Source organism: Megalops cyprinoides, chromosome 15 (genome assembly GCF_013368585.1).
Source record: "Megalops cyprinoides isolate fMegCyp1 chromosome 15, fMegCyp1.pri, whole genome shotgun sequence".
Classification (NCBI taxonomy): domain Eukaryota; kingdom Metazoa; phylum Chordata; class Actinopteri; order Elopiformes; family Megalopidae; genus Megalops; species Megalops cyprinoides.
This window is the reverse complement of record NC_050597.1, coordinates 7,263,750-7,335,838: the sequence shown is the minus strand read 5'-3', so window position 1 is coordinate 7,335,838 and position 72,089 is coordinate 7,263,750. Positions and strand designations below refer to the sequence as shown.

Genomic DNA, 72,089 nt, shown 5'->3' with positions numbered 1-72,089 from the left:
AAACAGGCCCTGGGGCTACTGCCACTGTCTCCGCTGACAATAACTAGTGTCAATACAGTCAGGGGGCCTGCCACCACATAAGCAAGTCCCCACAGTCATAAATCATCGTCTGGACAGCTTGCCTAAACGTTCCTCTAATCCTCTCATATGGAGCACAGACTGCGGCCGCTTCCCCAGAGATGAACGCCGACATGACAACACGGCACAGGCTCCTTTCGCTCTCTCCCGCCAGCATGGCCGGCCGAGTGCCGCTCTGTGCGAGTGAACGGGGGGGGGGGATCTGACAGGAAATACCGGGCTTAACTGCTACACATCGCACGGTCTGTTTCCTGGCTCTGACCGCCTCGTCTCTGGGCCTTTCGTTTCAGTGGGAGACGCAAATCCCACGTGCCCCCTTCACCGCCTCGTCATGTGGGCTTACCCCTGCGCACTTCCTCCTTCTCCACAGCAAGAGCCACTACCTTCTAAAATTAACTGTTTTGGAGATGTCTTTCCATGTAATGCAGGTGAACCTCATTGTTTTGATTTGTAAATTATTTAACTGATTGAACAGAATAAGTTCTTAATTCAGGTGAATCAGAAGGCTTGATTGGTCTGTATTTTTCTGACTCTTCCTACAAGGTAATTTTATCTCACCACATTCTTGGTCTTCTCTTCTTCTGCCGTAACACAACGTTTGGGATCAGTCATTTCATCCAACAGCTTCTCCTGCCACTTCCATACAGATGAGACACCCACCAACATCTCAGGCTCAATCTCTCCAAAACTGAACTTCGTTACATGCTAGGAAAGTCATCACCACTAAAAGACCTCTTCTTCTTCCTGTGTTATTACACCATTGCACCAAGAACATGGAGGTGGTGCTAGATGCTAACTTGTCTTGCACTGACAAAATAGTAACAGCGACATGGAGTTACAGATTCTTTTTATATATAACGTCCATAAACTCTGTCCATTTCCGACAGCCAACTTGACACAGCTCTTGGTTCAAGTCATTGTGATCACCAGTCTACCACACTGCAGCTCACTTCTGGCTGGCTTCTGACTGGAATGAGCTTCCCACAACTGTCAAAACAGCAGGATCTCTGTGCAATTTTCAGCACAGTCTCCAAAACCATCTATATACAGACTATATCTGGGCTGTCCAAACTCTGACCCCTCCCCTCTTATCATGAATATAAAGGTAATGATCGCAAAATGGATTGTTAGTTAAGCACAGAAGATAAAAAGCTGGTGGCACTTCTAGCTTTTAAGCATAAGTTAAATGGTAAATGTGTTACTGTGATACAAACCCGGTGGCTTGAAACTGGCAGTTATAGTTTAAGGCTAAATGCCGTATGATGGCACTCACTCCCACTGTGGCAATGCTACCCACAATGGTACCACGTTTCAAGGATGGCATTAATAATTCAGTATCTGTACAGCTACACGCCTTACCATAATGAATACACTTTTGTTGGTCACTCTGCATAAGAGTGGCTGCCACATAATTACATGTAACTGTACAGAGAAAATAAACTATGAACAGAGATGTTATAGACCCTATTAGAGATAATATGAGAAAACAGATCAGAATACATGTCCTCTTTGATAATGTCCTCCATTTGAACATTACTGTGTATGATGCTGAATAGCTTTTCATAAAGCATTGCATCAAGTACTTCTGGCCAACACTAATGAATACAATCTACACTCGCGAATACTCTCCATAGAAGTGTGTTTAGATGTAGAGGTAGTATACTCTAAAAAGAAAATCTCTTCTTTTTCTGACAAACAAGCCTTATTGTCCTTTCCTCTCCCTAACGTGCCAATTTCTGAGGGACGCTAAATTCACGACCTCAGCTATGAGAAAAGTGAATAAAGAAGATAAATACATCAAAAGCGTCAAGCAGCAAACAGCCGAGTCTGTAATCATTCTGGCTGCTAATAGGGGAAAATGAATTATGATGTCTTTAACTAACTGACAGATTACTTAGCTATTTGGATGAGGCTGTTTTCACACTTAGCGGAGCCTCACAGGGGAATACGATACAGTCTATGTATTGCCAGAGCTATTTTTCACCCAATTTATTTCCAAATGCTGCCTAACCTGAGGTCTTCCCTCTGTGCTGGGTTTAAGCAATGATTAATGGCAAGTGTTTCACTTCCTGTACCTGGGGAGCAGGCCCATCTGCAGTGTGATGTCAGGTAGAATGGGACCGCCTGCGGGCCGAGCGTTTGAGTGGCAGGTCTCTCCACCCCCCTCCCTCCTCCGGCAACTCGCCGTGGCGACGGCAAGGTCTTAAACGCCAGCTGTGTGACGGCTTGCGCCGCTATCACCTGTCAGTGGCTCCGCAGGCCCCGCAGCGGAGACACTCTAGTCCTGTCCTGAATCTGTCTTGGAGCAACTTAAGGCTTCAGGCTCACCTTCCACCAGCTATTCATAAACTTCACCAAAATGAGTTTCGCTGGCCCACAGTTGCGAGACTGAGACACAATTCGGGCTTCATCGTGACAGTGGACGCCCCACAGGCTCCAAGTTATCGCTATGACTATGACCTGCATCATTACATAGTCACAGGCCCCAAGCAATTACAATGACCTGTGTTATTGCATAAAGAGAGACCCTAAGCAGTTATTGATGACCTGCATTACTACATAAATTCTGACCCTATACTATTACGATGACCTGCATTATTGCATAAATACAGATTAGATCTTAAATGATCACTGACCTAAATTATTATTACGTAAATATAGACCTTAAGTTATTACTATCACGTAAATTATTACATGAATACAGACCCGAGCCTTTTTAGTTGTATATTTATGTGGTGTACATGGTTATATGAGAATTACTCATATTTAGGCATTAATTATCGACACTTGTTTTATCTAATGCTATGCACATGTGTTTCTGAAAAGCAAGTCAACACATATACAGGTTTGTTGGACACTCTAGTTATGGAGGCATCATGTTAATAATGTGATAATGTAATGTAATGTGATAATCTAATGTAATGTTACTGTGAGAGAAACGGACGTTCCCGGGCAGTAATGCACCTTTTTCAACCAAAACAAGCGGCAAAAAGTTTTCGACCAGCTCCCTGTCAGCGCAGGTCTGTGAATGTTATTTAGATGTCTATTATACGCTTGAATGGCCTGTCTGTTTCATTCCTGTCAAAACCGAACCCCTAGAAATGGCACAGATGCTGGTCGGATAGTAATCAAATTAGCTTTTGGACAGGTTTACGACCACTCACTGTCAGCTCCTCTCTGCGCCGAGATCACCAGGACTAATACAGTTTTGATGGTGATTAATGAGTGCATTAATCAAATTCTCGGTCCCGAGCTGATAGACACATCACTGGGACCTTCTCAGCTGGCTCGGACTCCGTCAGATTTTCTGTGGGTTTCAGGGCCAAACACGCACACCAAGCAAGCGCTGAGGAAATTGGCACCGGTACAGTGGTGGCGTTCTGACTGATTATAAGGTTGACTCAGGCGTAGGATTAAATTCAGAGCCACAGTCTGAGTTGTTGACCGTGCTTTGATCAACCATTCCTCCGGTTGAGGTAAGTCGTAATTACGACACAAAAAGACATTTGTGAGCAATTGTTTTATGCTTTGCCTTGAATCATCTTCATGGTTGATTCAATTTTGTGATGAAATAAATGGAAAATCTATCTCATAACAAAGTTTGCTTGTCATTTTTGGGCTCCCGTTTTCATTTATTAACACTTTTTTCCCATTTCTTGTCACAGTTAATAGCAGGCTGCAAAATGCTGGTCCCAATATTGAACAACGTATCTGTGAAAGTGCCCCCTAGTGGATTTGTCTGACTGGTGACTTCAGGACAAGACTATGGCAAGGTGTGTTTATTGTTGTTGTGCCAAGCATCACAGGTTTTCATTCCAATGTCCCAAAAGGAATTTCCCTGCTCATGCTGTATCATAGGTATATATCTGCAATTAGTATTGTTATTCTTCACATATCATGCGCTAGTGTTATGTACCATGTTTTGTATTTTGCACTGACACACAGATGCTTACTTGAGTGGAAAGTTCAATTACACACACAGGGGCGGTGCTTATTTTTCCATCTCCTTCCTAAACTGCTGTCTTTTATAAATGCAATGTCTCTAAAAGCAAACAGATCATGTAGTGGAAAGTGACCTTTCCAAATTCAAATGATCTGTTGGCTTGTTTTGCACAGGCAATCAAGTGTGAATGTCTGCTCCTTAGAGATGGAAGATTTCCTGGTCAATGTACATATATCTATATATAATATGTTGCACTCAGTATATAAGAATATGACTGAAATCATGATGAACATCTTTTAAAAATATCTGCTTTTAGAAAATAAGTGCATCATAATTAGATATGATATCGAATGTTAGGCCACATGGTGAAGTTCTTAACTGTGACAGTTACCTGTCACAGTTGTTATGTAAATCCCACATGAATTTTGTGGGCCTTGCTGCCACATTTACCTTACCTTCATACATTCTTACACGCTGCTGTATGTAAAAGAAAATGGCTGTTAAAAGCAAACTGAAAAGGGCTGTTACTGAAACAAAGATTATAAACACTGTAAACCGCATGAGGAAGCTGATAGCGCTAACACATTAATGAGCTGATATTGGGTAAGGGTTAGGGTTAGCTGCGTTCATATTACATTTACATTACATTGTTGCCATTTACCAGACACGCTTATCCAGAATGACTTACATAGGTTACAATTTTACACATTATCTATTTATACAGTCAGATGTTTACTGAGGCAGTTGTGGGTTGAGTACCTTACCCAAGGGTACAGCAACAATACCCCAGTGGGGGATTGAACCAGCAACCTTTTGGTTACCAGCCCTACTCGTTACCACTATGCTACACTGCTGCTGTACTCTGTATCTTCCATTACCTTACATTACATTACTTGTATGAATACCACAGAACATTCTGCCTACTTTGGAGGTCCATTTCCTGGCGAGGTTCTTATCAAAGCCCAGATCATTAATCCATCTAGAAAACACCTCAACATAAGTTAATTGCATACCGTATGTCTTTTACAGTGACTTCCTTACCATAGATGGCCAGCCACTCCTGAGGGTAAACCAATGGAAAATGCTCTCAGGCTAGAAGCCCCACTGGAGCTCACTCTCACAGCGTTAGTCAATACATCACATATAATCCAGGATCAGCACATTAAAAAAAACTTAAAATTCTAGAACAAGGACTACCAACTACACATACCAAAAAAACTGATCTCTTCAGTAGCAATGCAAATGTATCTACAGAACACAGCAGTGACCTTATATTTCCAAAATCAAAAGATCTATCAGTTCCTCTGTATTTAAACAAGGCTGCCTGGACAGGTCTGATTAATCAGCCACACACTGGTATTTAAACTAAGATGACTGGTTAGCTTGTCACCCAAAGGTTGCTGCTTCGATTCCTAGGTTTGATAATTGTGGCGGCAGTGTAGCATGGTGGTTAAGGAGCAGGACTTGTAACCGAAAGGTTGCCGGTTCAATCCCCGCTGGGACATTGCTGCAGTACCCTTGGGCAAGGTACTTAATCCACAATTGCCTCAGTAAATATCCAGCTGTATAAATGGATAACATAAAGAACTGTAACCTATGTAAGTCGCTTTGGATAAAAGCGTCTGCCAAATGAATAAATGTAAATGTAATTAATACAGTTGTACCCTTTGACGAGGTTCTTAACCCCAGCATGTCTTACTAAATACCTAGCTGTATAAATGGATAAACATGTGAACACTGTAGGCTAAACAGCATCTAGTGGTCCCGTCACAACGTGGCACAAAATCACTCTCCAGAACATTCTTTGCCGTTGTCCCCCAATGGTGGAATGAACTCCCAAACTTCATCCATTATGCCGAGTCCCTCACTACCTTCAAGAAACATCTGAAGACACAGCTCTTCCGCGTTGACCTGATCACCTTAATCACTACCACCTAAAGCAATTTCTTGTCTTAAACTTTCCTTTAAAAAAATTGGTTTTTTTGTCCTGCAGACAGGACAGCATCCTCTGGCCCCCACTGCCATAGGGCAAAACAGCTTTTTGCCACCCCACTTAAAATAAATAGAGAGATGAGGCGTGTTGAGGGGGGGTTGGGGAGATAAAATCATATCTTGAGGTAACCATTCAAAAATACCCCCCCCACACACACACACACAACACTCCTACCCTCCCTCGAAAAAAGGGGGGAAAAAAAACAATAGACATGAACGTTTACAGCACCATAAATCAAAGGACCCCACTGCTCAAGAGCAGCTGGCACATTTGCAAATAATTGTAATTATTAATCATGCTGATTTCACACCCTTCAGATGTGCGGGGGGGCGGGAGGGGTGTTTGTATGGACGGCCGGCTCTGGCGCCGGCACAGCGGACGGCCAGGAACACGCCCAATGGGCTGCAGCACTTTGATGATCGTCACATGACGCTGCTGATTGGCACACAATGGATCCGGGTTGGGGGCAGGGGGGGAGTGGGGGGGGTCACTATTTCATTCGTCCCAGTTTAGCACTCCTGTGCAATCTGCTCCAATACGACGTTATTCATGATCTAAGTCCCTAAAACCTGAAGAGTCATACTAGTAGTAATAATAAAAGTTATATATACAGCATGATAAATTACATTATTCAACATATTTCTGCTTAGTATTACTGGTATTACTGCATTACTGGCTTGCAGTGTTTCAAGTACTTACATGAGTTTACAGTGTGTTATCCTTTTATGCAGCTAGGTACTTTACTGAGGCAGTGCAGGTTAAGTAGCTTACCTAAGAGTACAACACCAGAGAGTCACAGTGGGGAATTGATCCAGCAAGTTTTGGGTTATGAGCTCTGCTCCTTACTGCTACACCACACTGCTGCCCTGCTCCTTACCACTGCCACACACTGCTGCCCTGCTCCTTACCGCTACACCACACTTCAGCCCTGCTCCTTACCGCTACACCACACTGCTGCCCTGCTCCTTACCGCTACGCCACTCTGCTGCCCTGCTCCTTACCGCTACGCCACACTGCTGCCCTGCTCCTTACCGCTACACCACTCTGCTGCCCTGCTCCTTACCGCTACGCCACACTGCTGCCCTGCTCCTTACCGCTACGCCACTCTGCTGCCCTGCTCCTTACCGCTACACCACACTGCTGCCCTGCTCCTTACCGCTACACCACACTGCTGCCCTGCTCCTTACCGCTACACCACACTGCTGCCCTGCTTGTTACCGCTACACCACACTGCTGCCCTGCTCCTTACCGCTACGCCACACTGCTGCCCTGCTCCTTACCGCTACACCACTCTGCTGCCCTGCTCCTTACCGCTACGCCACACTGCTGCCCTGCTCCTTACCGCTACGCCACACTGCTGCCCTGCTCCTTACCGCTACGCCACACTGCTGCCCTGCTCCTTACCGCTACACCACACTTCAGCCCTGCTCCTTACCGCTACACCACACTGCTGCCCTGCTCCTTACCGCTACGCCACTCTGCTGCCCTGCTCCTTACCGCTACGCCACACTGCTGCCCTGCTCCTTACCGCTACACCACTCTGCTGCCCTGCTCCTTACCGCTACGCCACACTGCTGCCCTGCTCCTTACCGCTACACCACACTGCTGCCCTGCTTGTTACCGCTACACCACACTGCTGCCCTGCTCCTTACTGCTACACCACACTGCTGCCCTGCTCCTTACCGCTACGCCACACTGCTGCCCTGCTCCTTACCACAACACTGCTTCCTTGTGTATTCCCCAGTTTTAGCAGAACAAACATCCTTTGTTAATGTAGGTGTCCCTTTGGTCTGTTGCCTTTGTGAGTTTCTTAGAGTGTAACATGGTGAAATATCCCACAGAAAACATTTCATACTTTTAGCCATTTTAAATTCTGTTATTGGAACAATGTGCTTCTGTAAGCATGCAGATGTTTCTAATTTGTTAGATGAAATATCGGTTATGTGTGTGTGTGTGTGTGTGTGTGTGTGTGTCCGCGTGTGGGAGGGCAAAAGGTGGGTGAATACAAATGTCATCTTTTCTGCTTGTTTCATTCAGAGACACCGCCATCCCCAGCTGCACACTTTCCCATATGAACGCATTCGTTAAACTCGCCAGATTGTGCGTGCTGTCTTTAGGCTCGGTGATGGTGAAGAATGGATTCGCGATCAGGAATCCGAACACGGCGCAGACGTGACTACGTGGTCGCTCCGCTGATGTGAGACGCAGTCTGTGTGTGTGTGTGTGTGTGTGTGTGTGTGTGTCCGGCACGACGCACTCCTCACCTGCAGCACATCGCACAAAGAGGGGGGACGCGGTTCCCTCGGTCAAAGGAAGTGCAGGATTAGAAATGGACACAGGTTTACTTTACACACACAGTAAACGGTCTGAACTGATCCCTATTTATCACTGCTGACCAGATGCTGCAAATAGAGTACTGCAGTTTTCCTTTGCTTGGAAAAATCAATATCATCTGTGTATACAAGGCATTTATTACGTTACATCAAACTCTATCAGGATTTAACTTTTGGTTATTCATGAACATTCTGATAAATTTTAATGCAGTTATAATGGTGCATTATTTAACCATATTCATAATCTCTTTCTAAAAACAAATGGACATGTTCAGACAGAAAATGCTTGGGTGCTTTTCTTTATAGTTTTATAGTTTTACATTACATTGCCTTACACTACATTCATTCAGTAGATGCTCTTATCCAGAGCGACTTCCAGCGCAAAAGAACAGAAGTGTATCCATTCAAGTTGAACGAGCAACAGTGTCAGGCCAGGCTGACAGACCAGTGAGTGTGAGCATAACACTATTCAAGCTCTACCACAAGTTAACTTGTGCAACCCGTGCAAGTTTTAAACATACATTCAAAAATAACTCTCAGCCCAGATACTTTGGGTAAATATGTCGTGGACTGCATCCACATCTAAAGGCTTGCCTTGGGTGTGTGATAAAATTTCCACAGTGGTGCAAGCGGCAGTGGGTGGCAATGCTGGTGGGCACCAATCAGGCCAGACCTCCAGACCCCCACTGGGAGAGGAGGGAGGGTGTGGCTGGACCTCCCTCCTGCCCACCTCCTGCCCTTCAAAAACATGGGGGTCCTGTGACAGTCCTATGTTGACTGTGGGGGGGTCTCTTTGGGGGGGGGGGGGGGTGCCGCTGTGACGGAAAGTGATGGATGACCTCTCGCTGACCCTCCCCAGACCACTCCAGCATGTGCATCACAGGTATTCAAATGCAGCACACGGTGGGACCCGCACCCAGTGGAGACCACACTACACATTTATGACCCTTTAATGAGTTGCTAATGGGAAAATAATTCTCCTTTCTCCCTGCAGATACACAAAGGTAAGCACAGATGGACGGAAAGCTCCTGACTGATTAGCTGATTGATCAGAGTGGACTGGATCAGGCAGGACAGGATCACATCAGATTGGACAGGCGACAGTTTTGTAGTAACGGTAGGGTGTGATCTAATTTCCTTATAAGCAGATAGCTGTGTTTCTTCAGTTCAAGGCAAAGGCAAAGTGCCTATGCCCTACCTGAGAGTCAAACCAGGAAACTTTTACAGGACCCATTCCCCATAGCACAACACTCTGCCGTGCAGGACGGTGTATCTACTGCCCCAGGACCTTACATGGACATACAGAAGAAGTGGCCAGACAGACACTGACAGACTGTATGGTGGCTGTTTGGTGTATCCAGTGAATGTGTACACTCTTCAATGATTGATTTGCAGCACGGCTACCTCCTCCTCGCATTTCCAAAGCCTGCTCCACTTGCTGCTGCCATTGCTCTGTGAGGCAGATGTGCGCCTTGACGGACAGCGTGGCCTAGAAGCATGGCATTCCAGCTCTCCCTTTCGCATCACGCATAACGGTCCTGAGGAGGTATTCAAATGCGCCGGCCAACGCCGTTAGCATCCAGCAGGGAGTCTGTGACACACTCAGGGCTGCTTAATGGCCTGCTAATGGGACAGCCTGCCTCTGCCCAGCCTTCATGGCCACAGGGGGAAGCACAGATGGGACTCCTACCTGATTGATTGATTGATTGATTGATTGATTGATTGATTGATTGATTGATCAGGCTGGATCAGGAAAGTGATTGATTATGACCCTCAGGGTCTGTCACTGTCAGAAAGCGACAGCAGACCTCCTGCCATGTTCCCTCTGCTCTTTGTGGAAGAGATCTCACAGACTGTGGTCTCATGCCAGGCCAGGGAAGGGGGCTCATGTCAGGTTTAAATGCAAGTGTGCCTGGAGTGGGGATGGATTCACTTTCACCCATCACTTACCCTACATTGACCACTTCCTGTCTGCCACCTTCCTGCCACCTACCCAAAGTTTCTGTACACATGAATGATACCACAGAGTAACACCTGAGGTTGCTCAACAGCAAAGCATCAGTCTGGATGAACACAATGACAAAAACCTGACAGAAGATAGAAAGGACAATTATGTGAAAGGAAAAGTACCACAGGAAAAGAGACAAGTATTCTGATTCATTAATGTATTCTGAATGATTTTTTTAATGTCCATACAATGTATGAAAATATGAAAGTTAAATATTGACAAAAAATTGTAATACCAATTGCAGGACATATTTAGATTCCATAAAAGTCTACTACTATAATTTCATATTGGCATACAATTTGGCAAATGATAGCCAAGTACTTAATTTTATCTATTATACATACCAAAATACATACAATATATAATACACACAATCGGGATCAATTCCTTTCAATTCAATTCAATTAAATTTTTTTGTAAAATAACTGAAAAATTTTCATTGAAAAAGAATTGAAATTCATTTCATTCCCTTAATTGACTGAATTTGACTGGAATGGACTCCAACTCATTGTAATGACATAATTACATACACCCATAGTTTTATGATACACACATTTGGGTACTTGTGTGCAACTTCTGTCCTGAGAGGAGTGGTACCTTACTGCTGCTCTGAGTAGGTCAGACCCCCCCATCCCCCTCAATTGTGGCTGTCATGGTGACCAGCTGTTGGATTCCATTACAACATCAAACACATATCTCCCAACATCTGCTGCTCTTCCCACATTGAAGACAGAGATAAATGCCGCATCACCGAGACAGGGAACAGCGGGACCCTACCACACTGCCACCAGACTGAGGGCCTTTCAGTGCCTTCAGACGCAAACTCAATAACATTACAACCGTGGGAGCGTGCTGGGTTTGACTGTAGATACCGAGCAGCAACCATCACATTTTGATCCAGACGTACAAGGCTGTGATGGAAACACCAGAAAGGTCGTTGAAACCTCTCACATGGAACAAAATTAGCTTTATTAAAAAAATAATGTCCCGTCAAAATGAAGTCAAAGCAAATATTGAGCTCTTAACTAAAGGAACATCCTGGGTTTTTAGCTGTATGTCATTACTCTCTTTTTTTCTCTTTCTTGTTTTTGGGGGCGGGTGGGGGTGTCTCTTTTGATTCATTTGCATACATACACATCGGCACCCCCCCCCCCCCTTCCCCCTGCAGCACGTCGTCTTAGATTAGGCGAGCTCCCAGAAGAGCCAGTGGGTACAAAGCACTAACATCTGGCCACCATTATACCCCCAGCTCAGTTGTGATTTGTCCATATGATGGCTCTGGCCCTCGGAGCCTCACGCCGCCCCCCTGCTGTGCCGCTCTGCCTGCCTGCCCCTCTCACAGAGACCCCCCCCAGCACTGCTTCCCTGTCTTTTTGCAGGAGCAGGATTCCTTATACGACAATTATTGTAAATTAAACAAATTATTACATTACATTACATTACATTACATTACATGCATTTAGCAGACACTCTTATCCAGAGCGACTTCCATCACAATGGAACATAAGTGCGTCCATTCAGTTTAAACGAGCAGCAGTGTCAGACCAGGCTCACGACACTCCCAGAGTGAGTGTGAGCATAACACTATTCAATCGTGCTTATCAAAAGGTGCCCGCTGCTTTGCCAGGTGAAATGAAGGTGCTGTAGATCAAACCATGTCTTCTTAGCCTGTCTTAATATCCCAGGGTTCAGAGACGCAGCAGTCACAGCCTAAGACCAACCTGAAGTTCTGACTGAAACCTCTGTGTTGCTCTGACCAGTCAGAAATTCCAGAAACCCCACTTGACTCATCTTCATCACTCCCTCCAAAAAAAAAGCTCCCTGATCATACTACATATGCGCCGATTTTCGCGCACATTTATGCTGGCTCCAAAACAGGACTTAAGAGCACTGAGACCAGCTGACGAGCCATAACTCTTCCTCTCTCTATCACTCTGAGTTTCAGTGTATTTTCGACAGGCTCACTTTATCCTCCTTCAGTAATTAAGCCTGCTTTTCAGGGTTTGCCATTCAAAACAATTTATTAGATATCTCAAATCCACGGCGTGTTTCTCATTTGCAATTATCATCAATAAGGTTTTTTGTTGTTCTTGATCATGACACTCCATCTTAGTTTAAAAATGATAAGACCCAATAATGCCATTTGGATCATTTTGTGATGAGCGTCCTTGTCCCTAAATCTCAGATATTAACGAATCCTGTGCTTTATCAGTATGGCACAGAGGACAAAGCATCTGAAAATTATCCCAGGACAGGATAAAACTAAAATCACATCTTAAAGAATTTTCACTGATTTAGACAAGACCACAGTGCAGTCTCGGTTAATTATTCAGCTATTTTAAAACAGGGGGACGGATCGTGTGCATGCAAGATGTGAGGCTCCAGTTTTAAAAATAGATGTTGTCACTTATTTGCATGTTTGTTTTTGTCGCAAGCTGTCTGTCGTCTCTTGCTTTGGGATGAAATTGATCAAAATCACCAACTGTGACCGATTCACTTTGGCACATGGCTAATTCTGCCAGGCTTGCCAATCGTAGCCCTGCCAAGAGAGTTGCAAAACAGAGTTCAGCGAGCAGGAGGGCGGCGATTCAACCTCTAAAAAAACTTTTTTTTCTTCGGGTCAGGGGAGCTGGCTGTATCCGTTACAGCCAGATCCCGTCACCGTTTGAAAGTCTCACCCCGCCGCTGTGCGTCTCCGCATCTCCGCGTCCCTAAACTGTCCAGGTACCGAGCGGAGCGGCGGCCATCCCGAACTTGGGCCCCGTCCTGCCCCATCTGCACCCGGCTCATTTGCATAAACATCATGTGGTGCTGCGGAAAACCGCATTTCACCAAGCTGTCAGCGCATCAGCCGTCGCCCTGCTAACCAGCTTCCCCCATTAGAGGAGCTGGCCGTCATGTGTCGGCTGAATGAGCTTCAAGAGAAATGCCCCGTTCGCCCCCTAATTAGCGGCTCCCGCTACCTTTTGTCTGTTTGATTAAGTATTCACTGTATCAATTCTGTTCAATCTGATTCGTTTCAAATGAGCCCCCCCCCCTCTTGGGAACGTGCGCTCCTGCTCTCCTCCTAATGGGGAATGATCGCTCGTTTTCCCGCGGCACTGGCTGGAAGCACCACTCTCTGAGACGGGCCTGGTCCTGCTTATGGTCTGTATGTGTCTACAGGCACTGGGTGCGTCCCTAATCTCAGCCCAGGGAGAAGGGGGCCTGCAAAACCTGTGAGAACCGCTGAGTCCAAAAGAGGCTCAATTGTGTGGAAGATTAAAAGCTGATACAGGTATGAATAGAATTTGGCAATGTAGAAGAATGTTGGATAATATATCAGAATCAGAATCAGACTTTATTGGCCAAGCATGCTTCAACACATACACGGAATTCGACTACAGTTCCAGTGTCTCCCGGTGCTTGCGTACGTCAAAGTGATAACGACAAATGCCAATCAACAGTAGTGTTACAACAAACAACAACAGTAGTGCAGGACACGTACAGGGAATATCACGAGATCGGTGGTATAGCTCGTTATTGTTTCAGAAAAAAATCCTCTTTAATAGGAATGACGCAGTTCATGAAGACATACACTACATTTGCTGGGAGATTTGGAACCCAGTTCAGTCAGACCCATCAAATCAATGGTAGCGTGCAAGGCATTTATCCAACAATCCGATACCGATCCGTCCCACAGGGCGGTGAAGGTAGGTGTGTGCAGGTAAAGGGCACTGGCGCGAGGAGGCCTTGCTTTGTCTCTACCGCACATGCTCAGTGTATCAGCTCCGTGTTCCTGCCGCTGCGTCTCTGACAGATGTCTTTTGCACCCCACCGCGATATCCGACTTTGTTCCACAGCACCTCCTGCTGGGCAGGTTCAGGCCTGGCATACAAGACACAGCCTGCTGGAGCTTGCGTACCCTCCGGGGGGATGTCCATCGCCCTTCTGCCTCGTCCAATCGAGACCAGAGCTGTGCGATTGATCATGGCCGCGCACGCACAGGGCAGCGAACACGGCCTCCTCAGATGGCCACGCCAGGCAAGCGGAAATCTAGCGCAGCTCCTTGAAGTACTTCAGGGGAAGGGTTTTGAAGAGAGACGTTACCCGACGTTATCTGCTATCCACCTGGTATTTTACGAGCTTCCCCAGCTCCCTGAACCCATTCGTTCACCGGAAGGTTTTGGGTGGCGAGAGAGCTCTGATCGTCTGTGGCTGACGACCAAGGACAGCTCGTTTTGGGCCGTGTCAGGGCGGGAGCATCCTCTCAGGGAGTCCCTAACCATAGGCTACTGGCAGACAGACAAACATTCAGTGACAGCCATTTACGGCCAACTAGTGAACGCCATCTGTCAGACACTGTGGGAGGACATTACAGCTCCTAGAAATGATAGCTTGATTTCTCTTTCCTTTGTATTTACAGGAAATTCAGCCCTCAAAAAGCCGACCGATATCTGGTGAAAGGCAGATATCTGCAGTGGGCTTGGGTTCCAGCGTCTAGGGGATATGACCGCTCACATTTGGTTTAAAAGATTTTCAGAGAAATTCAGGCTTTGTTAGAGTAAGAACAGCAGTAGCATGAGACTTGAATTACAAGTTAGACTCTAAAGAGAACATTTTGCACATTTGTATACACATTTGTATACATCTACATGCTCTGCAAATTAAAATATATACCCATGTGAATTTTTGCCACCTCACTTTAGCAAGACTACATCAGTTTAGCATGACCTGATTCAGTAGTTTATTTTGTGCCTAGCAGGAATATAATGGTACACACTTTTGTCAAAGAAAGACAAGCCTTCACAGCACATATGATCTAATGCTCCTGGAACAGCAAAAGGGATGGATAAGCTTTCAGTGCATGTGTACATTATCTGTAGATAGTAGACAGTGACATATTACACTGTAGACTATAAGTGGTAGACAGCAAAGTATTATACTGTAGACAGTAGATGGTATACAGTAAATTACTATAGATTATATATGGTAGGCAATGTGGTATTATATTATATACAGTAGATGGTAGACAGTAAGGTATTATAGATTACATATGGCAGGCAATTCAGTATTATATTAACGAGCGTAGATAGTAGACCGTAAGGTGTTATATTGTACACTGTAGATGGAAGACAGTTAGGTATTATACACTGAATATAGTAGACACCAAGGTACTGTTGTTACATGGGGGCAGATGGAAACCTCTGTGAATGGTTAACACATTTGTAATTTACCTTGAGAACACCGGGACCACTCCACTGGGTGGAATTGTTCATTGCAAGTTATCATGTGCCATGTGGCTGCTATGGTGCAGGGCCTATAACAGGACTGGGGGAGGTGCAATGCTTAAGATAGTCACCCACGAGTACTGCTAAGCATGCTGGGAGTGCCACTACCACTACTTCAGTATCACCTGTGAAAATGGAGGCATCAAAGCCCACAGCACTACCTTGTTCCCTGAAGGAAAACACTCATCTGGAAAACTATTCTTCCCCAAGAGTAGTGGAGGAAAAGAATTCACTCCCCATATGAAACAAGGTGAAGGGCAGGTTGAAAACTCCCACTGAAAAATATGTTCAGAACAACATGATGAAACTGGCATGAAGCAGGATTCCCGTGGAATCAGGGCAGCGGGGTGCTTAGCTATTCTCGTGACTTTCGTGTGCTTTATTGACATTATCATTTGGCTACACCAGCCTGACCAGTTCAAAGCACTGCCATTCATTTTGTATTTGGGGTCATGGTCATACAAAGCACTAACTACGGGTGCAGCACCAGTCAGATTTAGTATGTTAGGGCACACATGTGATTTGACTTAGCAATAACGTATGCTTGATCAAACTAATTTGCAAACCACAGTTACAGTTTTTGTGGCATGAATTTGCTTGCATACATTTAACTTGTAATTTAATTTTGCAATGCATACATTTGATAAATGTTGTATGTCTATAGCACCTAAGGATAAAGGAGACAGCTGTTTGATATTTTTTTTCTTCATGTAGGGAGGAGTGGAGCACTTGGTGTATCAACTGCTCTGATTTCTGTCAATGTTTGCGTGTCTGTTTGCAGATCCTGTCACAGTTGCAGACAGAACAATAACCATCACAACCACAATAACAGATGAGCTTTAAGGGATGGAGCTAGCTCTCTGCCATCAAGTCTGGACAACTAATGGCGAGACTGTCACTTCAAGTACGCAATTAACATGCAAATTAGCCGCGACAGTAATAGCTGTAGCAAAACGCTCTTATGATGGAAATATGCTTTCTGTTTTGGCTGTATGATGCAAACATTTGTCTATGAAATCAGCTGAGGATGGACCCGGGCCTTCCCGAGGGGGACAGCCTCGTGCACCTGCCACCTAATTCAGCCCGGGACCCGGCGAGCGCGGTGACTGGAGGCATAATGGACTGCTTTCAGCCTGTCAGGGCGGTCAATAACTTATCCCCGCAAACCGCCTTTGTTCCGCGCGGCGGCGGTTCCTCCGCCACGGCCGACGCCACTTATTCAACTGAAATTTATTTTCAATTGCGGCCTCCGGGCGTGGCCCCCGCGCGAGCCCCCCCGTTTGGCGGGGGCCTTTAGCCCGGGGGGGCTATGGGGGCATTGTCGCCGGGGGCCGTGTCTATTGTGCGGACCTTTTGACGGGGCTCGGTGGCTTAACAAGGCCCACTTTCAAAGTGTAAAATCTGAAGTGTTTCCAGTAACAGGTGTGTCCTCTGAAGATGGCTGGCCATTTGTCAGGGCTAAAAAGAAGGGGAGGGGGGGGTTGGCTATTTAGCGGACATGTCATCTTGTTTGTGGCCTGAGGGGGATTGGCTGCGGACACTCGAACTGAAATCGCACAAAGCTGCCCTGCATTGCCTCCAGGGAGCTGCGCGTGGGTAGTCCGGGATCTGCAGCCTGTTCACCAAAAAGCCTCCAGAACTCTGCTAATACAGAGCATGCTCCCTGCAGCACCTCCTGCTGCATCATGGGATTGGTTTTGTGGTGTTTACCGATACAAGGTTCAAATCCTCCTTCTCTCTCTAAGCTCAGTTGCACAATGAGGAGGTCATAGGGTCAGTCACACCGAGCTAATACTGTAGATAAGAAGTATCATTTTAAACACCAAAAAAAGAATCATGTAATGTGAATGACATCTCAGCTTTGAAACATGGAAACCTACAAAAGCCATGTTTTAATGGATGCAATCCGTTTGCCCAATGAAAAAAATTCTGAGCACAGCTTCAAGGAGGAGAGTTCTGTGTTCTGTATGTTCAGTGCTAGATGCTATATTTTGATTTCCTTTACGTTAGCTATCATTTATGACCCCTGAACACTGTAGCTCAGGGAGATTACATCTCTACAACCAGACAATTTGATATTGCCAAACAGAGTGAAAACCTGAATGCGGATTTGGACATGAGGGAAAATCTACATGCTGACATGCAGGTTCAAAAATCTGAGCGGACAAACAATCAGCACTTCCACAATGCACACCTTCAACAGCTTATCTATCAAAGTGAAGAGCACATAGCTGACCTAATTTCACACAAAGTTCAATAAGTACTAAAAGTACTCCAATAAGTATTAAAGTAAAATGTCTAAACTGAGAATCGGAGGACAAATATGTCTCGTATGTCTTCATACATCATTATGCTCAGAAATAATCACATGTTGGCTTATCTCAAGGCCTGCTTTGCTTTGAAAAGATTTTAAAAGTATAAAACTCTGTAGATTAATATGCTCCTTTCAAACTCTTACCAGTCATCACAGTCATTTTATAGCCATCTTTTTAAATAAATAAACTGTACTCATTTCCCAAGCAGAGGCACTGAACCTTAAACTGAACCTTATTCTCAGTACCACTGCAACCCACTCCTTTACACTCATCATAATCATATCCAATCATATCTAGTCATATCTAATCATATCCAATAAGTGATATGCATTATCACTTGCATCATTATATGCATTATTCCAATGGATGCACATGAGTGCAAGCATGGAGAATGTGACCGTCAGAGAATAGTGTTTGTAACCCAGCTTATATATTTGTATAATGTGCACTAGGGGGAAAGATATGGGAGCTGGGCTCTTGAGTTTAGGACCTTTGCAGGTGTGTCCAATAAGCTAATGAAGACGTGCAGTGACTGCGCTGTATGTATTTTCTTATTAGCGCCTTTACTCTGGCACTCATTGCGCTGTTTTGAAGTTGGATCTTGTTAGTTGCCCTATACCCTGCAGCTGTATAAATTAGCTAGTACTGCGTCCTCAAACAGACTTTGCTCTCAGCTGAGAACTACTGTCTCATTGTGGAACTGTACACATCCTGTCCCCGTACTGTCGCTGTACCTACTGTATGCACTTTTGGACATCGCTTTGGATAAAAGCGTCTGCTAAATAAATAAATAAATGTAAATGTAAATGTATGTGTGGAAGGGGAGTAATATGTGTGAGCAGGAAGCCTGTAGTGTGTTAATGTTGATAAGTCATGTTGTGGGTCTAGTGTCAGTATTAAAGAAACAGCGGTGTGGTGCCTCCATCTGATAAATATTACCTACACTCACCAGTGCAGAAAGATGACTTGCCAAGAAGATAAGGTAAGTTAAAAGATGGATAAATCCTCTCTGAGGGTACAAGATACAGATATCAAGCTGGTGGAGAAGTGGGGTTACGTCGCTATTCATTTACACAGCTGGATACTTCCTGAAACAATTCAGACTATGTAACTTTCTCTGGGGCACAGCAGCGTCGCAACACGGTTAAAAGCCCAGTTACCTAACGACTGCGCCGCATAGCTGCCCACGTAAGACTTCTCATATAATATTAACAATGAGAAGGCATTTTCAGAAAAACAAATATTCTGTTTACAGGGGTGTAATGACAATCAGCATTTCTAATGAATCTCCAGCGGTGACGGGGTTTATTAACTACACAGCTGTAATTAAAGGAAACACTGAAAGCAGCGTGTAGATAAACACCGTGCACCTTCTCATTTACGCGCGAGCACAACGCGCGATGGAGGTTTTGTAATTAGCTTTAATTTACATTGACAATTTAACAAAATTATATTGAAGGAAATAGCAATAGAAAACAGACACGGATTCCAATCAAACAAAAGAGAATTCTTCAGGTTTGTGTTAAAATATTGATACTGCTTTTGTGATCTGCACTAAAATATACATGTTACAAATGTATATTGTAATTAGCAATATACTGACCAATGATACATCACACAGACACAAACAATATAATAATGCTTTCTCTTGATAGCTTCTTAATGAAATTTCTTCTGTAAGTATTGGTATTGAAAGGTGACGCGCTGGGTCCATCTGACACCTAACGGTAGTCTATTACCATATGTGGTAAGAGACAGATCCTCTCATCGGATGCCCTGCAAGTATATCGTGAGTGTGACTGTATACATCGTGCTGTGTATGATGTCTGCGGCTAGTTTGAGCGATTTGACATAATAGGTCCTGACAAACGCCGTCAGTTTCAAAGCCGTTAAATCATATCGGTGTCTACGTACTCAGGTCAAGTGAGACTCCAAAACGAAATAGAAGCGCCCCTGCATACGTCGCTTTGGTGAGAACATCGAGATATGAGAACATCATCAATTTTTTCTTGCTTATTACTTCAACATTCACAGGTTTCTGTAGTTCTGTAGTTAAAACTCTATACTTCCTGCCATTCCTTTCCAACGTATGCTTTATTTTTTTAAAACAGAATTTACCTCTTCAATAAACCAACCGCATGTATAGGCCAATAATAATCTATGTTTTACATGTCTGGCTGCCGCAGCCCAGCCGAAATTTCAGTGACACCCCGTGCTAGAGCGTTGACCCCTTTTTCCCCACTCCATCTGGCACGTCCTTTCTATCTGTGGTCAGTGTCTGTAACTGTCTGAATCCTAAAAACAAAGTGTGAGAGCAACTCTCCCTCCCTTTCACCCACCCAACCGAGAGCAGTTACTTTGAGGAATGAACTGGAGAACGTTACAAAAGGCTTTTTTAATCCACGGACTGATTTACATGTTTTAAGAATGAAGGCTGAATGCATTATCTTGTGCATTTAGGGTCCTGTAATCCGAACGTCCTCTCTGATGTGTTTTCCCCCCTGTTCCCCCATGAACAATTAACTTGTAATCTCCACAAACATGTATTCTGCTGCTGCCGATCTGATCTGCGGCGCAGCGGTGAAAGGACCCGAGGGAAGGCTTTACTGCTTTGTATTTCCAGCGCGCTTCCTCCACTTCACACTTTCTGCGGTCTCCCCCGCGTCTGTCAAATTCCGAATAAAACTGGGTATGTGGTATCAGAGTCATTCTTAATTCATACTTAATACTTAAACGCTCATTACTGGTCATTTGAAAAGCAGGGAGAGCTAAACAAACAACTGTCTAACGTACAGCCAAAATGATTTTTTTCGTTATGATTTTTTTTTTTACTTTGTAAAAAGAAACTATTATCTGTGGTATATTACTTGAATATGTAAAATGTCAGAGCATCCTCGAAAAATTAAAGTCACCGCTAAATTAATTCATTATGGTCTTTGCCACTAATAAAAATGCTTTGCAGATTTTTCGGTTCTGTCTTGTACTCGTCAGCTGTGGAACAGTAGAATGAAAATTGTTCATCAGTTTTATAGTAGTTAGTAGTTAAATAACTACTCCAAAACTAACAAAATCCCTAAAATGATAAATTACATCACCGGGTGACTATATTATGACATACCCAAGCATATGAAAATCGTGCATTTTAAATTAGACTTCTGAACGGGTTTTAGCCGCCAGTGGTATGAATTAAACTCACTTCATGAATCCGGGCTCTACATTAAAGGCATTTGAAGCAAATAAATGGCATAAGGCCCAGGTGTCAAAACGGGATTAAACACGAAAACGTGGGCTGTCGAGTTTGCAAGAACGCCCAAGAACAATTCCGTCAAATGGGAGCATCTGAAAGTACCTTTCCAACAACCTTTCCACCTTCTGGAGCAAACAGACCGGGAACATATATTGCGTTTTTAAACTCATCATGTTCGGAATCCTAGGGGAAATCTCATCCTATATAAAGTTAGAATCACTCCCCTTGTTATACCCATACCCAATTGCCATTATAAGATGTAAAACAATAAGAGTCACATTGTATACAACGGTAATATTACACATAACAGTAACGTTATGCATAACAGTGATATTACTGGGATGAGGAAGACGGGAAGTAGTAACAGTTGTAGAAGAATGAAAAGAAGAAAAAAAACTTACTTGCATTTTTATATTTCAGAAAAAGAAAAATTGGGGTAGATTACTGCAGATTCTTAAAAGTTCTGCAGTTTTTACACATTATGTTATACAGAGCAATGCAAAATAATAAGCCTATGTTGTGCATATTTATCATTTCATAGGAGCAAGCATTTAGGAACATAATTAAACTTACGTCTCAAAAATTATATTAAAATTAATTAAGGGGCGATTCAGACAGAGCACCAAGTGAGATGTTCTCAAAACATTTTTCCATGTTTTGATTAAATAACTCCATAAGCACAGTGAGTGACACTGAAGAAGTTTTGAGGCAAAGTGATATACCCATCGCAATCATTTCCACAGAACATTCAGCTCTTTTGAAGGTAAGATCATGCAAAAAAATGGGTGGACGATTAGGAATATTTTTCACTTCAAATGACATTATTCCTTCTACATTAATTTCAGTTTCAGTTCAAATAACATTTATGTACGTAATGAATTATCCCTTACAATAAAACGATGAATGTTTTTAACTATCTCGAAAGACACAGGACATTGTGTATTGCTCAAACTTAAGCCTACAGGGATTTTGAAGTAGTTATTGCTGGTCAGTCAAACGCCACGAAGTACCCGGCTCTGCAATTTTTAGGGCAAAACTCACATATTGTAATTTTTGTTGCAGATTGGCCCAATATAATATCCGCTGTATAAATTAAACGTGGGCCACGGGGTTCGGTTCCTTGGCAGGACACAGGATAGTATTTGTAATGTAAGCCCCAGAGGTGTCTAAACAGTGATTCTCTTTCATCTCATTTTTATGAGATTGATATAGGGGCGGGGGGCATGTGTACTCATCAATTACGAGTCCGTAAATGTTGGCCCGAGTTACCGAGTATATCTTCTACATGAAGGCACCCGCTGGCATTGGTAGGTGTTTATGTTTAATATTGAAATACAGTTTATAACTGGGATGGCATAGTATAAATAGATGATATTATCAGATATTATCTGAAGACACTATCAATTCAGTTGAATCCGTAAGGTGTTTGATTATCATTACACTCAGACCAGCAGCAAAAGACTTTGCTTTTTAACTTTTTGTTATAACGCCCATAGCTCGTTCGTGTATTTTCAACCTGAAAGTATTATGTGAGTGAATATACAGGCAACACAGTATAAGTTAAAGAAACCGAGGCTAAACAACAGAATTGTTCCACGGGTAAACTAGATAAACTGCTGGTGAATGTTCAAAAACTTTAAGGATTACACCGGAATCTGAAAATCAGTAACATTTGCGTTTATGTTAGTGATAGATCAAGAGGGTACTGTATGTGCTAAAGGTTGGTCCTGCATGGAGAGAAATAATAAAGAAGTTGGAACATAGAAAGGACGTTCTTTGCAAAAAATGCATTTTATTATAATAGTTTATTGAAATTTCATCCAGAAACACTGGGCAATAATAAATATATCAATAATCATCAACAATGTACAAAAATAAAGACACAATGTTGTCTCTGGGCGTAACAAAACCTTCCCAGCAAAACAAACATGCTTTGTAGCTACTTTGACCACAGAAGCCATGCTAAAATAGTTAGAATTTTAAAAATGTAACTGGTCACAGAATAACGCCACATAGCTAGAATAAAACTATTTCAGTATTGAAGAAAAACACCGAGGAAACAATATAATTTCACTCTATTTTCTCGACCTATATATATTTGTATATAACCACAGAAATAAATCACCTCATTTCAATTTTCATATTGAATAAGATTTCACAATCCTTGTTACAAGGAACGAAGGGCATTCGTCATTCGCACAAATGATGCCTGTTACAAAAAAAAAAAAATCCATCTAAACTTGCATGCATCTCACTCCCACTTTTTGACACAGCACAAGATATTTGTCTTACTCAGTTGGAAAACGACGGCTCTCAGCACATAAATAGCCCAGTTCAGTAGCTTATCTCCAACAACATATTGCTTTACAATTAACGTATACACGCATTTTCAAATGGTTAAAAAATATTTACATCATGTGATGCATCTCTGGGACCACCAAATAACCAGGGGACCAGTTACCTTGAAAACTGTCTTTTGACCAAATCCTTGTTACAAGGAAGAAAAGCAGATTTAATATGTAAAACAAATAAAACGAGCCAATGAAAAGTTCACTATGTTGCAGGCATGCATAAAGTCTTGTTTCTTCTTGTCCGTCTTAAAATCCCCCCCAGGAACAATGTAAATGCTCGCGACACTTAATAGTCTGTTAGCTTTAGAATTTTCAGTATTACTTCATTACGTCCTTATTCTCGGATGAAAGTCTCGTTAGCCCAGCTGAAGTTATAGGAAGATGAGGAGCAGGGGGCACCTGGCAAATGGTGCAAGGACAAGGTAAACCTGCCCAGTGCTGGAAACCGCTCCCGAGCGGAAGTGGAGGCGTGGGGGCACTCTTCAGCAGGGAATGGGGGGCTCTGATGGCGGTAAGTCCGGGTAAAGTCGTGGAGAGAGTGGACGACGTGGTGGAAGAAAGCGCACTTCCGAGTAACGGGTGCACCTGGTGAGTAGGGTTACCGGTGTGGGCCGCGTGAGCGCCGGAGTGACCAACTGAACTGCAGTGAAACGCTGAGTGATGTCCCCCATAAATTTCTCCAACTAGCCTCTTCATCTCGTCCAAGGAGCTCGTAAGCATCAGTATGTAATTTCTTGCGAGCAGGAGGGTGGCGATTTTTGACAGCTTCCTCACGGATGGCCCGTGCGCGTAAGGCATCACCTCTCTGAGTCCGTCCATTGCCAGATTCAAGTCGTGCATCCTCTTACGCTCGCGGCCGTTGATTTTCAGCCTGAGCTGTTGTATCTCTTGCTCGGTGACCTGCTTCTTGAGTTTGTACTTGCTCCCCGCCGGTGCTTTGTCACCGGTCCTGGAGATGTGTTCGCTCGTCATCTTCTGTATGATTTCGTTCTGAGTGGAAGACACTGTACTGAGGCGCGCGTCTTGCAGGTGATGGTCTCGGAGATAGATCCCTTCCATGTCTGGCGAGGAAGCTCTGCTCGAGCTAGAATCAGAATTCATTTTTATTAGTTCGGCTGGGTAGGAGGTCGCTTTCCTCTCTGTCTCTGCCTCTATTTTTTAAGTCACTCTCGCTTGATCACCTGATATTTGTCGTCGGAATGCAGCCTTTGGTTGTTCAAGGGTAGTTTAATAAGAGTCGTTCGCTCTCCGGTCGCTAGCTAGACTGCTTGATATACTTTTTTTCTCGAGGGTGCACCTCTTGCTCTGTGGCGAGGTAACAGGGGGATCAGCGTATTTATAGAGCTGCTTAAGAGTAGGGACACAAAAGGAGCCCTCCTATTCATAATGGTCTTGTTAGGATGACGTCCACATTATACAGGGCGGTGTGCTTTGACTGTCCCATTGACCAAGGAACATCTATTCACATTCATTGTTTTGCCACCGTGGGGGGACACTTCAGCCCTGGATCCTCTGAAACCAAGGCAACTCGGAAACACTCCTCATCTCACTAGAAATAATAACGGGTTAGTTTTTACTCCATTATATCGTCGGTTCACCTTATGTATATCGTATACTTACTTTGTTCTGTCAAATTAAACACGCGGAACAATGGTAAATCTGTCTTCGTCCACCCCGTAGCCGATAAACTGGATTTATGGAATGATGTGAAATGTGGTTTGGTGTAACTTTGTTCTGTACAGGGTTTAAGCAGGATTTCGTTCTTTTTACTGTCGTATTTTTTACACAGTCAACTACTATTTAATAAATGTTCCTTGATTTTCTACTCTAAAATACCGTAACTTGCTGGTCACTTCTGAATTAAACATTTCTATCCAAATAACCAAACAACCCATTGAGATGTGAATAAATCCTGAACATCTGTAAATTGCATATACATTAATATAACTCCGTGAAATAAATGTATGTGCCTATGACGAACATCAAAATAGCACTGTATTAATTATGTTCTCATTTGGTTTAGGGATCCAATAAATCACGGTAAAAACATTTCAGACAGTTGAGCCTAATTATTTCCAAATTGCGACATAGTGCTTCGTAAAATATGAGAAAATAAGTTACCTTGGGCAAGAAACCGTATATATGGAGCGTCATGTGTCTATAGAGACTAAAATGAAAAAGACACATTTATTGGCAATAGATCTTCGGTAAAGCCAGGTGATTGGTCGCACCATGGCAGAATTTGAATGTTGTCCTGCTCGGAGCTGTATACATCCGTGCATGCAATGCTGTTACTATCATAATGAAACAGAGAAGCCCTGACACAAAGTGTCGCTCATCATCTGTTTTGATGAATGAGACTGAAGCACTTAGAGAGCGCGAGATTACGTGGCAAAATGCTCCCTTATAGCGTCACGTTTTCGGAGTACAAGATCAATGAAAATACCTCGCGCTGGGTGCATGTTAACACGTCATCAATTATACTTTTTTCCCCCAAAAGAAGAACGATTAATGTCATTATCTGTCCATAGAAAACATGTTGTAGGTGCAAGTGGCCACACAGAAATGAACGAAAGAATGAAATCCTGAAATAACAAAATAGTCACAAAAGAACAAAACATGGAGCTATTTCAGGAGCAATTTACTGTACTTTTATAAAATTAAGGGGAAATTACAAAAACAATAATGATAATGATGATGATGATAATATTATTATTAATAATAATAATAAAATAATAATAATAATAATATCAACCGTCCTCGGAGTAAAGTAAATTTCTAAATGCAGTAAAAACTACATTTTAATTCACAAATACGAGATTGAACTGTCGCTTGTCGAGTGTCGGAGGTGTTGGGGAGATACGGAGAGATGAGAATGTGGTTTTATCAAAGTATCACTCATAAACATGAGTATACGAACACATCTTTAAAGCTTTCACACTGAGCAGAATTCACACCATTGTATATGACTTTGCCCAGATGATTTCCACATTGTCCAGTGATGTGTCATCCAAGTATTTTTTCCTTTTCTTCTTCTTTTTTTTTTTTACAATAAACATAACGAAGCAAAATGCCATCTAGGTTGCAGGCGCCTGTTTATGATTTCGGTTAAGTTCACGTGGTGGCTGGGTTTTCCGTTCCTCGTTAATCGTGGATTAAGTGCCAGATGCTACAGTATTAGCTGGATCCAAACATGTGTAATTGCTTTTACTGCCGGGGATTATATTAGACGGCTTCATTTTATTAAGCCATGAATGTAGCTGCACCCATATGCCTCACCTCTGCTGCTGACTTGTCGTTAGTTAAATTATATGATTTTAAAAGTACGCTCAAAAAGGTACGTGTAGGTACACTGAAATAAACGTAGCGTGTAAAACATTTCAAAAGGAATAATCACGTTCCACTCTGTATGCCTATACTAAATTTTTTATCAGTGTCGTAGTGGGTGGACTGTAGACTCGTACCTTCTTTTAGCAACGTACCTTCAGTTTCAACCAAAATACCAAGAATAATTTCCTTCTTAAATACGTTACATAATTAATATAACGGCCATAAATTAGGATATTGCAAGTGCACATCATAAAGTTACCAAAGTTTACCAATTAACCTTTATAAACTGTTGTGTTAGTGAAGGTAATTGTTGTTGCTATAAGTAAACTGAATTTCTTTCTGCTAGCTTCCCAATATTTGCCTTGCAATAATTATTCTAATATGTTCATTTAAGCAAGCTTCCACACATTTGCAATTTTTTTTGTCGAATTACAAATCTTACCAGCTTCATCTGCCCATCATTAATGTCTTAAAGGCAAATACCCTAAAGCTGGTTATTTTTTCCGTTGTTTTAAATCCTCAGACGTTGAATATGAGGAATACAGGGACGCTGCACTGAAAGTGGTGTGTTTTCTGTGTTGACCGTTGTCTTTCTTTGCAATGAATACATGTGCACATGGCAGTGCGACTATTAAAACATACATGCAAAATGATTATAATTATCACGGCTATTCTATAGTTATTCGTATTTGCACAGCCTATATATAGTGCAGTAGTACAAAGCTGAACCGCTGGAACTATAAAAATAATTATAAAACATCTTGCATCGCAGTTTCACACATTTACTTATAACTACACTGGAGTTATAAAACTATCCAATTAACATATCGTAACTGTTTTTATTAATGGAAGTGAAATATCTGCATCAGGAAATGACAGGAACAGCAAATGAATGAATCTCTTGTTGCTGGAGGGGCAGCCGACAGGAAGATGTCAGATTTAACATTATTACGTCAAGCAGAATCTGAGACAATAAGTTGACCCAGCGCTGCATAAACAAACAAACACGTGAATGAATTGCTCTGCAGCGCAAAACAAATCCAAATAAATATTCACCATGTCACACAGGCTCCAATTGGTCACAGTCGTAAAACTCTAAATGCGAATGCAGTTCGGATGATGCAGTGGACGGCTCTATTTACGAGTGCTGCAAACTACCTTCCTATTGTGTGGTAGATGGCCTTAGGGCTATGCACTCCGGTCGCTGTAATTTTTGCTGCTTGCTGTTAAGCAACAGTCAGTAACAAGGAAGTGTGTATTATGTTTATTTAAATGCCGCCAAATAAACCATTGCTGTCAATCCGACGGGACTGATGTCGAAGCGCGACCGTAGCTCACCCATTGTGACGATGCTGTGACGACACGCAGGTGCTTCAGCGTAGGCCTACATTTCCGACAGGTTCTCCATCGCTGAAGCTCTGCATAAAAGCCTGCAACACCAGCATTATCAAATTGGGCATACTGCCCGTTCTGTTAACGAGTGTATATCTCAAAGAATAAATAATGAAGACTGCAAGTGAACCGACCGTTTTAAAATACCCTATACCTTTGTGTCATAAAAGGGTTTTGCAGCAAATAATGTGGAAGGGAAAAAGCCAAAACATTCTGTTGTTTTATTAGGAATTTTAATGCGCTTAAATCTGTGATTATGGAGACGTTTTGTGATATTCATATCAAAGACGCGGACAAGATAACCAAAGCACACTAAAACGACATCAAACGACATTTTCCGTGTATACTTAACGGATTGTTTTAGGCAAACTTTGCGCTTTGGCTGAAATTCGTGATAAAGAAAAAGGATCACATGGATATTATACAGTTTTGAATGCCATAAGTAGGGCCTTTTACAGAGGAAGTTTATTTAGAGTAATACAATATTTACTGTTTTTCATTATTTATTTTAAATGATCGTACTGTCTCTTTTTCCTTAAAGTAACTCCTACAACTGACGAACTTTTTAACTTTTTTTACTGTAAACTACACTGCACATGTAATGGAATAATATAATCGGAATAGTAAAATGTATATCGAACATTAATTTTGGGCACTTTTTACTTTTGAAACGAAAGGAGCCTTCTTGTTGAGGCACGAATCTTCTTCTTACAATTAATGTAGGCCTACTTTGTCCTTAATTTACAATACAATCATTCATGAAAGTTACTTTTTCTGATTCTTGCGTGTTTAAAATAACGTTTCTTACTGTAATGTCGTGATACAAAAAGTGATTCTTTTAAATAGTAACACCAAACAAAGGGTAGAGCGCACTATCCTTAGATTTGGGCGTTATATGGACCGGTTCGATCCCACCATTTCTACGTCGTATTGATTTTTGAAACTCCCTATTAACGCCCTATTAAAGTTAATACTAAACTCATAATTATCCAACCAGTGTGGTGAAAACCACAGCACTGTTTTAAACTCATCGTTTTAAATTTTATGTTCAATCTCAATTTGCCGTAAATTATTATCTCTCTCTGTGACTTAATTTAAGATCGTGCCCAGCAAATACCGGTTAGTAGACTACAGTTTGTTGCTTGATTCGACCTGTCTGTTCTGATGATTTGCATTTTGTTTACTTGCAATGTTACATCCATTTATCTCTACATTTCATCTTACACGGACACACTAAGCCATCCAGTCCTGTAGGGGGCATAATACATTTCCACATCTATTCAATCACAACTGTTTGGGTACAATAAGACTGAGGAAGTAACCCTCAAGAATAATCAGGAACTTAATAATAATAATATGGTTTTTCACAGCTGAATAACTTGTGCACACCAATGCTTATGGTTAACAAAAAACATTAAAACAAAGATGAGTATCCTATCAGTTGGCATGTATCTAAAATCAATGGGTCAAGAGTGGACCCTTGTGGAACACCAGATTACACATCAATTATAATGCCACCAATTGTATCATATCAAAAAGACATGCAGATTGCAATAAAAACAACTCAAAAGATGCTAGATAAAATTATTTTTTATCAACACCTAAAAATAAAACAAATAAAAAACTATGTGAAGATAAGTATTAATTTGGGCGTGTCAGTGTGGTGACCATCGGTGCATGGAATTGTCATTGCCCCCTACCTCGTGGCATAAAATTCTGATGAGATGAGAATGATTTCAAGTAGCTGGACAGCTCAAAACAAGTGATACCCTGATATACAAAGATGCAGAAATACAATTGCAGTATCCAATAAACACAAATTGTTATTATCCAGTGGTGTCACCTATTTCAAAATTATTAGAGTACATTAACATATCAAACTGTATATGCATTACAAATAGTGCCTCATCATACTAAACATTTACATAACCAATTAGGAGTGTATATGTACCACACTGCAGCTGAAAGTCAGCTGTGATGAACTGAACATAATTAACTATCATTTTCAGTTAATCATGCCAAGTTTTTAAAGACAATTCCCATCAATTTTACATTAATATTATTACTATTATTATTAGTAGTACTATTTAATAATAACAACAACAACAATAATAATAATAATAATAATAATAATAATAATAATGACAACAATAATAATAACAATAACAATAACAACAACAATAATAATAATAATGATAATGATCATAATAATAATAAATTACATAGTATATAATAAATATTGTTGTTAATGCTATTTATTAATTCTGCTACTATTGCAAGAGCATCTGCAAGTGTTCTCCAAAATTGTATATTGTAAATTGTCTTTATATATCAGTTACCTGGGGATTCACCTACAAGGGTAAGCTGATGTCTGCAAGTTGGGAGAGGCATGTATGTTAATATAGTCATCATCATAATTCAATTACTGATCCATTGTTAACACTGCATGCATCAAAGGAAAAAAAATATATATATATATTTTAAAAAAACAACTTGAGAAAAAAATAAATGCCTCGTGATGGGGTCTGCAACAGTCCATCATTCATCCATTGGAAAGCAGCACAGAAATACAGCTCATATTCCTTTTGGTGCTCCACAGCAATAAAATTCCCACTGAAAGTGAAAATGTGTACCCAGAATGCCATTGTCTGGACAGAAAAGGAACCTTTCCTCATAAGGTGCTGCAATGCAAAGAAAAGCTCAGAGCTTCTTTGCTCTCTCTTGGTGGCATTTGAAAGTGTAAAGCTTTGAATACCAATTGCTTGAACTGGACATATGTGAATCCCTTTTAATCCTACTAATCCTGTCCCCAAGTGTTTCTTTGTCTGTGGGGGCAACACACATAGATCTAAGTGAAAGTGTTCCTAATCCGGGCAATGTGGAAAAATGTCTCAGTGTGTGCGAAGGAGAGAAGGAGGGGCTCTGCAGAGCAAGGAGGTGTAGGGAGGGAGGGCTATTGTCCTATTGGGCGTGGGGGTGAGGGGTAGAGGTTTAAAGAGAGGGTCCCCTCACCTACTCACAACTGCTCAGAGGCAGGAAGCCCTCCCTGTGGGATGGGCCCCCACACACATCTCTCCCACCCCCCACCAGTCCACAGAGTGCGAGTCCCGCTCCCCGTTCTCTGCCACATTTGCTTAAACTGAATTTTTTTTTTTTTGCTTGCCCTTACTCAGCTGACAGTCCCAGCAGGTAGCGCCCAATGCTCCGCATTCATTCCTTAAGCCCCCCCCAGGCTTTTCAGCACTCCTGTCTGAAACACTGTCCTCGCCGCAGACTGCGCTCAATGCCACACTGCTCAATGAAGAAATCCTGTTCGTCAACTTTGTGCAGTATTGAAAAGATTTTTTTTCCCCCTTTAGGAGAATGTCCCTCCAAATTTAGACTCAAATCAAAAGGATACAGCTATTGAGACGGGAGGAGAATCTATCCCCAGTCTCAATACAGCAACATATGTACATTATTCCGAACATAAAATTCACTTGTCAGAGTGCTTTGAAGTGACACTTATTCCAAGTTCTGTGTAGATTACAGAGACTTCGTTTATACTGCATAACAGCTGCAGCTGAAGCCGGTAATGTACAAACATATTCTGCCAGGTTGTAAAGTTTGTGAATTGCTTTGATTTACTGGAACAGTGAAAGGGCCCCCTCACCTGAGTTCCCAGGCATTGTTCCATCTCAGTTATGGCTGGATTTTTTTCCCCATCTCTCATATCTGGGTTTTTTTTCTCTATTTCTGTTACAGCTGGGTATTTTCCCCATTTCTGCAATGGCTTGGTGTTTCCCCGTCTCTTTTACTGCCTGGGTATTTTCCCTATGTCTGCAATTTCTGGATGTTTTCCCCATCTCTCATATCGGGATATTTTCCCCATATCTGTAATGGCTGGGTATTTTCCCCATCTCTTTTATGGCTGGGTATTTTCCTCATCTCTTTTATGGCTGGGTGTTTTTTCCGCTGCCTCTTCTCCCCAGCCTAGTCAGCGCTTGTTTTGTTGCTGGTCAGAAACCACTCGCCTGAACACATTGTCAGCCCTGAATGAGCAAATGGAGCTGAAGAACTCAACACTGGTTCACTGTGCTTGAGTGCCTTAACATGTGCTCCAGCACAATTGGCAGCACCAGGCAGGAGTGGATTACACTTGTTGCAGTGGAACTGATCCACTGCTGGCGGGGTGTGCTGTGAGTGAGTGTGGTCCAGGCTTCTTTATGCAGCCTTGTATCTGTCATTACGTGAGAAATGCTATTGTTTGCATTCAGCACAGCACACCTGTGGTACAAAATACAGATTTTTGCTTTTTTTTTTTTTTTTTTTTCTTACATGCAGTTTGTATTTCTGATGCTACAGCTAGAGGCAAGAGTCATGATAGTACATCAGGACCTTCAAACGATAGGTGAAAAAACGTCATGCCCGTGGAAGAACGTCCTGGGAACTCTGCAGACCAGCGTGATAATATTAAGATCAAGCTTTGTTTTTGTAGCACCTTTAAGACACACCTCAAAACATTTAATATTAACAAATTCAATCTTCATTCCTAACCCTTTTAATCCTCATGCTTTAGTCTCTTGTTCAGTAATGGGTGGAATAGGCACACGTTAGTACTATAATTATATTGAGTCTGGGTCTAAGATTTCACACATGATGTTGAGTCCCAACACATTCCTCTCAGTCCTCTGAGGTCCATATGGTGCACACCACCATCTCACCCGTAATCAACAAAAGTGATTTTTATTTGAAGAAAACAAAACACAGTCCATAATGAAATTGTAGTATCTGAGACATTTTATGCTGATGATGCTGAATATCTTGGGCTCTGGGTAAGATCTCTAATTGATTAGATCTCTAATTGCTGCCCTTATTTCTGGTTTGAGTCTGCCTGTCTTCCACAGCATGGTATAGTGATATGTTTCTGGCTTTTTCTTTCTTGCAAAGTATCAATCATCGCTGTAATAACTATTCTTGTCAAAGGACGCTACAGTGGAACCGAACTTGCACTGAATAGATTTCTTCCTGTGCAAACCTGATGCAGAATTACAATTAGTGTATGTTATTTTGAAGTACAATGTGTGAAAGAAATATATTCTATTTTTTGAAACATACTTTTTTTTTGGAACACACGTTATTGCTTTATGTAATTCAGGCAATATAGAAAAACGTCACATATTCTCATTTACTTGAGAAAAATTTGATGTATGTGTGCTTGTCTTCTGTTGAAACATCTTCTTGTTAAAATTTATCAAGGATATAAATACATTTGGAGACCATGGCACATAGTGCACATAGTTACGAATGTAACGAAAAATCAAACTGGTACAAGAGCGATGGTGACATGTAGAAATGGTCACCACATTTCTGTGCATCATGTTAAAAAGTAACTAAAACAGCTGTGGTGATACCATTTCTGCCTCACAAAAATGTTTTGCTAAAGATGGCTTGCGGTCCCAGCGGGTTGTCCAGGTTATTTTTCTTTTCCCGTTCACACCCTGCAGAACGCAGAAGAGCAGGGCCGTTTGTGTTGCTGTTTTCTCATTCCGTTATCAGACTAATAAACAAACATTCAAATTAGAACTCTCTAATTAACTTCATGATCAAACGATAAAAGCTCTCTAATTAAACAGTTCACAAGGAGGAACTACCATGAATATGCAGGTTGTAATTAATATTTTGATGGTTGTTTTTTTTTTTTCCTAAGGAGACATTCATATTAATTAGGCAAAACAAGAGACATTAACATTTCAGTGCCGGATTTGTACCTTCATGTTCTTATACATTCAGAGGTTCTGAAAACAGCTTCACTTTCTTACACTCTCTGAAGCTCTCAGTTGTAATTTAATTTTCAAAGACTCTTGCTTACTTTTTAATCAGACCTACAACAATTAGCACTCTTTAAAGATGTTCTGATAATTTGGGGGGGAATAGTTTCCCAAACATTTTGTCAGAAACACTTTTGAACAGTCTGTTCAAAAGTGGATGTGTATTTAGATAAAGTGTTCTGACTTAATTACCTGCAAATGAGCCCATAAATTGACAGCAGTAGAGAGACTTAATGTCTTGTGGTAACTGATCTTTGCCAATTTGAGCAGACCGATTCCAGCGCAGTTGCCACGTAATGTGCATAAGTTTCAAGGAGGGCTGAAACACTACACTTAAATGCATTGGTCAAAAGAATGTCACTCAACCTGCCATTCATTAAATAAAGGCGATACTTTGTTAACAATTAGCCACGATCATCACCGTAATGCCGGTGCTATGTTTAGAGGCCTGCCATGACGCTGCTCATAATTTGTTATTAATTGTTCAAAAGACGTATTTGTTCCTATTCATGGAAATGTCAGTGCACGTGTATAACACGGACATGTCTACACAACTGATTAACGGTTTTGCCATGTGTCTTTGAGAGAGGTGTGACAACACCTGCCCCGCCCCTCCCCTCCCACGCGGCCCATCACCCGCTCACTCCAAGCTTAGCGGTGTTTGGGGGTCTCTTTCGGCAGAGACGGTGGGGGGGGGGGGGGGGGGGGATCCTCGCTTCCCGGCGGCCGGCTCGCCGTCGGGGGAAGAAGCTGAGGCCACTGTCGGAGCAACAGCCTCTCTCCGCCTTGTTTTAACCGGGCCATTCAGCGGGGACAATCGGCCATCCCCTCGCGCCTCCTTTCAGGGCCCTGTCCCGGCCTGCCAGCCTCTATTCTGCTTTGTATGTCATTTCGTGTCTGGTTCGGCCCCTTCCAATGGGTTCAGGTGACCAGAAAATGAAGGTTTGCATGAGGGATCCCAGAGGAGGGCCCAGGGAGAAAAGATTAAGATGTAAGCCGGGCAGATAAGCCGGAGTGGTGGGGTGGAGGGGGGGGCGGGGGGGGGAATTGTAAACGAATGGCGTTACATGTATGGAGAGAAGGGCCTGGCCTTTCTTTCACCCGGCGACATGGCTGGTGGGATGCCCGGCCGCCATTGTGCCAGTCGGTCCGAGAGAGGTTGTTTTCATTAATTACACATTAACTATATCTGCTAAGTGGGAGGTAAGGGAGGGATAAAAAATGCAGATGTTTCAAGCATCTAAAACAGGATGAAAAACACTCTTGATCCTGTCAAAGGAACATTTGGTATCAAAGCAACTTCGTGACCATAGAAAAGGGACGGCTGCCTCACTTTCTTCTGCCTCTCCTCTCTCAGCGCAGAGTAGCTCAACGGATCCAATCTCCTCATTGTCAGACATCTTCATCTGCAGAAAATACCCATCTGTCATCATACCCGCTGTCATCGGTTATCATACCCTGTAATCCATTCATCACAGGCAGCCCGCTGCCAAGACCCCTGGACCCAAAGAGGAGACCCAACCCCACCCATCACATGCTCCACGCCGAAGGACTGAAGGGGTGAGGAGACACAGAGAGAGTCATGGTCGTAAACCCAGTCCAGACTGGTTTACTAGGTACCATTCTCCTCACTACCTTTTTTTTCCCCAGACCACCACTAGGAGAGGCTTTTATTGCTTTATGACCTAATGCCCCCCCCCATCACAACAAGTGTGAAAGTCCTTGTAAAGCCGGTGGTTGGGGGGGCTAGGTCTCATGAGGGGGATGATGAGGCAGATAAGTTGCCCCTGCCCTCCTGATTGCCCTTGATTTCAGTATTTTAACCTCCATTCCCACACATAATTCCTCACTGTTCCAGAAGCCTCCATTCCCATCTATTCCAGCCCAATGTTCCAGAGGCCTTAATTTCCTCAAGAGTCCAGGTTAACCCTCCACATGCATCTACACAATGCATCTCACAAAGAACTTAAAGCAAGCTTCTTGCAGAGCAGAAACTGCCATTTACAGTGGGGGAAAAAAAGATGTTTATAAAGAGGGTGGCATAGGTTTGGTGTGGTAGAGAGATGGTACAGGATTCTAGATATGCACCATAGAGACATCTACCAATACTGTCTATGGAGGTGGCAGTATCTTCATCCACTGTGATGAGAATGATTCCTCATCAGAAATACTAGGAAGACAAACTGGTACAAAGGGCCTCTACAGGGAAACAAGCTGTCGCAGACCCCTGCCAACCCCCACCCTCACCCACCCACTTCTCAAGAGGTTTGCGTCCAGCCTTCTCCCGTCTCCTCAGCGATTAACTGAAAACGTGCACTTCTGAGCGGGGATAATTTTACAGTGATATAAATCCCCCTTGCCCTCTGTCCTCGTTTTTTCCCAGCTCAGCCTCTGGATGTTGGCCCCCGGAGGTCACGCTTATGCAAACATCTGAACGTTGGTGGCCCTGCCTTCTCTTTCACTGCCCTGTGTCTATTCTTTTCTCCATTTCTGTGTTTATCACACTCCTGCACAAGGAGTCTGGTGCGAAGCTCAATGGGAAGTTTTCAAGCAAACAGCAGCTACGCTAATGATGATAACAGGCTGAGACGCAATCGGATGAAAGCAAAAGGCCCCTGTGGGTGTGAGAAGAGCAGCAGGGAGAGAAAAATCACCAAGCCCGGATTCATCACTCACCATTCTTCCGTTCTGCGTTACGTGTGCCGTATAATATTCTGAAGGACCGTGATCTGGTGTACTGTTTTGCGGTAGCTCCAGTTCAGTGCACTTGTTGTGATTTTGCAGTTAAGCACGGTTGTGCCATAATTAACACCGCATATCCAGTGGTTTCCCTGCACTGCATGTGTGTGCGTGTGCGTGTGCGTGTGCGTGTGCGTGTGCGTGTGCGTGTGTGAGTGAGAAGGAGAACTTTCATCGGTCTCATCGTTACCCACTGTTAATTGTTGGGTTGTTAATTGTTTAAATGTTTTTAAAGAATTTTGCCTTTCATTGTTCAACCTTGTCAGTAATTGAGCTCCTTTCACATCAACTACACCTAACCAGTTAATTGTTTCCTTGTTACGTGTCAATTTGTAATTTATCATTACATTACAGAGTGAGCTTTTTTTTCCCTTGTAGGGTGGTGGACAATCAGACAAGAGGAACATATGACCCCTGCTTTTCCCCTGTCAATCACTCTGATGCTGACAGCGAGCGAGTGGTATTAGCCAGGATCGTGTAGTCATTAGAGTAATGAACCCTCACACAAGAGAGAATCCACCTCTCTCTCTCTCTCAGCTCCCAGCTTGCCGACCTTCCCAAGGGAGTCCCCGCCCACCCCACCGTGTCGCCTCGTTAGCACTCACTCGTCAATGGCCATTAGCCCGTCAGGTAGAGCTCGCAGAGGTGGGAGGGGGGCGTGGACCACGTTAAACTAATACTTATCCAATTAAAAGCTCAAGTCAGAAAGGAGCCAAGCTCACCCACCTCGGCTGCTTCGTGGAGGGCCTTACTTGGCACGAGCAGCGTTTGAAGAGTACTCAAGAAAGCTGATGCAGACTCAAACAAAGAACAATCTACACTACAAATATGACAGATTTTAGTCAGAAACTACATCTAGTGGTGAAGAAATGTAATAAGGAAAAATATGTATTCATATATTCATGCATAGTGTAATTTTTGACAGTCCATCATTTGCTGTCTCAGATCTCATTCATATGATGTGGTCTTTGACTGATATGTATTTATATGAATTCATGATGCCTTTTATCAGAGGACTATCATGTTAAACCCATGCAAAAAGTTCATTATTTTCAATATTTAAACAAGCATACGTATACTCACGAATACCCCTTTTATTATACTTCATTTTAAAACCACTTTTTCGTATTCCCAGCCAACTGGATAATATGTCGTTGAGTGTGAATTCATGCTGCCCAGAGATAACATTTGAAAGCAACTGACAAGTGCTCGTACTTAAATGCACTCTGACGGCTCTGCTCTTTCACAGAGGGTGCAAATAAATAAACAAATAAATAAATACACACATGAATAAGTACTAAAGGAAAGGCGAACAAGCCCTGCCAATTCATTGCCAGGCCCGTGTCGTCTGAATTTTGCCCACACATGAATGACTAATAGGGCCCTAACAGGGACTGCAGCGATTTGGGGCATTAGGCGCATCATTTGTCGCCCGCTCTTGTCAAAGCAAAATCGTCCCTTTTTTGTGCAAGGAAAATGTTTCAAAGAAATGAATCATTTGCATATATAAAAGGATCCCTCAGAGAGCTGCGGAGATGCTGTTGGTTGGTTGGGGGGGGGGACCCCAGTTAGCAGCGAGCGCGTGCTGTCCCTGTCTTAGAGTAGAGGCGGAGAAGGGGATGTCCTGTATTCCACCTCACTCTCTGGGCACCTATTTGGGCTGCTCCGCCCTCTTAGCGGAGAGGACATTGTGTATGTTTCTGTCTCTCAGTAGAGCCCAGTGCTGTGTGTTTCTCTCTCAGTACAGAGACAGTGCTGTGTGTTTGAGTCTCTCAGTACAGCTCAGTGCTGTGTGTTTCTCTCTCAGTACAGAGATAGTGCTGTGTGTTTGAGTCTCTCAGTAGAGCCCAGTGCTGTGTGTTGGAGTCTCTCAGTAGAGCCCAGTGCTGTGTGTTTCTCTCTCTCAGTACAGAGACAGTGCTGTGTGTTTGAGTCTCTCAGTACAGCCCAGTGCTGTGTGTTTCTCTCTCAGTACAGAGACAGTGCTGTGTGTTTGAGTCTCTCAGTGCAGAGATAGTGCTGTGTGTTTGAGTCTCTCAGTGGAGCCCAGTGCTGTGTTGGAGTCTCTCAGGACCGTGTATTTGTGCTCCTATTGGCCCTGCATCTGTTTAGTCAGCGCATCGGCTAATGGGGAAAGTTAATTGTGTTGGTTGTAAAGCCACCTGTCACACAAGCCTCATTTCCATACTAATGGGGTGAGAGTGACACAGACAGCATGCCTCACACACGCACAAACACACACACACGCACAGGGATACTCACACACACATACACAGATACAGGCACACAGATACTTACACACTCACGAAGATACACACACACACGCACACACACGCAAGCACACACACACACACACACACACACACACACACACACACACACACACACTAAGATAAGTACCCTATCAGCCATGAAGAGTTAATACTGGGAAGCCTCAGTAGTTTAGAAATCTTCTTAATGAAACTGTAGCAAACATTTGTTACGTGGCTTTTCAGTTTGTTTTACATGTATTGACCTGATAAAATGAAAGATCTGATTTGTGATGTCCTCCTTCGTCTGGCTACTGCAGAAAAAGCTTAGTCTCCTTCTTGTTTTTTTTAATGATTTTAATGGCTGGACAAATCAGCAGACGCAACTGGGCTCCAAACACATCACTGGCCCAGGAAGTAACACTGCGTGTAACAACAGTGTGCATGCTGCACAATATCTCAATGCCTGAAGTTAATTGCTGCTACTGTCTAGCACACAGAAATAGAACTTTGTGCATTGTTCAGCAAATGGCTGCATTATGAGTAAATCTGTGTTGGATCTGAATGGTAGCCGTTATTGAGCCATGTGTAAAAGCTTACTTTGTCTTCTCGGTCTTACCAGACACCCGCTTATCCCTCAACAGCAATGTGTCCCCTTGCCCGTCTCTCGTAATCCAGTCTGCTCAGCGGCCACCGTGTGACCTTTGGACAGATGCGCTCAAATGGATCAGCTGGATTAGCGACCCGGGTCATTAACAGACTGACACTGGAAACAGCCTGGCAATCCAGCATTCACATTGCCACAATGTCAGCACTGTGCCGGGCGACCCTTATGGTTTGTGTTAGATGACAGGACGTACAGCAAATGTAACTGAAGTGGACGCTCCATCACTGAACCCGGAAATGAAAGGAGGATGAGGGGGTAAACCTCGGTCAGGTGGAGGCCACTGCATCCATTTCAGAGGGAACCTGATCAGCAGGTACACCCGGAAACCCATGACCTGAGCGTAGCCATGCCCATGTGCATACTGTTCTGCACTCACAGAGCAGGTCCATACTAAGGCTCAAGCTCCAGGGGGGGGGGGGGGGGGGGGGGGGGGGAAACTCAGGTGGTCTAATACAGTGATTTAAAAAGCCACGCGCGTGCGACATGCGTTTTATAAAGTTTTTCCCGAGATGTATTCAAAATGCTAATAAGCCCTTTATTATGTGCTCTATCAAATGCAAATGATTTGTTTTACTGCTGAAAAAGTTAGGCTGACACCCGCATTAGCATATCTTATGCCTTACTCCTTTGCATGCGGCAGTCAAACCACTGCGGTGTGCGCTTACTTTATCTGCGCAATAAATTACATTAACAGTCGAATTAGATAAACAAGTGAAAATGATGCCGCCATTAAGACCTCAGGATCGGGTTCTCGGGGTAATTGAAGGTGTCTGGTTTTAGCAGCATATGGTGCATGAAATCCTTCAAATCAACACAATCCCCACACTATCTGGAGGTGTCAGGAGCGGTAGGATGGGTATTTAAACTGTTTCATAAATAAACCTTTTTATGATGCAAAACAATACTGATAAAACCTCCCCACAACTGCTGGCTGCGGTGCTCTAATGAGGGAAGGAGCGTGCAGCGCGGTGGGTGCATTCGCTGATGGGAGAAGCAGGTGCGTCTTAGACTTTGCCTAATATCTCGTGGACTTCTTCCACTTTCCGGAAGTTTCTTTGGCGTTTTAAGAGGCTGGACCATCGTTCTGCACGTGCAGGATGTCACATCTTCCTGTGAACCGGGCCGGGCTGAAGAGAGAGCTTGAGGGTGACCCTGGTCATGGCAAAGGGTTTGAGTACACAGCAAGTCTGATGTCTAACTTCCATCATGCGATGCTTCCAAAAACCGAGGCCAATTCTCCTCGACAGTGGTGGGCAGACAACAAAATTCAAAATAACTCAGTATTAATATCAATATCTCTAAACAGTATGAGTATTAATATCAGTGTAACCACATACACTTCAATCCTGTTCTCTTTTTTGAAAGTTTAATAAATTTCATTACATTTACATTTATTCATTTGGCAGACGCTTTTATCCAAAACAAATTACAAGTGAGGCAGAGGACAACACAAGTGTGTTGTGGCGTGAAGTGAATTTGAGCGTGCTTTTTAAATCATGATCACTACTGACCAACAAATGATACCGCTTTTGCTTTGCTTTCCTGTTGTAAAGGTCCATATCATTTAACAGAAGAGTCTGAAGTGAAGGTATTAGTGGAGGTTTCACTAATAATGCTGTGATTCTCATTCAATGATTGCCAGTAAAATCCATCTAATCTGATGTAAGTGGTATATTAAATTGAATATGTTCTGCTGACATGCAATGTTTGACATCCAACAATATGGATGCAGAGGGACATCTGGTGATTTTCCAGATGTATGCACATTAACTGTTTTCTCTAAGCTCGATTTCAGACTGCCACGAAAGGCTTCGGGGAGGCTGAGGAGCAGCACTGTTTGGCTCCTGTTTCTGGTTGGTGGTTCCTCCAAGTAATGATCTAGGATCAGCAAATGCAATCCTAACCCAAACCCCAACCGATACATGCAAACAGCAGAACCCAATATGGATCTGTGTATATCTTTTCAACATCTCCAGTTACATTCTTGTAGACAGGCTGACCAGCAAACCCAATGTTGGCTTTCTCCCACAACACAACCGCACTCGACCGTTCTGCCTTCCTGCCAGAACACAACCGCACTCGACCGCTCTGCCTACCTCCCAGAACACAACCGCACTCAACCGCTCTGCCTTCCTCCCAAAACACAACCGCACTCGACCGCTCTGCCTTCCTCCCAAAACACAACCGGACTTGACCGTTCCGCCCTCCTCCCAGAACACAACCACACTCGACCATCCCCGGCTCCCTCCCACAACACAACCACACTCGACCATCCCCGGCTCCCTCCCACAACACAACCACACTCGACCATCCCCGGCTCCCTCCCACAACACAACCACACACTTCCTGCCAGTGCTAAATGGTCCCCAGGCGGGCGGCAGGCTGGGCCGCAGCTCGCGGGCGACAGAAGGAGAGAGGACCGGGGCATATGGCCGCAGTGCAGCCCCCTGCTGCACCGCCACCCCTTGCTGACAGGCCGGCGCAGATTGCGGGGCTGCCCCCTCTCCCTCCCCATCTGCACCTAAAGACCCGCATGCCCCAACAATGAGGGGACCATGTCACCGCCGGCACAGAAGCAGAGGGGCTGGGGGGGGGGGACACATTAACAAGCAATAATCTCAACCGCCTTATCCATAATGCATTGTCTGGGCCAATTTACATGGTGTTGAACCCTTTGGGAATAGAGGCTCATCCATCACATTACTTTATTAGCCCGTTCTCTCTCTCTCCCTGCTCTCTCTTCCACTTTTTTTTTTTTTTCCTTAGCCTGTTTGTTACCCAGGATTGTTGTGCAAAGCACAACTGGCCCCATAAAAAACTCCAAACAGCTTAATTGCTGGGTTGTAAAAATTTGCATGTTTGTGACGCCAGGGGGGGGGGGGGGGGGCATTGGGCGGGTTTCTCATTTGGGGAAAGGAAGGAGGGGAGGTTGGAGGTGGCGGTCTGAAATTCTGTGAAATGCTGCAAGGCTCTCATCAAACACACTTGCACTGTTGTCCCCCCTGAATGTATTCCCACCCGAATCGCACAGCACCACACCAATTATGGGTTTGGAATCTGTTTGGGGGGGTGGGGGGGGGGGGGGTCACACTCAGTCTTGTCACCATGAATTTCCACAACTTGCCCTGACTACTGAATAGTTTGATTACCAGAGCAGACAAAAGGACAAAACATCAGCTAATGGCCTGCTGTCAAATCCTTCCCAGTTCTGTCACAATCACTTTTAAACATTCTGCGGCAATAATGAAACAGTGCCTCAATAATAATAAATAATAATAACAGGGATTATTTTACAAAAGGCTGTGATCATTTTTGTCATTTCACCTTAAAACTGTACACGTAAAAGAAGGTTATATGGGTTTTCAGGGCAGGCGGGTGTGTGTGTGTGTGTGTGTGTGTTGGTGGGGGGGGGGGGGGGGGGGGTATACTGAATGAAATTATTAGAATGCACTAAAAGTTCACTGTTGTAAAAAGACCCCTTCAAACAGAACAGAGGAGACCGTAAACCAAGAACCCTACACTGAGAAAGGCGTCCTGTGAGCAGAGGTATCATCTGAGGAACGACAAAAGCAGAACATTCTGGAAAGATGACAGACACAGTCCTCCATGCTCTGACAGCACATCAAAGCCTCTCTCTCAAGTTAACATTTGAATCAACTTCCTTTCCTCAGAAGTGTTGCTGTGGCTGGTGCGTATCAAGTCTTCTAATCAAAGCACGTCTTATGGAATAAAAAAAAACAAACATTCATGGATCAGTGGCTTTAAACAGTATGCCACCTCACCTGTTAATCACATTGGTCATTAGCAGCATATTTTCAATGACTTGTTTATTGTCCAGCAATAAAAGGATAAAATATTGACATATACCTAATATTAATGTTGATTTTTTTTTTTTGTAGAACAGACAATTGAAAACATTGTACCTGAGTATCCTGACACTACTTTCAATTCTCATTCATTTAAGAAATAATAGATTTGTATGTGAATTGACTTCAACCCAATGAAAATACATTTGAAACACATCCTGTGAAATGTTTTCTGCTGTTTTAAAAGCATTACATGCATTCTGTTTTTATTTGCTTTATTTATTTATGTAACTGTTAACTGGAAGGTGTTGCATTCGACTGATTTTGAATTGATTAAGAATGCTATTTTTGTGAAAATGGTGTTTTTACATCTACAAACCCATGATAAATCAGATATTGAATCATTGTTATTTTACAGACCTATTCTCAGTGACATTCACATCTATGCATTCCACCAATATTATCAATATCATTCTATGTTTTCATATCACAATTAATGTAGGAGTTTAGGGATCGATGTTAAAAATGATCTTTGTTCATACTGGCAGTAAGATCCATCTTGTATCTCTCTGTTTTCAGTGATTATTTTAAACAAGCTCCTTAGTGAAATAATGGGAGTGTGTTGTAAGGTTACATCATGTCAGCTGTAATGCATATCTTCAGCTGATTACAGTTTTCATGAATCATTACCCTAAGCCACGCCAAGAAAGTGGCCCCTTCCGTAAGTAAGGCTATCCCTCTGGTCCCGTCACAAGTTATTAACTGTAATGCACATAATTACTGCTAATAAAAGGGATGGATTGCGTGTAAAACAAGCCGCCGCCGGAGAGAGAGGGGAGGAAAAAGGAGATCAACAAGTCCCTAAACCCATCAAAGCAGCGGTTTGTTTAATTGGTGGTGAATCAACTGAGACGGGGAAGACGCTAACCGTCCCCGCTAACTCACTCCTTCATCCGCCACCCATCCGGAGGATCTAAACGGCACATTAAAAAAAGCCAGAGTAAGAGGATTATAACTGCAATCATATATGTGTGGATTTAACATGCACGACATACTGTACCATTAGTTACACAAATAAGTAATAATTTGCTAATGACAACATTATGTTGAGTCAGTTTAGGGGCAATTAAAGTGAGTGATATTTACATATGCCTAATGAATCACAGAGCATGGCAGCTTGAGCGGCTCTAATGAATATTCATGCAGGCATTCTCGACCGGTGCTGCAGTTTATAAGCTGAATTATGGTTGATTTGCCCTTTTAAAGACGGAGCATGGGCGTATCTCCTCCAAGCAGGGAATGAACAATAAAGCCTGATTATAAAAAATGTTTTAGTGTTGAACTGACGGTGGGGCCGATCGCGGGGCTGATTTTTATAGACTCCCCGAGTTTTCATAAAGAACGCGGCTCTGGATTTTTTGTGAAGAGAGAGGGACCGATCAGATCGCCCTGGCGTCGCACCGGCTCGCTGGGAGCAGCTACTCCACAGTGACGTCTAGTTTAACTGCTGATGTATAGCGTTTACCATAGTTTAACCGCTCAGCTGCTGGTTTGTCAGGCATCAAGAACAGCATGTGGTTGTGATCTCTTTGCTCCAGTTTGTTAAGCTTGTATGTAATGGGCAGGATATCTATTGAGGACACTGCAAAAGGGGCATGTTGTTTTCATGTTTTATTCAGGTTCGAAATCAAAATGTTTTAACCATGTCGGCATGAGCTCAGTTGGTGTCCAGTATAAGCCTCTGAGGTCAGGCTGTGACCCCCGTTGAAAGATTATTTAAATCGTCCTCACGATGTAAATGCGAGCATCTTACACCAATTCCCAAAGTGGGTTGTTAAACTGTGATACCAGCATCTACCTTCGTGTATAATAGCCAGTAATACTCTCTGTGACAGCCATGACATCTGTGACACTGCCCCCTGTCTCTGGCCCCTGGGAGTCCTGTCTCGGTTCCAGCATGCGCGCTGTGCCGTGGTCAGGATCTGCTCCTCTCACCCTCAGTGGGAAACAGACAGCACAGAGAATCTGAGTGTTCATCCAAGCTGTGCAACTGAAACAGGTCTTATTACTCACAGGGTGAATGTGTTACTCTACCACTAAGGTGGAGGGGGGCACTGGGGCACTGAAAGATCTTTAATATAACATCCCTGTCATATACAGCCTTTAAAGCAGAAGATAAATGTTTGGGGGGGGGGGGGTCTTAAGAATCTTTAAAACTCTTTGACAGATGCAAAAAAAAATGTTCAAAAATACGATTAAAGGCATTGTTTATGACAACTGGAAAATTAACTTTACTCAAACAACCCAAAGACTGCAGCCTTCAGCTGCTGTATGCTGCATAATGGCATAACATACCAGCCAGCTGGGACCATGCGCACAGACAGCGCTTGCATGTGATGTCACTGCACCCAACTTTACATTTGCATTGCAATTCACAAGCAATTCAAATGCAATTTAAACTGCACTCAATGTCCAACAACCTTTAAATCTTGCATGTAATTTCATTTGATATTGCATCCATTAATTCTAAACTCGTTCTATGGTATTCATTTTTGAAAAGGATTTATTCTTTGACAATACTGTAATTTTCACAAATATACTGGCACTTTGGATCATTGAAAAACATTTATTGCTCTGTAAAATATCTCAAGACATGTTTTTTATCAAATGTATTGGACATCTAGCGACCATGTGCACAGTCCTCAGAAACAGCAGAGCTTTATTCTTTTTCATGGCAATATAAAATACTGGCATTTGATGGGTAGGTAAAACACTGTGTCAATCAGTAAACATAAAAACAATGCTGTATGGCCATAGGACGTGGGCTCAGACCTAAAATTATATCATGTGATTGGGGTTCTCATTTGAAAATACATTCTGGCAGTTAGTCCCTCTTTAAAAGAGCTCTTTTTCTCCCTGTCTTTGACTAGCAAGTTAGTTTTATTTTTTTTTTTTTTAATGAGTAGAACCTGTTGTTTTGACATATCTTGCTTCTTAACAGGCATCAGCTTAGAGCTGTACAGACTGTATGGACACATTAAGATTAGCACCTGTGTCCTGTCCATCCGGCTAGATCAGATGCAAAGATCAGCTCTTCCTGGATGTGACAAGTAACCGTAATCACCAGATGTGCTCTTTGCGGAGGGAGTCCTCCCTGTCTCCCAGGCTGATGTAACACCAAGCAACTTATAAGGAGCTACAGCGCTTGCATGTGATGTCATTGCACCCAACTTTACAGTTACATGTTGCAATTCACAAGCAATTCAAATGCAATACAAATGACCCTCAATGTCCAATAACCTTTAAATCTTGCATGTAATTTCATTTGATATTGCATCCATTAATTCTAAACTCGTTGTATGGTATTCGTTTTTGAAAATAATTCATTCTTTGACAATACTGTAATTTTCACAAATATACTGGCACTTGGATCATTGAAGAATATTTACTGGTCTATAAAACTTGACATGTTTTTTTAATCAAATGTATTTGACATCTAGCTACAGTCTCCAATCTGTATTGTATAGCTTGTATGCACATAGTTTGGGTGGCAGCGTAGCAGAGTGGTTAAGGAGCAGGACTTGTAATTGAAAGGTTGCCGCTTTGATTCCCCACTGGGGCACTGCTGCTGTACCCTTGGGCAAGGTGCTGTTGGTGCTCTTCATTCTTTTCAGCCTCTCTCAAGGCCTAATGTACACCAGAAAACTTTGTATCGCTTCCTTGTTAATGAAATGCTAGCTCATACAGATAATTAAGATTTGTTTTGTGTCTGTTAAAACAGTGAACTTTTCTCTGAAAAAAACATCCCAGAATTATTTAAAGTGTATATGGCATGTTATAATTCAACAAATGACATTTTAGCATTTTAGTAAAATTCAAATTGAGTGTGTCCTGTCAATTAACCAAAGAATGATACACTGAAAGTGAAGATTTTACTCACAAATCTGATATATTCCTTCAACTAAAAGTCATTTAAGCATATCAAGCACTAATTGAAACTACCCATAGAGATCAAAATGTTATCATATTACCTCACCATGTCATGGGTGCAGTGATTCAATATCATTGGTTTTCATTTGTCATGGTAGATGTTCACCATGATGGAAAGCATATTGTCAAGCAAAATATGCAATGCTGAAATTTTACTTTTTGGATGTTTTCGTGTGATCAGTATATATTTTCTGAATAATCAGGTATGTATAGGTCAGTGCATATATATATAATATGCACTGACCCATCTATCTTTGCCCCATTTGTTAAAAAAAAGCCTGCCACTGGTAGAGCATCTGCTATCCTGGAATAATGGGGTATCTTTGCTAAATGTTTTGCACAACCTCAGTGGACTAAATCCCATCTGCCCCCCCACCCCTCACCTCCGCTCTGCACCATAGCTTAGCGTGGGCTTGATGATCTTACCACAGGTGATAATCAGGTGCTTACTGTCAGGGGCCTTTCACTTAATCCCAAGGGACTCCCACTAGGTCAGTCACTAGTGCTGCCATCAAGATAAGAGTGCGCCAGTGATATGTATGCCAGCACTGACTCTAAGTACAGCCTGGTGATCACAGAGTGGCAGCGGATGACATGGCAGGAGGTGAAACGACATCAGATCCCCTTACCTCCAAACTCGCTGCGATCTGCTGTGTGCCACCGCAGTAAATGCGGCTGAGCACCGGCACTTTTATTGAGATGATCAACCTCCGTCTGTCTTCTGCACCTAAACAGAGCCAATATAGCAGTAAAAAATATGCAGCACTTCTGTTTTTATGCACACGCATTTGGAGAGAACACAGCTTTTCGCAGTGTTACGAGCCACACCACGGATCGATGGGGTGAGTCTGCCCCCATGTGTTAGAAGACTGAAACTGCACCCATAAACACCAGTGGATCTTCCAACAGTAAGAAGTGGCTGAAAGCGGGGGAAAAAGAACTGCCAAAGTAAGTTTAACAGCATACTGTATGTTATTAACTTATCTCCTGATCTGATAGAACATCACACAGCCAGCCAGGACGACCCACTGTGCTCATTCCACCCAAAGCTATAGCCAATTTCATTTGAAAGCTTCATTCCTACACAAGTACTTGCTAAACTGCCACAGTGTGGTAATATCAGTTTAATATGAGCTCTCAATTAATGCTGCCAAGCTCTGTGTAGTTGTATTTGCACAAAACCTCAGAGTACACCCCAATCCCACACACAGGGATGAGTCATTGTTTGGTTTAGAGTAATTTTTTTTACATGGAACAAACACCTTGACATGCCTTGCATTTTCATAATAACGTCAGAATCCAAACATCTTTGTTACTACGGCTACAGCTTCCTGTTCAATGTACCAGGCCAATTCACTATGCTCCCAAGCAGGTGATTTTGCTTAAAAATTTTGCTACAAATTACAAAATAAAATAATTTTGTAGTTTGCTACAAAAAGTGTACTGCTTACACATTCATTAATGCTGAACTCTTCCAGCGCGACCCATCCACGCTTTGGGCTGTGCTGTACATTTCTTAGGCCAGGAGTATTGCAGTAGGCTCATACATGGAAACGCACAAGCTGGTGCTGGGATGGGAGAACAAAAGGCCAGTACACATGCACATAGCACTGAAGCTCTGTTCGGAACACTGCAACTTACAGAGACAGTGCTTATCAAGTATTGGCTTATTCTTTATATTAATAAATGAGTAAAGCATAAACAATCTCCATTACCATTAGCATAGGGTAAGTGCCCATAGCACAAAATACCAATAATTAACACTACATAAGCATTTTATGTACACCTCCAAAGATGGCCATCTTCTCCCATATCCTGGGACAGTTCCTTTGTTGTTGTAATCGGTTTTCAGCCCTGGTATTATGTCACTGGGTAATTTTGCGGCCACACTGATCTCAGCCTGTCTGACCAGTAAACAGATCAGTGCACAGATCTCTGGGCTGCTCTGGTAGAGTGGATTTCTACCGGTGGAACGATTTCTCCCTACGGTGGGAACACAACAGCACTAACGTTTCATGAGCAGTTTGCATTTCCAAGAATCAAGGAAAACTGTTGATCTGTACCTCTGCCAACCACAATTCTGTGCTGATCCCAAGTCAGTATTGCTAGTGTTGGCAGCTATCCATAGTTTGCCACACTGGTCACTGAAAAAAAATTCCTTTTGACTTTGACGTGGCCTTCATGCCACATCTTGCCATTGACATCATATATGCATCCTAAATGGCCACTTCCAGATTACTTTACGTCACTTTGCGGAGAGCTTTCTCCCTTCCATGGAAAGCAGTTGCAGTCTGAGCCAGTCAGAGCATGCCCCGCAGGAAGTACCTGACGTAACAGTGGAGTAATAGATTTGCATATGCCATGAACAAGTCTAAATCTGTGTGTATTTACAAAGCCAGGAGTGCGCCCAGGCCCATCATCATCAGCATTCTGCATCTTAAATGTCAGACAATAGAATCGGTGTCAGGGGGCCTTGACCACAACCGTTTCTGTGATGTCACTGGCCTCAAAATCAGAACTAGCATGCACAGTATGACGCTACACACGACTCGGGAATTGGGCCCAGTTTCCTCTGAACTAAAATAGCACTTCCCTCCTTCTGAGGTAGGTTTTCTGTCGGTTACCTTACAGGTTAAAATTATACACGGAATATCAGAGGAGGTGATTTGCTATCCAAATAATTTCTTCGGTTATACTACCAAGGAAAAAAAGGACAATCAGGCAACACAGCCCGGAGAACTAACATATCCCATTCATGTTAGAAGTAATGTTCCTCTTGTAGCGTTAAGAGAAGATTGTACCACTGGGTGGTGCTGCTGGCAAATTGTACGAAAAGGATATGGTGACGCATATAAACGCGAATAAAGTAATCTTACCTACCAAGTGAAACGTGCAGCCGAAAGATTAGTAATTCGTCCCCTGGCGGTGATTCACATGTAACCAGCGCAATTATTTGATACTGGAAGTTAGTCATAGTACCGATTTGTCAGTGTGCTATTCTCATTTGCATGCGAGTTTCAATAATTTGGTTACAGCGGGCATCCACATAAACGTGGTTGTACACAAAGCCCCGGCATGTAGTTAGCCTGTTCCTCAATCCCAAGAACATTGAATATTCTTATTACCTGACTAGCTAACAATTGTTGTTAGATAAATGGTAACTTTAGATGTACTAACCTTGGACAAAGCAAATTGGAAGCTTCGTCGTCTACCTAATGCCGCTTGTCCTGTAGCAGGACATACACTTCTTTACACATACAGGCCAAAAGTATCTGGACGCCTGACCATCACACCTATATGAGTTTATTGGACATCCCATTCCAAAACCATGGACATTAATATGGAAAGGGCCTTCCCCAAACTGTTGCCACAAAGTTGGAAGCATACAATTGTCTGAAATGTCTTTGCATGCTGTAGCATTAATGTTACCCTTCACTGGAACTAAGGGGTGTAGCCCAAACCCTGAAAACAGCCCCAGACCATTATCCCTCCTCCACCAAACTTTATATTAGGCACTGTGCAATCCGGTAGGTAGTGCTCTCCTGGCATCCGCAAAACCCAGATTCGTCCATCAGACTGCCAGGTAATGAAGCGTGATTCATCACTCCAGAGAACCTGTTTTCACTGCTCCAGAGTCCAGTGGCGGCATGCTTTGCACCACTCCAGCCATCGCTTGGCATTGCGCGTAATGATATTGGGCTTGTGTGCAGCTGCTCAGCACTCTGTAAGTTTGCGTGGTCTACCACTTCGTGGCTGAGCTGTGCTCCTAGACGCTTCCACTTGACAATAATAGCACTTACAGTTGACTGGGGCAGATTTACCAGGGCAGAAATTTCACAAACTGACTTGTGGCAAAGATGGCATCCTATGACAGTGCCACGTTTAAAGTCACTGAGCTCCCCAGTACAACCACGACTGTACTGGAAATATTGGAAATTCATTTCCTTTTTTGGTGCACTCCTAGGGAAGTTTTGTTTGTTTTTGTTTTTGTTTCCGTTCCCGTTCCCGTTCCCTGACCCAGTTCATTTCCCTTCTGTTGACTGTTACCAAAGAGAGAATGAACATGGCAAATGTCCTCATTGAGTCTGTGGAAGCCATGAAACTTAGAAACTTTTTGCAAAGTACAAAAAAAAAAAAATCTTAAGAACTACCATACCTTCCTCCCCTACCTAGATTAACCGCAAAGTTGAAAGATCAGAAACACTCTGCTTTTGTCTCCATGGCAGTTTCTGTTGTAAATGTTCAAGAGGCAGCAAACACATAGAGGGGAAGCCCCAGAGATATAAATATACATAAATATTTTTTTTTTTTTGCTAAAAAGAGCAAAGCTGCAGTGGTGAATAGCTCTCTCTCTCCCTCTCTCTCTCTCTCTCTTTCTGGATTAGTTTTATCACAGGAGAAACGTTTGTTCTGAAGAAAAGAGCAAAGAAGCTTCAACACCTGCCCATGTCTCCTCCTCTGTATTGCTGGTTGCTTTCATTATTAGCGGTGTTAGATAGTGATCTTGTGTATAAAGGGAAGGATTGAATATCTTACATTGACCATAAATGTTTGTAATCACCAACAGTTTGAAACAGCCAAGTACCCAGCAAACATTCAGAAGGCCTTGTACCATAACCAATCACACAAAACAAACACGAATAGTATTCAAGAAGCACAAAAGGATTGATTTTGTCAGTCTTAAAATGTCCATACAGCCGAACAAATGTAATCATAAAAACATGGAAGATGCAGAAAGAGATGAGAAAACCAAAGGATATTCTGATACATGCCTGAGGCCTTGGTGAGCAATCCAGCAGCAGTCCAAAAACTAGGCCGAAGCAATCTAAATGTCAATACAAAGTTAATAAATAAGCTCTTACTGACTTTACAAACCAATTTGGTCATAACATGAAACATTATCCTAGTTTCTTAGCCAAACATCCTATGGATACAACTATGCATTTCTCTTTGTTCTCCCTCCATTTTCTACCACAGCCTACTTACTTTTTCCTCGTCTCTTATATGGGCGTGTCTTTTGGGCGTGGCCAAGAAGGTAAACTGCAGGTCTGAAGTGATGGAGCTTCCATAATTTGCATACTACAGCTTTTCAGAGAAGCATATGCTGCCATTTTGCCCACTTTCCTTAAAAAACTATTGAGCTGTTTCTGAACAACCGTAATGGTCACTAAACATTCAATAGAGACATCCCTTCTGTCTGTTGCTGATCTCTTCTTCTCTGAGACTGCTCCCTCCACACTGACTTGATCAATCTGAGGCTGTTAGCATTGTGGATCATCAGTTGCCGCTGCCCACCGTCACTGTGATATTGATCTCAGGAGCTGCCCTGTCCTGGTTCCGCTCCTAGCTGGCAGGTTGCATATTTAAGATTTCCTGCAAAGGTTCTGTTCTGTTCTGTTCTGTTCTGTTCTGCCCTGCCCTGCAGCCTTGTAACACAGGTGTACCCCAAGATTTAGACCTCAGCACCTTACCCTTTTCTGTCTAAAGCAGATCATTGGGGCTTCCCACTGGCTCTCCTACCAGTCTTGTGCAGATCATTTTTTCTTTCCCATCTATCCTTCTGGTTCACAGCTGTCCTTGATAAGAAGTGCCTCAGAGGTATCATGTGGTGGATTTTGCAGAAACACTCTAAAAGTCATCACCAGTCATAGACCTAAGTGGAGAACACCACCCTGTCACCTGTCCAGACCACCAGAAACCATAGAGTTAAAGGGCATTGCACATAGATTCTCCCAGATCATAGAGACACTGACTCTCTCTACATAAGAAATGTCCTGTCACCACTTATTCCACACAGATATGTTGTGTTGCTGTCCCACCTGCACTATTGCAACTCTGGACTTCCTGCTAGTGCTACCCCATGACCTCAACCCACACTGGGCTCTGTAAGCACTGTAGCATGATTGGTTCTCTCTGGGTCCTCCTGGTCCCAAGCAGCTCCTCTGTGGATATGTCTCCAGTGGTTGCCATCTTCTGCATCTTCTGCTGCCTTCAGAAGAATGATCCCTTCCAACTCCATTTTACGACACAGTTTAGTCATTATTGATTGTGATTTGTGTTTCAGTGCTTATACTTATGGATTGTGGATGTTAGCTGGACAAGCTGATTCAGTTTCCCAGTTGTATGGGACAGGCTGCTTTATACGGCACTATACATTATACAAGTGAATGGATGAATTATTTAATGACTGTGTTCGTGTATTAATGTAATAATAATTGCAGAATGCCTGTGATTGATGTCTCGGTTGCACTGAGATTAGATTTCATTTGCTGCATTTTGATAGGCCTTAAACAACAACAAAAAAAACCTGACAATGTTTGTTTTGAAAGACAAATGACCTATCAGAGCTTGTGTTTCCTATTTGCCTTAACCCTTCAATGTTTACACCAACGGAAATGAAAAATACTGACAAAGATAATCTTCAGAGCCGAGAAAACTCCCAGTCAGTCAGTGCACTAGGTCAAGTTTGGTAAAAAGGCCTGTTTCCAGGAAATCCCTTGGTGAAGAACCTTACTGTGCCTTTATCAATCTGACATCCGCATTTGGTGTTTGACAGGTGTGGTTGTTGTTTAGGTTTCTCATTGATCTCATTTCTCTTCTGCAATTTCCCCTCACTTCCCAAACACAAAGACGGATTAAACTTCATATACAGTTGACACATAACACAGGACACCGAACAGAGGACTGCTGTACCATGAAACATGCCAAGTGTACATGCATTAAGCTCAGATTAAACAAACACAGACTTACAGCCTGATGTAGAATGAGACCCTGTTCACTCTAGGCTTCTGTGTGCATATATGTCTAATTTTCTGGCAGATCAGATCTATGTCACATGTGATGTCAGTGGAATATAAAAATTGTTCTGGTTATTTTCACAATCAAATCTGTACCACCCTTAATGTCCTGGGTATTCCACTTTCAGGGGGCTTTACAAAAAGAGAAATGACGTTTGGAGGATGTCCTGGGTTGGAGTGGCATCCTGGTTATGATGACACAGAAGCTGCAGGAATGAGCTGATCATGCTCAGGAAAGGTAAAGCATGGCAGGGCCCTAAGAAGGAAACATTTCACAAATTCTCTGAAAGAAGATCAAGATGAGGTGTACTCACTTAATGTTCATGATGTAGAGGAAGAGGATATGTACAAAACAAATACAATAAATATTGGGGCAGTGGTACAGTAGTGTGGCATAGTGGCAAAGTGGAAAGGAGCAGGGCTTGTAACCAAAAGCTTGCTGGTTTGATTCCCCACTGGGGCACAGCTGTTGTACCCTTGGGCAAGGTACTTAACCCCCAATAGCCTCACTAAATATCCAGCTGTATAAATGGATAAAACTGTAAGTTGCTCTGGATAAAAGTGTCTGTCAAATGACAATAACGTAATGTAAATATTAACATTAGATCAGGCTGACCCATCTGGACAAACTGCATTGTGTATAACTGTGGGTTAAGGCCATTTCATGCCTATATTTCAACACCACACAAGCTTACTGAAGCTCTGCACCACAGATTATCAGTTTAAAACTTCCTAAGGTTGTTCTCGCTTCTATATATTTTTATATACTTTGTATATATTCTTACATATGCTTCCATCATTTTTTTTTATTTTTGAATATATTTTTCACTCCACAAAAAGGGGTTACTCCATTGTCTTGTCCACAGACTACAAATGACAGAAAGTTTATACAAAGCACAAGTGGCTTCCTCTGTTTATATCATGCACAATATATTTTTTGTAATGTTAGATAAGAAGGGTTAAAAGATGCTTGGCACTTATGGTGGCTCTGTGAAAACTGAGGAAATTGTTGGTTGTTGGTTATGTTTTGTTTTGTGTTTGATAACTATATGCTCTCCATGGGGCTCATTCTAAAATGTTTTCACTATCTTGTCCTGAAAACTTACTTACTTGCTTTCTGAATATTTATAATAACAATAATGGCAATGGCAAAAGCATATAAATGTAATATGATAATAAGTTAACTCTAAGAATTGGCCTATTGGCTTTTTAAAAGTCATCTTTATCACTGCATGATGATGCATGATAAGCTAAAACATTGCTATGAAAGCATTGCACGTTTGATATTAAATTCCTCAGCTCTTTGAATAACATTTGCATTTATCTGTAAAACTTAAATCTCCTTATCATCCTATACAATAAGTTGCTGAGGTGACCCATAGGTTCAATTATAGAGAGAAATGAAAGACTGAAGTTACTTGGTATTGTGGATGACACATCTAGAGTATCACCACAAGTCTTTGTGCCAAAGTTTACACACATCTTGCACAGTGCTCTCCACATGCAGAGACAGAAACTAGTGAAAGCATCTCAGTGATGTTCCATAACACGTTTCAACAACTGTGTGACCATCTTTGTTAAAAATCTGCACTCAAGTTTTGTTTTTTTTTTCTTTGAAGATGAAGATAAAGATCCAAATATTTTAGTGTGCTATTTCAATATGCTATTGCCTAGGAAAAAAAGCTATCCGGTTCTGCTGAGAAGTAATCATGTGACTTCACTTCCTGATTATATCTTGCTTGGTGCAAATGTAGAGTGTAATTTTTTTTTTTTTTTAGTTTATTTCAGTTTGGTAAATTACAGTTCAGCTCAAAATAAAACTAAAATCAGTTGTCACTTCTAGAAAATTCAAAGAAAGTGAAAGATGCAATTTTGGGAATGCTATCACAGTATGTTTGTATTCTCTCTCTCATCCAGCACCTGTCCATAGACATCTCTGTAATCTTTCTTGTTTCGTCTTTCATTCTTTCTATAACACAGAGCTGACATTCTTTAAATATCAGGTATTGAACTATTGAAACAGTGTTGATTGTTGCTGTTTAAGTCACTTGTTTCCTATAAAATTGACTAATCAGAGGCATCTGATATTGATTGGTTACTGAGTTATTTTAAGTGAATATACTGCAGTAGGCCTCTTCAAAAAGATTAACTTCTGGGGTTTCTCTTACAGAAAACAAATAACCAAACATGAACAAAAATGTGACTCTAAAAAATGTATTCGTTATGTTGTGCAAAATGCATTTAATGGTTTGAATGCTGTTGCTTTGTTAATATTTAGTGAACAACATCACATGTCTAGTCATTCCCTGGAATGTTCTGTGACTGTTCAAAATCTCTTTTATATTTCTAACTGGGGTAAGTACAAAACAATGTTGAAACTCCCTAGGTATAGACTGGGCTAATTTTATTCTTTCAAAGCGATGAGTAACAGTCACGCAGACAAAAAATACGAATGTTATAACTCGCTGTAATAGAATACCGCAGTTCATGAAATGACGTAAGGATTCTGTGTAGACAGTGGGTGGGGCAATTCGTTTCACTGCGCCACGCATCTCCGCGCCGCACGACAAGAAACACAAAAGATGACCGTGATGTCACTCCGATCGAGCGCCCCTAGCGTTCGCTGCGTGTAACTGCGTCTGGAACACGGTTGTGAAAGCTCTGGAAAGTCCCAGGCTGGAAATCCCCGCAATTTGGGCTTTTCCGCCGAGAACGTAAAAAAACCTTTTTACATAAAGTACAACGCATTGGAGACAGACGGAAGCGTATAGTGAACTCACTGAGGTAGATTTCATGGCGAAGGCTGTATGGCGCTGTGCATCGCCTCGGTTATTCTGACAAGAAGGGGCAGCAGAATCACAGGGGCATCTGTGAGGGACTGTTGTTGTTGATACCGACATATTGTACAGGTAAGATTTCCGCCGACGTTCTTTATGCCGTTAGAAAACTAGCTAGCTTGCTAAGTGATGTACAGTTGTTAATATACGCATAAGCATTTGTTTCTGGCAACAACAACGGATTGGATAAACGCTTACATTAGTGTTTCGGGGGACATTTGAAGGATGAGCACGCTGTACACCATTTGTTTGCTCGCTGGTATCAGTTTGGAGCGGTCGCAGCGCAGATCTGCTTATGTTTATGGTAAATGGACGCATCGGTGTAATCGTTGGTATACACGATCGGGTCATCCGAGTGACATAAAGATCAGTGCATCTGCGCAGCCCGTGCTCAGAGCTGATTCCCGTGAATAAACGGACATGTTTTGACAGTCGCATACTTGACCACGAGACGTCATACAGTCATTTTTGAACAGGTAGGAACCCTGTGAAAGTATAGCTAGTTATATGGGTGGTCTACCAGCGCGTAAGATAGCTTGAAAATGAGTTTGGTGGTTACTTCCTATTTTTGTTTGAATCTAGATCGCCTGCTCGCTAGCAATTGTCGGCGCAGCACTGCATAGTTTAAATGTCTGCTGACAATCGAGTTGCGTAGCTGAAAAGCGGCGTCTGTCGTCAGAAATCCTGTTGTTTGCCATGCCTTTGTGTGCATTGTAGTTTACATAGAATACACCTTAAATTATGCCCCATCTTAGAGGAGGATCTGCAAATTGGTGGTACAAAAAATCGCCATGAAAAAGAACAGCAATAATAAATGAACGTGATTGTCTGTTCCGACACGAAAAATAAAGTGCAGTGACCTCAGGTTATCTAAGTGTATACAGTGCTGCTGTATCAAAGCGAAATGCACTCCTGTCACATTGTGACTCTGGGGCTTTACGTGGACAGGGACATGACATGACTTGTCCTGAAAGAGTGACCTGCAAAGATGCAATGACGCTTTTCTTATGACTAAGCTATGGACTGAGTTCTTATTTTTTCAGCCTTCCCTCATTCATAAGTGTAAGGGGCAGAGGTCAACAACAGGTCAGCTGACTGCATATTGCAGCAACCAGGCTGCCAGCCTAGAAAAAAATTCTGGGTTTAGACATATTTTAGCATTCAGTAATCACCAATCACGGTATGTTTAATACATTTCAGAGACACTTAAGCTTACTTAATGGAAGAAATACGTATTTTCAATATGTTCTTCTGCAGAATATAATATAATATAATATAATTATATTGTGTATATATAGTACAATGTATACAATATAAATGTATAAATGTTTCATAAAGCTTTCAGCTCTTCTGTGGATTGGCTAAGCCTGCAGGACAGTTTAGGTCATCATTATTGCAGTACCAGAGGGGTACAAGTAGCTGTGGGGATTCTTACTTTGTCACCACCGAATCTGAGTTTGGAATTTGTCATAAGGTCTGAGGAGGCGTTGCGTGTCTCTCAGCCCTGCAGGTCGGAGTGGAGAGTGTGGGGAAATTCTCACTTTTGGAGAACACAAAAGCAGGTTTGTCTTTTTTTTTTCCAGAGTTAACAGCCAGCCCTCTTGCTCAAGTCGCTCAATGCCACGGGCTGGACGGCGCACCCGTTCCAGACAGGAGCGTTGCGTGAGTCTGTGTGCCTTTGCCGCTCACTGTTTTTGCCTTTTCACTGGTCACTCTCCAGGGGGACGAAACATGTCCCAGGGACACAACTTCCTGCCCAAGTTCCTGTTCGTGAGCAACCTGCTGAAGGCCATGAAGATCCGGCAGCAGGTGCCCAACGACGTGGTGCCGCCCTCGTCCAGCGGCGGGGTGATCCACCACCTGCGCAGCCTGCACCGCCACACCCTGGACATGCTCCCCATGAGCCACTTCCCGCAGGCTTTCCGGGAGGTGGTGCAGGCCGTCCTCCTGGACCGGGTCATGCAGGCCTCGCTGGAGCAGGAGAAGAAGCTCAACTGGTGCCGCGAGGTCAAGAGCCTGGTGCCACTGCGAACCAACGGTGAGGATGACCGTCTGTGCCTTTTTCTCCCCTGCAAGCCAAATCAAACGCAAGCTGCAAATTCTGAGATAAACTGGTTTTTGGGCAGCACAGGGCTGTTGTCAGCTTGGTCCAGCACTAGCCTTAAGGGCACTGTTTTTGCCCTGATCTCGCGTTAGCTACGCAGCAAAATTTCCCTCGTCGTCAGACACTGTAAAAACAACAGGCACTAAATTACAAAGCAAGGGGATTCTCGCGGTGAAAAATATTTTTCATTTAAGAAGGGTAGGAGTTCTCAGACTTCTCATTGATCCCGTTGCCTCATTCAAGTGGCCGTAAAGTCATTGTCAGTGATGGACTATCTCCCTGTGGGGCTGAGTCTTCCTGCTTTCTTACCGTATGTGCTTAGAAAGGAGTCTAAAATAGACACGGCAAAATTATAAGCCGACTTCCTGTGTGATGGGATGGCAAACGGGTCGCTGCCGTCGTGCTGAGCTCTCTCAATGCCATACTGTGTGACATCACTTGCAGCTCACCGTAGCTTTGTGTCATAAGGGTGTTTCATCCTTATTTGTTGGAAAATCCGGTAAGCTCATATCAAATGTTTCCCTCTCTCGGAAACACGCGCTCAGTAACGCTGAAGAGCAGGTTGTATGTGTAGAACAGGCACGCTTCTGAACTTTACTCAGAATGGGAGGTCTGGTGAACATGCCCCACTCTCTGTATGAGTAAAGTGGAGGGACGGCATTGCGCTAACTCTCACTGGAATTACATGTGTTAAGCAATTAGCTTTCCAGTAAGCCCTGTTCATGTCAGAGGCCCGGTACCAGGTTTATGACAAACTGTCTGAAAACTGTTGTCAGAGTCATTTGGGAAAACTGAGTCGGCTGTGACTGGTATTTTACAAGGAGACCACGCAACAGGGTGCAACACGAGGTGGACAAAAGCAATGACTAATTTTTGATGCCCGTATTATGGGCTGTACCTGTTCCAGACCTCTTTTTCCTGTGTGTGTGTGTGTGTGTGTGTGTGTATGTGTGATCTCCCCCATTCAGCCTGGTGCCTGGAAGTAGGGGGGTAGTGTGTGTTTTTGGGAGAAAAACGTGTGAAACCCACAGAGCTTGTAACCTGTGACATGCTTCCCTTCCTTAATCAGCCTGGAATTTCCTCTTTGAAGAAACACAAGGCCCAGGGTCTGTTTCAGGGGCGAGTGTTGAATGTTTGCGAATGACACAGACGTGACTTTCATAGAGTCTTTATTCAGAGTGCGGACAATTCCTTGCTGACTAACTGGAATCCTCCCTATTAGGTGACCATGTTGCGGGGACCGGAAAGTTTGGACAGAGTGAGCCACTGTGTCTGAGGCAGGCCCACATGGTACTGGAAGTCTGTGTCGTGCGTCAGAGCTGGTCAAATGGTTGTTTTTCTGAAACAGGCCCCAGGGGTGATAAGGACAGTTGACCCATGGATGTTCGCAGACTGCCGTCACATCTGTGTCATGTGCCCTGTTTTTGCTGTTCCAAGCGCCATTGTTTCATAAGTACAGCCGCCGGTTCTGGTCCAGGATATGACGTGTTGGATGGTTGTCATGACTTATTCTGTACTGTGTTAGAACAGAACAGTGGGCCACTCCTAAAATTCAGGTAGACTATGTACTAACGCAGTATGTGTCTAATCAAATCAATTTTACAGAGCTGTAGGGTTTTGTAACAGGTGCATTCTGATCAATGGTATAACCATCCACAGGTTAGTGGTTAAGGCATCATTTAATAATAGTTTCCTTTACATTACCACAGAGCACTTGACTGGAACTTCCTACTGCCACTTGCTATGGATTCATCAGTCAGGAGGGGGGTGTGCACTGCAGACACGTACTCACACTGTGCCTTTATTTGAAGGCAATCTGCCAGTGTTCAAGGCAACAGGGAATCCTGATCCATGGCTGGCTGAGTTCAGGCCACGGAGTAAGCAGACAGAACCAGATAAAGTGCCTGCACTGCCTAGTCCCTGAAGCATTTTCCACTGTGACACAGTTATGCGCGCATGCATATGCAGTTATGAAAGAAGCATTCAAGAGACAAAAAACATTTCAACAGCACAGTGTTCTTGTACAAGGGAAATCGGGTGCTTATTAACGTTTTGGCTTGTTGGATCTGAGTGATTGATGCGTTAGACAGCATTGTAATAAGCGTGTTTATATCTTGGTGTTTAAAACATCACAGGTAGACATTTAGATAGGGTTAGTGTTTTTATGCTGTTTACAGTCAGATGTGGAACACAGGCAGAAGGTGTGCGGAAGTCATTGTTTTTGAGTGAGTGGAAGATTCCTCTAACCCATGGAAGAAGCTGTTTTGAAGTCACTGCTGTTGTCTAGATTGAAAGCTAGCATCTCCCAAGGTGTCATTTTCCATTCAGGTCATTTTTGAGCAATTGAACAATTTCCTTGCCTTGATCTTCAGCATGTTTGTAAAAGCACCAGTCAAGCCGAAGACGATTCTCTTTGAAGTGCTGGAAAAGCATGAGCCAAAAAACGCAATGTCTCAGTGGTAGCTTAAGCGTTGCAATTAACTGTCTCCAGACACTGGCTGCTTGCAGTAAGACCTCAGAATTGAATTTGGATGGTGGAGTAACTGAGTCCTAAACAGTGTGTTTCACAGCTATGACTCGCAGTGAAAGGTGTGCGAATGTCCTGGATTTACAAATGAAGGCAACTGATGGAAAACAGCGCACGAAAGCTGGCGCTAACAGGTGGAAAAGGGCATGAATGGTGAAAGTAGAACAAGACGCTCAGATGTACTTCCCTTTGCCAGTGCAAAACAGGAAACTTTGAAACTGCTGGCCGTTTCTTGGAGCAGTTGTTCCTCGCCCTGGGCGTGGTATCTCACAGATACACTGCTGTTATCTTGTCAGCATTTGTGCATGTTGTGGGCTGGGGCAGAAAACTCAGTATGCCTTTCCTTGACTCCTGCCTACGCTGGCAACAGGTGTCTGTGGTGAACGTTGCTCTACAATACGAGAGCCCGAAATTGCCCAAGCTCCCCCCCAACTTGCCCTAACTCCCTCCCAGCTCACACCAACTCCCCCCAACTTGCCCTAACGCGTCTCAGAGATCAGCATGAGAGGAAAGTTCTGCGTTCAGATTTTCCTCTGTTCAAGAGAACCAGCCCACCCCCCCTGAAAATATATCCAGCTTTTCTACTGGTTCTTGAGACATTCCAGCGGGGCGAGGCCCCGCCCCTTTTGGAAAGTCCAGCGCTAATTCATGGCGCTGATGTGTCTGGCTGACAGGAGGAAGAAAGGCTCGATGGTGGCCGGGCGGCTCTTAGTCAGAGAGAACCACATCAGGGAAATTCCTGCCTCTGGCGTGTCTGCACGGCTCATTCATGTATGCACTCTGTCACAGAGGCGCAGTTATGAGCAGAGCTCATTGGCTTTGCAGTCAATACGGCGATGAATGCTGGACCAGGCGTCAGATGCCTGCAGGTGTGAACAGGTGACCCTCGGTCACAGATAGCGGGTGTTGAATGGTCCCCGCCTTCGTACCTGTGGAGAACGGTTTCATTTTGAATGTTAACCTCTCGTAAATGATCGAAGTTCATCTCCCATTGTTAGGGCAAGTCATGTTGCCTGTGAGGGGCCTCCTTTGGTTCCTGTTCTGGGAACTTGCTCAGTCATTGTGTTCCTGTTTTAGGAGGCCATTGAGGATGTGTCCAGTTCCCCTTTTCTCTGGTGTTTGGCCATTTGTGTTTTCTTTCATTGTTCATGGATACAGAGACAGATTTGTATAAAAATGTACAGCGTGTGTGTGTTTGCGTGTTTGTGTGTGTACGAGCATGAATACGTGTGTGTGTGTATGTGTGTGTGTGTGTGTGTGTGAGCATGAATCCGTGTGTGTGTGTGTGTGTGTGTGTGTGTGCACGTTTGTGTGTGTATGAGCATGAATCCGTGTGTGTGCATGTGTGTGGGTGGAGCAGGGGAGAGAAATTAGTACAAGGAGAGCTTGTGTCCTGTAACCTCTTGGCTTTGGCCTTGACCACGCCCTCTGTCTCTGTCCGCGTCGCAGGTGACGGGAACTGTCTTCTCCACGCCGCCTCGCAGTACATTCTGGGGGTGCAGGACACCGACCTGGTGCTGCGCAAGGCCCTGCACAGCGCGCTGAAGGACACGGACACTCGCAACTTCCGCATGCGCTTCCAGACGGAGCTGCTGCATTCGCAGGAGTTCACACAGACCGGCTTGCGCTACACCACCCTCGTGAGTGACCCTTCCATCTATAAACGAGTGATCGACCTGTACGAATGATTGCCATGTTATTATGTTAGATTAGAGCATTATATTTCATCATATGCATTTAGCAGACGCTCTTTACATTACATTATTAGCTTTTAGCAGATGCTCTTACCCAAAGCGACTTACATCAGTTACAATATTATCGATTTATACAGCTGAATATTTACTGAGGTACTTGGGTATTAAGAACCTTGCTCAAGGGTACAGCAGTGCCCCAGCTGGGAATCGAACTGGCAACCTTTTGGTCCTACTCCTGCACAAGTCCAGCAATCAGTTTATGACTGAACACTTTGCTAGTACAGTAACGCTAGCACAGTAGCGTTAGCATAGTGGCTTAGCATTAGCATGGTAGTGTGCTGCGCCAAGACAGGGGTTTTGGCGCAGTCAGCTCCAGTCTCTCGCGTCTCTCTCAGAACTGGGAGGAGGAGTGGGAGAAGGTGGTGGACATGGCGTCTCCTGTGTCCGGCCGCAGCGGGCTGCAGTACGACTCTCTGGAGGACATCCACATCTTCGTGCTGTGCAACATTCTGCGCAGACCCATCGTTGTCATCGCAGGTACAGCAGTGTGTGTGTGTGTGTGTGTGTGTGTGTGTGTGCGTGCGTGTGTGTGTGCGTGTGCGTGCGTGCGCGTGTGTGTGCATGCGTGTGCACACATGTGTGTCTGTGTGCGGGTGTGCATGGCTGTGAATGGGTGTATGTGGGTATGTGTGCATGTGTTTGTGTGTGTTTCAGTATATATGTGTGTGTGTGTGTGTGTGTGTGTGACTGAGACGCTTGAGTATTTTACTAAAGGGTACAACAGCAATATCCCAGGATTAGAATCAAAAACATATCTATGATATGTGGCAGTCTATGTGTGTTTGCTAGTGAGACTGTAAATACTGTGTGTGTGTGTGTGTGTGTGTGTGTGTATGTGTGTGTGTTTCAGCTTTGGAGTTAACTGTATTGTCCCTTTGGCTTTGCAGATCAGGTACTGCGGAGTATGAAGTCGGGGTCCTCATTTTCACCCCTCAGCGTTGGGGGTATCTACCTGCCGCTGCACTGGCCTCCGGGGGACTGCTACAAGTATCCCATAGTGCTCGGCTACGACTCACAGCACTTTGCTCCCCTCATCACCGTCAAAGACAGCGGTCCAGGTGAGTGGAGTCACAGGAGGGAGCACACCGAGCGGGGGCCAGTGTTAATCACTGATAGCCCCTCCCGCTAGTCCAAAATGCAGCTGCACGACTTGTCCACAATCTCCGTAAACATAGTCAAGTTGCTCCCCTTCTCATATCACTTCACTGGCTTCCTGTAGTTGCTCGTATCAAGTTCAAAACCTTGGTGCTGGCATACAGGTCAGTGAATGGGACAGCCTCCTCATACCTAGGACCCGTCTTCTTCTGACCCGTAATATGACGATGCATTGTAACTTGTGCTCTAGGGACTGTTGTGGTGTACTTGGCTTTTGTCAGAGTGCACAAGTTAACTTGTGGTAGGGCTTGAATATTGTTATGCTCACGCTCACTGGTCTGGGAGTGTTGCTAGCCTGGTCTGACACTGTTGCTCGTTTAAAATTGAATGGATACACTTATGTTCTATTGTGATGGAAGTTGCTCTGGATAAGAGCATCTGCTAAATACATGTAATGTAATGTACTGTGAGGGTCAGTGTACACTTACAAATAGCCCTGCCCACTTACAGCAAGGACAAATGAATAACGGCTGTTCCTTTGTGCCCCAGAGATCAGAGCCGTGCCACTGTCCTGCCCAGGCAGGGGCGTATTTGAGGAGCTGAGGGTTCACTTCCTCCTGGAGAAGGAACAGGAGCAAAGAGAGCGGCTTCTGAGGGAATACCTGCTGCTGGTGGACATACCTGTGACCGGACTCGGCTACGAGGCCGCACATATCATCCAAGCAGCCAGGTACGACTGACAGCCCACTGTCCTTCACTCACAACAGAGGAATCATAGATCTGCCATCTCTAAAGAAATGGCTATATTTAATCAGGACAATGGCTTCAGCATTGGAGTTATTACATTAAGTCTCATGTAGTGTGCAAATATTAAAGTCGGTAGAAGTTTATCGATCTAAGATTATATGTTGGGGGCTAGAGAAGGGAGAATGAGGCCTCATGAACCTGATAATGGGTGGAGCTACTGACTTGCATGAACCAGCCAGTGGATTTTGCCCTGCGTGGTAAAACTTGGTGGTCAGTACAGTGAGTTGTAGGTGGTGTGTAATGTATCATTGGTATCCTTCACAGACTGGATGAGGGCAACCTCCCAGAGGACATGAACTTGATGGAGGACTACCTGCAGCTGGTCAACCACGAGTACAAGCGCTGGCAAGAGGACAGAGAGCCGGCCCTGCAGCCCCGCCCGGAGCGGCCCCCACCCTTCTCCGTCTCCCAGCTCTCCCTGGTCGAGATCCGCTGCGCCACGCCCAGGTGCACCTACTACGTTTCCGTGGAAACCCAGCCCCACTGCCACGAGTGCTTCGAGAGGCAGCGCGCTGCCGGACGGTCCGACGACTCCCGCGGGGCGGGGCCCGAGGCGGAGGGCGGGGCCAGGGCGGCCCCGGGCTCCGCCCTGCTGCCCAGCCCCCGCTCTGCCCCGCCCACGGCCCCCAGCCTCAGCCTGTACAGCGAGACGCACGCCATGAAGTGCAAGACGCCGGGCTGCCTGTTCACCCTCAGTGTGGAGCACGACGGCCTGTGTGAGCGCTGCTTCAGCGCTCGGCAGGAGGGCCTGCCCCGCCCGGGCGCGCCCCAGGACCTGCCTCCCCGCGGCTGGGCCCAGCGCGGCCGGCGGGAGGCCGAGCGCTGCTCCGTCTGCCAGCAGGAGGCGCTGCGTATTTTTAACGGACGCTGCACGGACTGCCTCTGGGCGGACAGGGACAGGACGGCGCCCCAGCCCGGCAGGGCGGAGGACTCCAGCCTGACGGCGCTCCACCGCCAGGCTCCGCCCGCCAGGCCCTGCAAGAGGTCTGGGTGCCAGTACTACGGCACGGCAGAAAAGCTGGGCTTCTGCACCATATGCTACGTGGATTACCAGACCAACCACCGTGAGTAGAACCACCCACATCCCCTCCTCATAAGCCCTGTCAAGCAACAATAGCAAAAACTTCAGTATTTTAGTTATTTCTCAATCCATCTTACTAGTACTAAAACATTAATAAAAAACTAAATTGATTGCCTGAGTGTTCTGTTATCACAGCTGGTTACTGACATTCTCATTTCTTTATCTCTGTAGTAACATTTACATTCATAACATCATATTGCATCACATAGCATTCATTTACATTCTGGCAGATGAATGTGATGTGATGCAATATGATGTAATGATATTGTCACAGCATAGTATCACTCTAAGACACTGTCAATGTGAACGAAGCTAGTGTGAGTGATCTGAGGGCGGAGCTTGAGATGACCCCTCTGTGACGGTAACCGTGATGACTCTTCCAGGACCGGATCCAGCCACGGGCCAGCAGTGGGCGCCGTCGTCGGGGGCGCCGCGGTCGGAGGCGGGGTTCCAGAACCTGTCGCGGTGCCTGACAGCGGGCTGCGGTGCCGCGGGCCTGCCGGTGTGCGAGGGCTACTGCAACAAGTGCTTCATAAAGGAGCAGGGCGTCAGGCTCGGCAGAGTGGCCCCCAGGGGCCCCCTGGTGACGGTGAGTGACCCCCCCCCCCCCCGACCCCTCCTCAGGAGCAGGCACCAGGCCCCTCACTTTACGTCTCCATATAAGGAGTCCGTTTGGACAGTCCAGACTGACCTGCCCTCCAGCCCCGAATGGGAATTTTCGCATGGATTATGAGTGCATTCCACTTTCGGTCTGTCACTCGGCCCCCACTGCTGCCACTCTGTCCCCCCTGTCCCCTCGCTCAGCTTGGTCAGATTTTTCTGCTGCGTCGTTTCGCAGTTTCTACCCTACCAGGGCAGGAATCCATCAGCAGCCTCACAGTCCAAACCAGGGTCTCACTCCAGACTCTGCTCAGTCCTGCCAGGGAAAAACAAAGAGACATTTGCGGCTGTCAATCATAATTGAATTGTCAGAAGTGAACACTGCTTTAGGAGACGTGTTCCTCATTCTGCACTGACATAGCTGTTATTCCCAAAGCACAGGGGACTGGTCGAGTCCTCCCGGTCTGTCTTCTCACTGAGCGTGTGGTCAAAGCTGGTCACAGTTGTGCCCATATCTGAACGTGACAGACACTGTGATGTAACAGTCCCTGCTGGCCCGGTAAACCCCCGGTTTCGCGTTTCCCTGCAGAGAGCTGCGCAGCCGAAGCAGACGCAGAGCCGGGCGCAGTGCAGCCGGGCCAACTGCGGCAACGCGTCGGCGGGCTGGACGGAGCTGTGCGCCGAGTGCCACGCCCGCGGGCAGAGGGAGGGGCGCAGGGCGCAGGCGCCGAAGGAGGCGTCCAAACAGCGCTGCCGGACCCACGGCTGCGACCACTACGCCAACCAGGAGAAGCAGGGCTACTGCAACGAATGCCACCACTTCAAGCAGATCTACCGGGCGTGACCCCAAAGGGCTATGGAGAGGAAAGGGGGAGGGGGGGCGATTGGTCCACGTATGCTACCCATCATGCAGTGCGGCGATCCTCTGACACTAGCATGCCTGCGGCCAAAAAAGCAGCTGGGTTGTTTGGTGAACTTGAACAGCGCAAGGGGAGAGTGGCTTCTTCCTTCAAGTGAAATTTTATTGTATTATACGATTAGATTATTTAAATCGTGTTTAATGAGACTATGTTATTGACCCGAAGTGATTTAATCTCGATTGGAAAGTGTTCAGTTGAAGGAAAAAGCCGGCTGAAAGAAGGTGCCCATTGCTGTGAGCCGCAGACCTGGGCGAGCTCGCCCATACGGAACGATGGTGCTAGTTGTACAGAAACACTCCTAAGGTTCAGCACCAAGCTTTTGTGATGTGGATATATCAGCCCCCTCCTGCTGAAGGCAGAGGTTGAGCCTTTATTCCATAATCCTCCTGAACCTGTTTCTGACAGCTTTTGCACAAAGAACAAACCCGTCCAGTTAACATGAGGATCACCCATTAGCAGCGTATTGGGTCATATTTACTTAAATGTATCTGACGTGGCTATTCTGCCCGATTTTAGCTGTAATGGAAAAATAGGTTTTCCTCTAAAACAATTTATCTAACTTTAATTGATACAATCCACTCTCTGGTAAAACTGAAGCGATTACAATGTGAAGTGCATAACAGTAATGTGATTGTAGTAGGTTAAAAGGAGTCACCCACCGATGGTTGATCCTAAGTGAAACTGGCAGGCTTAGGAGTCATGGGAAACAGGTTCAGGACCATTATCAGTTTAAAGGAAGTTTTCTGCCTCCCAGATGTGTAGCTCACTGGCTGCTACTGTCAAAGATGTCTGCTTGGAGTCAAAAAGGTGTGTTTGCTTCATGGTTGTGTCGTTTGTATGTTTATTAGCCTTTTTTGTCTAAAGTGCAGCAAATACTGTAAAAATCTTTTCAGTAGCCTGCTCCTACGAGAAGTGTACTGCTACACCTAGCAGCTTTGCACACCAGCTGAGATATTGTTGTGTTCTTGTTGAAATAGTACTTACATTCCAAGAAGGCGGTTGACATGACCATAGTAATGAACATAGTTCAAGTCAATGCAAGCGATCAAGCAGGAGTGATCTTGACGGGCATGTGATTGAGGGGAACGCCAGAGGAATGAGCCGTGGTTATATCTGACTGGAAATTTAGAAACTCCTTTAAAGAGCTGGCACCGCAAGCGCATTTTTATAGACCTAGGCTGTAATTAATCTCATATCCTCCCCAAAAACTCTTAATCACTCTTGAGGGAATTGCCCACATCAAATACATGCAAAACTCCCTTTGTCTAAAATGAAAGAGAAAATCAGCGTCTCATAAATCCCTGACAGTGCCCCACGCCAGAAAGATGGGTGTGTAAACACTTCTGCTTGCACAGCCGCAGTCTCTTTTCCCTGGGAGCCCGCCTCACCCGTCTGTCTCCTCCTCCATTTGCTTTACCTGCCCCGCTTCACTCACTCAGTCTCTGTCTCTGGGCCCTGTCTCAAACACTCTGGGTCCAGTCTCCCTCCCTCTCCGCCCAGTCTCTCTCATACTGGATGCAGTTTCCCTCTCCCTGACTCTCGGTCCAGTCTCTCTCGCTCTCAGCTTTTTCTCCCTGACTCTCGGTCCAGTCTCTCTCGCTCTCAGCTTTTTCTCCCTGACTCTCGGTCCAGTCTCTCTCGCTCTCAGCTTTTTCTCCCTGACTCTCGGTCCAGTCGCTCTCGCTCTCAGCTTTTTCTCCCTGACTCTCGGTCCAGTCGCTCTCGCTTTCAGCTTTTTCTCCCTGACTCTCGGTCCAGTCGCTCTCGCTCTCAGCTTTTTCTCCCTGACTCTCGGTCCAGTCTCTCTCACTCAGCTCTCGCTCTGGTGTTTTTACTCCGGCCTCTTAACAGAACTCCTGTGTTCTGTGGTTATGCCTGTCACAGTTGCACAAATTGAAATGGTTTTTTGTATTGAGGTGTTGGTTATAAGTCTTTATCTGATATCATGGTAACTGCCAAAAATATTGACAGAGATGACTGTGTGTTTGTGAGTTCTTTTGGCAAAAATGTTACCTGTAAAATTTGTATCTGTGGAATACCATTATGTTGTTATACTGTATATATTTTTGTCATATTTACGATATTGAAAGCATGGATACAGGTCTTTGCTTTTGCCAAAGTGAACACACTGAGGGGCAATAATTTGTCATAGAGATATTTAAGATATTCACACTTAATGGCTTTGAACTCGATTCAGAGAGTCAAAATTGCACAATACTTTAATAAGCTGATCTGATGCAAAGGATGGTACCCAAAAACCCGGAACATTCCAGGAGTATGTGATCATTAAACAAGTAAAACCTAGAGAAACGATTTTGCAGAACATTTGTTTCTTTGTATCGTATGAAAAGTTTTTTTTGTCTGTTTAATATTTATTCATTTGAAAAAAATTATCCACAATGTCTATCAATAATTATTTATACATCATCTTGAAATAAATTATTTTTAATACATGTGGCATGCTCATTTTGTTTGGACACCTTAACTTTGGACTTCTATTTTGGAAAGGGGTGTTCATTTCCTTTTTCTCTGCAAACTTGTTTTCCAAGTGCGTTTTTAAGTTTGGAGAAAACATTCTCAAATGACATGAAAAAACTGGGGACACCATTGCTGGTACATTATTTTAGCACACATGAAGGAATGATATTTTTGATAAGCCCTCGTTTGCATGTTACCGCTGGCAACTTACCTCCAAATGCGCAGGTAGAACATACCATTCTAACCACAACCCTAAATGCCACCTTATCTGATGAGCGTGGTAAACACCAGCAAGTATGTGATACCTGTCATACCTGTAGAACGCAAGCCTTACATTTGCTATGCTAGCCCTTTACTGGCCAATATGAAGAATTTTTGCTTTTTGGCATACCTGTGAATTTAAAGTACCATTTTACTGGAATAAGAGAACATCAGCTGTCTGGCTGTGGTCCCCCAGTGATATGTTCTCTTCTCACTAGATCCATTTGACATTAGCTGTGGAATTGTTGAAGGTCTGAATGTGCTCACTGCACTTCCTCCTGAGCAGCTCACAGCGCAGGTTTGTTCTGGATACTACGGGACGCGTTGTTGAGTCTGCGTTTGAAGACGCAAGCAAAAAGTTTGCTGACGTGCAGATACTCCAGTCAGCAGTCCCACTCTCTGTAAGACCTCGTGTCATGCAAAAGAGGAAGCATCAGACAGCGGGCACAGAGGCTCTGAACGCAGCACCGTGTCATCTAACTTTCACTCTCTCTCCTTTTTAGGAAATTTGTGATATTTTAACCTTTAGAGGTTTTTTTTTGTTTTTCCACTCCCTTCAAGCAGTGCAAGTCAGAGCCGACCCACAACCTCCGTACAGGCGCCCACAGCCCAAGGGACCCTGTTTAGATTGCCTGGAGAGCAGGCAAACCCCCCCCCCACCCCCCCGCCCCCAGCCCCCGTGATCTGGTTGAATCACACAGAGGACAGGGTGTCTTTAGGCGGCTGTACCGAGAGAGGGGATGTGGTGACATTTGAAGTTTGCGGAGGAAGGGCGGTGTTTGAGGGGGTGGGGGCGAGGGCCGAAAGGGCTGGTGTGGTTTGCTGAAAATAACAAGCTTTAGGAGTGAACCTTTCAAACAACAGCAGGCACCTTCCCCGCTGACAGCAACAATACTGCCAAAGCCGGGAGTTGCGTTCTTAAGCTATCACTATGGCTGCTAGCCTACTTGCCTTGAGAGTCTAATTGCGCAGCACTCAGCTGTACAACAAACTGTGCCTCTGCATTAACCTAGGTCTGCCACATTATGTGGTAGTTGCCAGGACGTTGTGTCATTGTTTACAGACACAGAATGACAAACCATTGACGCATTTATGAACCTAGGGAGAAAATAACTGTGAAACCCTGAAAGAAGTGTGACTGGCAGGGCAGGAAGCACAGACTTATATGCTTGATGTATACTGCGTGTACGAGCCAGAAGGCACGCAGGCAGAGGCCTGACCTCGTGAAAGCCCTCTTCTTAAAGACAGGGGAAAATAAAACCAACAAAACAGACAAGATTATATCCATCCCAGTGCTTGAATGAATA

The 72,089-nt window shown here is 43.9% G+C and overlaps 2 protein-coding genes across 2 annotated transcripts; one reads left to right on the top strand and one right to left on the bottom strand.

The window, feature by feature from the left end:
* Positions 1 to 23,856: 23,856 nt before the first annotated feature.
* Positions 23,857 to 24,639, bottom strand: olig3 (oligodendrocyte transcription factor 3). Its single transcript, XM_036546101.1, has one exon. The coding sequence runs from the start codon at positions 24,637 to 24,639 to the stop codon at positions 23,857 to 23,859; it is 783 nt and encodes a 260-aa protein (XP_036401994.1).
* Positions 24,640 to 56,959: 32,320 nt separating this feature from the next.
* Positions 56,960 to 70,429, top strand: tnfaip3 (tumor necrosis factor, alpha-induced protein 3). Its single transcript, XM_036546934.1, has 9 exons — positions 56,960 to 57,227; positions 58,876 to 59,193; positions 63,236 to 63,426; positions 63,876 to 64,017; positions 64,428 to 64,598; positions 65,185 to 65,365; positions 65,707 to 66,506; positions 66,907 to 67,112; positions 67,713 to 70,429. Exons 2-9 carry the CDS (start codon positions 58,887 to 58,889, stop codon positions 67,965 to 67,967), a joined length of 2,253 nt encoding a protein of 750 aa, XP_036402827.1. The 5' UTR covers positions 56,960 to 57,227; positions 58,876 to 58,886; the 3' UTR covers positions 67,968 to 70,429.
* Positions 70,430 to 72,089: the final 1,660 nt, after the last annotated feature.

Excerpts from the sequence above, each read along its gene's own strand:
- tnfaip3 (XM_036546934.1), top strand. The coding sequence starts at position 58,887 with ATGTCCCAGGGACACAACTTCCTGCCCAAGTTCCTGTTCGTGAGCAAC. Across the intron at positions 63,427-63,875 it reads GCTTGCGCTACACCACCCTC|AACTGGGAGGAGGAGTGGGA; the intron begins GTGAGTGACCCT and ends CGTCTCTCTCAG. Across the intron at positions 65,366-65,706 it reads CATATCATCCAAGCAGCCAG|ACTGGATGAGGGCAACCTCC; the intron begins GTACGACTGACA and ends TATCCTTCACAG.
- olig3 (XM_036546101.1), bottom strand. The coding sequence starts at position 24,639 with ATGAATTCTGATTCTAGCTCGAGCAGAGCTTCCTCGCCAGACATGGAA.